Source organism: Somniosus microcephalus, unplaced genomic scaffold (assembly GCF_052327205.1).
Source record: "Somniosus microcephalus isolate GS21.2 unplaced genomic scaffold, FLI_Smic_1.0 unresolved_chr3, whole genome shotgun sequence".
Lineage (NCBI taxonomy): Eukaryota > Metazoa > Chordata > Chondrichthyes > Squaliformes > Somniosidae > Somniosus > Somniosus microcephalus.
This window is the reverse complement of record NW_028225181.1, coordinates 56,765,472-56,834,756: the sequence shown is the minus strand read 5'-3', so window position 1 is coordinate 56,834,756 and position 69,285 is coordinate 56,765,472. Positions and strand designations below refer to the sequence as shown.

At 48.9% G+C, this 69,285-nt stretch overlaps 1 protein-coding gene and 10 non-coding genes across 11 annotated transcripts; all 11 read right to left on the bottom strand.

The window, feature by feature from the left end:
• Window positions 1–29,520: 29,520 nt before the first annotated feature.
• trnal-uag (transfer RNA leucine (anticodon UAG)) lies at window positions 29,521–29,602 on the bottom strand. Its single transcript has one exon. It is a non-coding gene; the product is annotated as a tRNA-Leu (tRNA).
• Window positions 29,603–31,965: 2,363 nt separating this feature from the next.
• On the bottom strand, window positions 31,966–32,047 carry trnal-uag (transfer RNA leucine (anticodon UAG)). Its single transcript has one exon. It is a non-coding gene; the product is annotated as a tRNA-Leu (tRNA).
• Window positions 32,048–34,375: 2,328 nt separating this feature from the next.
• Window positions 34,376–34,457, bottom strand: trnal-uag (transfer RNA leucine (anticodon UAG)). The gene has a single exon. It is a non-coding gene; the product is annotated as a tRNA-Leu (tRNA).
• Window positions 34,458–36,806: 2,349 nt separating this feature from the next.
• Window positions 36,807–36,888, bottom strand: trnal-uag (transfer RNA leucine (anticodon UAG)). Its single transcript has one exon. It is a non-coding gene; the product is annotated as a tRNA-Leu (tRNA).
• A 2,348-nt stretch (window positions 36,889–39,236) lies between these two features.
• Window positions 39,237–39,319, bottom strand: trnal-uag (transfer RNA leucine (anticodon UAG)). Its single transcript has one exon. It is a non-coding gene; the product is annotated as a tRNA-Leu (tRNA).
• A 2,337-nt stretch (window positions 39,320–41,656) lies between these two features.
• Window positions 41,657–41,738, bottom strand: trnal-uag (transfer RNA leucine (anticodon UAG)). Its single transcript has one exon. It is a non-coding gene; the product is annotated as a tRNA-Leu (tRNA).
• A 2,359-nt stretch (window positions 41,739–44,097) lies between these two features.
• Window positions 44,098–44,179, bottom strand: trnal-uag (transfer RNA leucine (anticodon UAG)). The gene has a single exon. It is a non-coding gene; the product is annotated as a tRNA-Leu (tRNA).
• Window positions 44,180–46,542: 2,363 nt separating this feature from the next.
• Window positions 46,543–46,626, bottom strand: trnal-uag (transfer RNA leucine (anticodon UAG)). Its single transcript has one exon. It is a non-coding gene; the product is annotated as a tRNA-Leu (tRNA).
• A 2,371-nt stretch (window positions 46,627–48,997) lies between these two features.
• Window positions 48,998–49,079, bottom strand: trnal-uag (transfer RNA leucine (anticodon UAG)). Its single transcript has one exon. It is a non-coding gene; the product is annotated as a tRNA-Leu (tRNA).
• A 1,946-nt stretch (window positions 49,080–51,025) lies between these two features.
• Window positions 51,026–51,108, bottom strand: trnal-uag (transfer RNA leucine (anticodon UAG)). Its single transcript has one exon. It is a non-coding gene; the product is annotated as a tRNA-Leu (tRNA).
• A 7,642-nt stretch (window positions 51,109–58,750) lies between these two features.
• On the bottom strand, window positions 58,751–62,643 carry LOC147091551 (putative G protein-coupled receptor 139). Its single transcript, XM_085976605.1, has 2 exons — window positions 62,574–62,643; window positions 58,751–59,667 (listed from the first exon to the last, which is right to left on the bottom strand). Exons 1-2 carry the CDS (start codon window positions 62,641–62,643, stop codon window positions 58,751–58,753), a joined length of 987 nt encoding a protein of 328 aa, XP_085832731.1.
• Between the last annotated feature and the right edge of the window lie 6,642 nt (window positions 62,644–69,285).

The window sequence follows — 69,285 nt, the reverse complement described above, 5'->3', positions numbered from 1 at the left end:
AGCTCCTCCCTCAGTCATTCCCAATGAGATCTCCTCCCTCAGTCAGTCCCAATGAGATCTCCTCCCTCAGTCAGTCCAAAGAGAGCTCCTCCCTCAGTCAGTCCAATGAGAGCTCCTCCCTCAGTCAGTCCAATGAGAGCTCCTCCCTCAGTCAGTCCAATGAGAGCTCCTCCCTCAGTCTGTCCAATGAGAGCTCCTCCCTCATTCAGTCCAATGAGAGCTCCTCCCCCAATTCAGTCCAATGAGAGCTCCTCCCCCAGTCAGTCCAATGAGAGCTCCTCCCCCAGTCAGTCCAATGAGAGCTCCTCCCTCAGTCAGTCCCAATGAGATCTCCTCCCCAGTCAGTCCAATGAGAGCTCCCCCACTCATTCATTCCATGAGAGCTCCTCCCTCAGTCAGTCCAATGAGAGCTCCTCCCCCTGTCAGTTCCAATGAAACTCCTCACTCAGACAGTCCAATGAGAGCTCCTCCCTCAGTCAGTCCAATGAGAGCTCCTCCCCCAGTCAGTCCCAATGAGATCTCCTCCCTCAGTCAGTCCCAATGAGATCTCCTCCCTCAGCAAGTCTAAAGAGAGCTCCTCCCGCCGTCAGCCCAATGAGAGCTCCTCCCTCAGTCAGTCCAATGAGAGCTCCTCCCTCAGTCATTCCCAATGAGATCTCCTCCCTCAGTCAGTCCCAATGAGATCTCCTCCCTCAGTCAGTCCAAAGAGAGCTCCTCCCTCAGTCAGTCCAATGAGAGCTCCTCCCTCAGTCAGTCCAATGAGAGCTCCTCCCTCAGTCAGTCCAATGAGAGCTCCTCCCTCAGTCTGTCCAATGAGAGCTCCTCCCTCATTCAGTCCAATGAGAGCTCCTCCCCCAATTCAGTCCAATGAGAGCTCCTCCCCCAGTCAGTCCAATGAGAGCTCCTCCCCCAGTCAGTCCAATGAGAGCTCCTCCCTCAGTCAGTCCCAATGAGATCTCCTCCCCAGTCAGTCCAATGAGAGCTCCCCCACTCATTCATTCCATGAGAGCTCCTCCCTCAGTCAGTCCAATTAGTGCTCCTCCCTCAGTCAGTCCAATGAGAGCTCCTCCCTCAGTCAGTGCAAGGAGAGCTCCTCCCCCAGTCATTCCTAATGAGAGCTCCTCCCTCAGTTAGTCCCAATGAGAGCTCCTCCCTCAGTCAGTTCAATGAGAGCTCCTCCCTCCGTCAGTCCAATGAGAGCTCCTCCCTCAGTCAGTCCAATGAGAGCTCCTCCCTCAGTCAGTCACAATGAGAGCTCCAACCCCAGTCAGTCCAATTAGAGCTCCTCCCTCAGTCAGTCCAATGAGAGCTCCTCCCTCAGTAAGCCCAATGAGAGCTCCTCCCTCAGTCAGTCCAATGAGAGCTCCGCCCTCAGTCAGTCCCAAAGAGAGCTCCTCCCTCAGTCAGTCCAATGAGAGCTCCTCCCTCAGTCAGTCCAATGAGAGCTCCTCCCCCAGTCAGTCCAATGAGAGCTCCTCCCTCAGTCAATCCCAATGAGAGCTCCTCCCTCAGTCAGTCCAATGAGAGCTCCTGCCTCAGTCAGTTCAATGAGAGCTCCTCCATCTGTCAGTCCAATGAGAGCTCCTCCCTCAGTCAGCCCAATGAGAGCTCCTGCCTCAGTCAGTTCAGTGAGAGCGCCTCCCTCTGTCAGTCCAATGAGAGCTCCTCCCTCAGTCAGTCCAATGAGAGCTCGTCCCTCAGTCAGTCCAATAAGAGCTCGTGCCTCAGTCAGTCCAATGAGAGCTCCTCCCTCAGTCAGTCCAATTAGAGCTCCTCCCTCTGTCAGTCCAATGAGAGCTCCTCCCTCAGTCAGTACCAATGAGAGCTCCTCCATCAGTCAGTCCAATGAGAGCTCCTCCCTCAGTCTGTCCAATGAGAGCTCCTCCCCAAGTCAGTCCCAATGAGATCTCCTCCCTCAGTCTGTCACAATGAGAGCTCATCCCTCAATCAGCCCAACGAGAGCCCCTCCCTCAGTCAGTCCCAATGAGAGCTCCTCCCTCAGTCAGTCCAATGAGAGCCCCTCCCCCAGTCAGTCCCAATGAGATGTCCTCCCTCAGTCAGTCCAATGAGAGATCCTCCTCCAGGCTTTCCAATGAGAGCTCCTCCCTCAGTCAGTCCAATGAGAGCTCCTCCGTCAGTCAGTCCAATGAGAGCTCCTCCCCCTGTCAGTTCCAATGAAGCTCCTCCCTCAGTCAGTCAAATGAGAGCTCCTCCCTCAGTCAGTCCAATGAGAGCTCCTCCCTCAGTCAGTCCAATGAGAGCTCCTCCCCCAGTCAGTCCAATGAGAGCTCCTCCCCCAGTCAGTCCAATGAGAGCTCCTCCCTCAGTCAGTCCAATGAGAGCTCCTCCCCATTCAGTACAATGTGAGCTCCTTCCCCAGACAGGCCGAATGAGAGCTCCTTCCATCAGTGAGTCCCAATGAGAGATCCTACCCCAGTCAGTCCAATGAGAGCTCCTCCCTCAGTCAGTCCAATGAGAGCTCCTCCTCCAGTCATTCCAATGAGAGCTCCTCCCTCAGTCAGTCCAATGAGAGCTCCTATTCAGTCAGTCCAATTAGAGCTCCTCCCCCTGTCAGTTCCAGTGAAGATCCTCCCTCAGTCAGTCAAATGAGAGCTCCTCCCTCAGTCAGTCCAATGAGAGCTCCTCCCTCAGTCAGTCCAATGAGAGCTCCTACCCCAGTCAATCCAATGAGAGCACCTCCCCCAGTCAGTCCAATGAGAGCTCCTCCCTCAGTCAGTCCAATGAGAGCTCCTCCCCATTCAGTCCAATGTGAGCTCCTTCCCCAGACAGGCCGAATGAGAGCTCCTTCCATCAGTCAGACCCAATTAGAGCTCCTCCCTCTGTCAGCCCAATGAGAGCTCCTCCCTCAGTCAGTCCCAATGAGAGCTCCTCCCCCAGGCTGTCCCAATGAGAGCTCCTCCCTCAGACAGTCCAAAGAGAGCTCCTATCTCAGTTAGTCCCAATGAGAGCTCCTCCCTCAGTCCGACCAATGAGAGCTCCTCCCTCAGTAAGTCCAATGAGAGCTCCCCCTCAGTCATTCCATGAGAGCTCCTCCCTCAGTCAGTCCAATTAGAGCTCCTCCCTCAGTCAGTCCAATTAGTGCTCCTCCCTCAGTCAGTCAAATGAGAGCTCCTCCCTCAGTCAGTCCAAGGAGAGGTCCTCTCCCAGTCATTCCTAATGAGAGCTCCTCCCTCAGTTAGTCCCAATGAGAGCTCCTCCCTCAATCAGTCCAATGAGAGCTCCTCCCTCAGTCAGTTCAATGAGAGCTCCTCCCTCAGTCAGTCCAATGAGAGCTCCTCCCCCAGTCAGTCCCAATGAGAGCTCCTCCCTCAGTTAGTCCAATGAGAGCTCCTCCCCCAGTCAGTCCAATGAGAGCTCCTCCATCAGTCAGTCCCAATGAGAGCTCCTCCCTCAGTCAGTCCAATGAGAGCTCCTCCCTCAGTCAGTCCCAATGGGAGCTCCTCCCCAAGTCAGTCCAATGAGAGCTCTTCCCCCAGTCAGTCCAATGAGAGCTCCTCCCTCAGTCAGTCCAATGAGAGCTCATCCCTCAGTCAGTTCAATGAGAGCTCCTCCCTCTGTCAGTCCAAAAAGAGCTCCTCCCTCAGTCAGTCCAATGAGAGCTCCTGCCTCAGTCAGTCCAATGAGAGCTCCGCCCTCAGTCAGTCCAATGAGAGCCCGTGCCTCAGTCAGTCCAATGAGAGCTCCTCCCTCAGTCAGTCCAATGAGAGCTCCTCCCTCTGTCAGTTCAATGAGAGCTCCTCCCTCAGTCAGTCCAGTGAGAGCTCGTGCCTCAGTCAGTCCAATGAGAGCTCCTCCCTCAGTCAGTCCCAATGAGAGCTCCTCCCTCAGTCAGTCCAATGAGAGCTCCTCCCTCAGTCAGTCCAATGAAAGCTCCTCCCCAAGTCAGTCCCAATGAGATCTCCTCCCTCAGTCAGTCCCAATGAGAGCTCATACTACAGTCAGCCCAATGAGAGCCCCTCCCTCAGTCAGTCCCATTGAGAGCTCCTCCCTCAGTCAGTCCAATGAGAGCTCCTCCCCCAGTCATTCCTAATGAGATCTCCTCCCTCAGTCAGTCCAATGAGAGCTCCTCACTCAGTCAGTCCAATGAGAGCTCCTCCCTCAGTCAGTCCCAATGAGAGCTCCTCCATCAGTCAGTCAAATGAGAGCTCCTCCTCCAGTCATTCCAATGAGAGCTCCTCCCCCTGTCAGTTCCAATGAAACTCCTCATTCAGTCAGTCCAATGAGAGCTCCTCCCTCAGTCAGTCCAATGAGAGCTCTTCCCCATTCAGTCCCAATGAGATCTCCTCCCTCAGTCAGTCCCAATGAGATCTCCTCCCTCAGCAAGTCTAAAGAGAGCTCCTCCCGCCGTCAGCCCAATGAGAGCTCCTCCCTCAGTCAGTCCAATGAGAGCTCCTCCCTCAGTCAGTCCCAATGAGATCTCCTCCCTCAGTCAGTCCCAATGAGATCTCCTCCCTCAGTCAGTCCAAAGAGAGCTCCTCCCTCAGTCAGTCCAATGAGAGCTCCTCCCTCAGTCAGTCCAATGAGAGCTCCTCGCTCAGTCAGTCCAATGAGAGCTCCTCCCTGAGTCTGTCCAATGAGAGCTCCTCCCTCATTCAGTCCAATGAGAGCTCCTCCTCAGTCAGTCCAATGACAGTTCCTCCCCCAGTCAGTCCAATGAGAGCTCCTCCCCCAGTCAGTCCAATGAGAGCTCCTCCCCCAGTCAGTCCAATGAGAGCTCCTCCCTCAGTCAGTCCCATGAGAGCTCCTCCCCATTCAGTCCAATGTGAGCTCCTTCCCCAGATCGACCGAATGAGAGCTCCTTCCATCAGTGAGTCCCAGTGAGAGCCACTCCACCAGTCAGTCCAATGAGAGCTCCTCTCTCAGTCAGTCCCAATTAGAGCTCCTCCCTCAGTCAGCCCAATGAGAGCTCCTCCCTCAGTCAGTCCAATTAGAGCTCCTCCCCCAGTCAGTTCCAATGAAAGCTCCTCCATCAGTGACTCCCAATGAGAGCTCCTACCACAGTCAGTCCCAATGAGAGCTCCTCCCCCAGGCTGTCCCAATGAGAGCTCCTCCCTCAGTCAGTCCAAAGAGAGTTCCTACGTCAGTAAGTCCAATGAGAGCTCCCCCCTCAGTCATTCCATGAGAGCTCCTCCCTCAGTCAGTCAATTAGAGCTCCTCCCTCAATCAGTCCAATTATTGTTCCTCCCTCAGTCAGTCCAATTAGTGCTCCTCCCTCAGTCAGTCCAATGAGAGCTCCTCCCTCAGTCAGTCCAAGGAGAGGTCCTCCCCCAGTCATTCCTACTGAGAGCTCCTCCCTCAGTTAGTCCAAATGAGAGCTCCTCCCTCAATCAGTCCAATGAGAGCTCCTCCCTCAGTCAGTCCAATGAGAGCTCCTCCCTCAGTCAGTCCAATGAGAGCTCCTCCCTCAGTCAGTCCCAATGAGAGCTCCTCCCTCAGTCAGTCCAGTGAGAGCTCCTCCCTCTGTCAGTAGAATTAGAGCTGCTCCCCAAGTCAGTCCAATGAGAGCTCCTCTCTCAGTCAGCCCCAATTAGAGCTCCTCCCTCAGTCAGCCCAATGAGAGCTCCTCCCTCAGTCAGTAAAAGGAGAGCTCCTCCCCCAGTCATTCCTAATTTGAGCTCCTCCCTCAGTCAGTCCAATTAGAGCTCCTCCCTCAGTCAGTCCAATGAGAGCTCCTCCCTCAGTCAGTCCAATGAGAGCTCCTCCCTCAGTCAGTTCAATGAGAGCCCCTCCCTCAGTCAGTCCCAAAGAGAGCTCCTCCCTCAGTCAGTCGAATGAGAGCTCCTCCCTCAGTCAGTCCAATGAGAGCTCCTCCCTCAGTCAGTCCCAATGAGATCTCCTCCCCAAGTCAGTCCCAATGAGAGCTCTTCCCCCAGTCAGTCCAATGAGAGCTCCTCCCTCAGTCAGTCCAATGAGAGCTCCTCCCTCAGTCAGTCCCAATGAGAGCTCCTCCCTCAGTCAGTCCAATGAGAGCTCCTCCCTCAGTCAGTCCAATGAGAGCTCCTCCCTCAGTCAGTCCCAATGAGAGCTCCTCTCTCAGTCAGTCCAATGAGAGCTCCTGCCTCAGTCAGTTCAATGAGAGCTCCTCCCTCTGTCAGTCGAATGAGAGCTCCTCCCTCAGTCAGTCCAATGAGAGCTCCTGCCTCAGTCAGTTCAGTGAGAGCTCCTCCCTCTGTCAGTCCAATGAGAGCTCCTCCCTCAGTCAGTCCAATGACAGCTCCTCCCCGAGTCAGTCCCAATGAGATCTCCTCCCTCAGTCAGTCCAATGAGAGCTCCTCCCTCAGTCAGTCCAATGAGAGCACCTCCCTCAGCCAGTCCCAATGAGAGCTCCTCCCTCAGTCAGTCCAATGAGAGCTCCTCCCTCAGTCAGTCCAATGAGAGCTCCTCCTCCAGTCATTCCAATGAGAGCTCCTCCCTCAGTCAGTCCAATGTCAGCTTTTCCCTCAGTCAGTCCAATGAGAGCTCCTCCCTCAGTCAGTCCAATGAGAGCTCCTCCCCCTGTCAGTCAAATGAGAGCTCCTCCCTCAGTCAGTCAAATGAGAGCTCCTCCCTCAGTCAGTCAAATGAGAGCTCCTCCCTCAGTCAGTCCAATGAGAGCTCCTCCCTCAGTCAGTCCAATGAGAGCTCCTCCCCCAGTCAGTCCAATGAGAGCTCCTCCCTCAGTCAGTCCAATGAAAGCTCCTCCCCATTCAGTCCAATGTGAGCTCCTTCCCCAGACAGACCGAATGAGAGCTCCTTTCATCAGTGACTCCCAATGAGAGCTCCTACCCCAGTCAGTCCAATGAGAGCTCCTCTCTCAGACGGTCCCAATTAGAGCTCCTCCCTCAGTCAGCCCAATGAGAGCTCCTCCCCCAGGCTGTCCCAATGCGAGCTCCTCCCTCAGTCAGTCCAATTAGTGCTCCTCCCTCAGTCAGTCCAATGAGAGCTCCTCCCCAGTCAGTCCAATTAGTGCTCCTCCCTCAGTCAGTCCAATGAGAGCTCCTCCCTCAGTCAGTGCAAGGAGAGTTCCTCCCCCAGTCATTCCTAATGAGAGCTCCTCCCTCAGTTAGTCCCAATGAGAGCTCCTCCCTCAATCAGTCCAATGAGAGCTCCTCCCTCAGTCAGTCCACTAAGAGCTCCTCCTTCAGTCAGTCCAATGAGAGCTCCTCCCTCAGTCAGTCCCAATGAGAGCTCCTCCCTCAGTCAGTCAAATGAGAGCTCCTCCCTCAGTCAGTCCAATGAGAGCTCCTCCCTCAGTCAGTCCCAATGGGAGCTCCTCCCCAAGTCAGTCAAATGAGAGCTCTTCCCCCAGTCAGTCAAATGAGAGCTCCAGCCTCAATCAGTCAAATGAGAGCTCTTCCCCCAGTCAGTCCAATGAGAGTTCCTCCCTCAGTCAGTCCAATGAGAGCTCCTCCCTCAGTCAGTCCCAATGAGAGCTCCACCCTCAGTCAGTCGAATGAGAGCTCCTCCCTCAGTCAGTCGAATGTGAGCTCCTCCCTCAGTCAGTCTCAATGAGAGCTCCTCCCTCAGTCAGTCCAATGACAGCCCCTCCCTCAGGCAGTCCAATGAGAGCTCCTCCCCAAGTCAGTCCCAATGAGATCTCCTCCCTCAGTCAGTCCCAATGAGAGCTCATCCTACAGTCAGCCCAATGAGAGCCCCTCCCTCAGTCAGTCAAATGAGAGCTCCTCCCTCAGTCAGTCCAATGAGAGCTCCTCCCTCAGTCAGTCCCAATGGGAGCTCCTCCCCAAGTCAGTCCAATGAGAGCTCTTCCCCCAGTCAGTCAAATGAGAGCTCCAGCCTCAGTCAGTCAAATGAGAGCTCTTCCCCCAGTCAGTCCAATGAGAGTTCCTCCCTCAGTCAGTCCAATGAGAGCTCCTCCCTCAGTCAGTCCCAATGAGAGCTCCACCCTCAGTCAGTCGAATGAGAGCTCCTCCCTCAGTCAGTCGAATGTGAGCTCCTCCCTCAGTCAGTCTCAAAGAGAGCTCCTCCCTCAGTCAGTCCAATGACAGCCCCTCCCTCAGTCAGTCCAATGAGAGCTCCTCCCCAAGTCAGTCCCAATGAGATCTCCTCCCTCAGTCAGTCCCAATGAGAGCTCATCCTACAGTCAGACCAATGAGAGCCCCTCCCTCAGTCAGTCCCAATGAGATCTCCTACCTCAGTAAGTCCAATGAGAGCTCCTCCCCCGGTCAGTCCAAATGAGATCTCCTCCCTCAGTCAGTCCAAAGAGAGCTCCTCCCTCAGTCAGTCCAATGAGAGCTCCTCCCTCAGTCAGTCCCAATGAGAGCTCCTCCCTCAGTCATTCCAATGAGAGCTCCTCCTCCAGTCATTCCAATGAGAGCTCCTCCCTCAGTCAGTCCAATGAGAGCTTCTCCCTCAGACAGTCCAATGAGAGCTCCTCCCTCAGTCAGTCCAACGAGAGCTCCTCCCCCTGTCAGTTCCAATGAAGCTCCTCCCTCAGTCAGTCCAATGAGAGCTCCTCCCTCAGTCAGTCCAATGAGAGCTCCTCCCCCAGTCAGTCCCCATGGGATCTCCTCCCTCAGTCAGTCCCAATGAGATCTCCTCCCTCAATCAGTCCAAAGAGAGCTCCTCCCTCAGTCAGTCCAATGAGAGCTCCTCCCTCAGTCAGTCCAATGAGAGCTGCTCCCTCAGTCAGTCCCAATGAGATCTCCTCCCTCAGTCAGTCCCAATGAGATCTCCTCCCTCAGTCAGTCCAATGAGATCTCCTCCCTCAGTCAGTCGAATGAGAGCTCCTCCCTCAGTCAGTCCAATGAGAGCTCCTCCCTCAGTCAGTCCCAATGAGAGCTCCTCCATCAGTCAGTCCAATGAGAGCTGCTCCCTCAGTCAGTCCAATGAGAGCTCCTCCCCCTGTCAGTTCCAATGAAGCTCCTCCCTCAGTCAGTCCAATGAGAGCTCCTCCCTCAGTCAGTCCAATGAGAGCTCCTCCCCCACAGTCCAATGAGAGCTCCTCCTCCAGTCAGTCCAATGAGAGCTCCTCCCCCAGTCAGTCCAATGAGAGCTCCTCCCTCAGTAAGTCCAATGAGAGCTCCTCCCCATTCAGTCCAATGTGAGCTCCTTCCCCAGACAGACCGAATGAGAGCTCCTTCCATCAGTGAGTCCCAATGAGAGCTCCTACCCCAGTCAGGCCAATGAGAACTCCTCTATCAGTCAGTCCCAATTAGAGCTCCTCCCTCAGTCAGCCCAATGAGAGCTCCTCCCTCAGTCAGTCCCAATGAGAGCTCCTCCCCCAGGCTGTCCCAATGAGAGCTCCTCCCGCACTCAGTCCAAAGAGAGCTCCTCCCTCAGTCAGTCCAAAGAGAGCTCCTCCCTCAGTTAGTCCCAATGAGAGCTCCTCCCTCAATCAGACCAATGAGAGCTCCTCCCTCAGTAAGTCCAATGAGAGCTCCCACCTCAGTCATTCCATGACAGCTCCTCCCTCAGTCAGTCCAATTAGTGCTCCTCCCTCAGTCAGTCCAATGAGAGCTCCTCCCACAGTCAGTCCAAGGAGAGCTCCTCCCTCAGTCAGTCCGAATGAGAGCTCCTCCCTCAGTCAGTCCAATGAGAGCTCCTCCATCAGTCAGTCCAATGAGAGCTCCTCCCTCAGTCAGTCCGAATGAGAGCTCCTCCCTCAGTCAGTCCAATGAGAGCTCCTCCATCAGTCAGTCCAATGAGAGCTCCTCCCTCAGTCAGTCCCAATTGGAGCTGCTCCCCAAGTCAGTCCAATGAGAGCTCCTCCCCCAGTCAGTCCAATGAGAGCTCCTCCCTCAGTCAGTCCAATGGGAGCTCCTCCCTCAGTCAGTCCAATGAGAGCTCCTCCCTCAGTCAGTCCCAATGAGAGCTCTTGCCCCAGTCAGTCCAATGAGAGCTCCTGCCTCAGTCAGTTCAATGAGAGCTCCTCCCTCTGTCAGTCCAATGAGAGCTCCTCCCTCAGTCAGTCCAATGAGAGCTCCTCCCTCAGCCAGTCCAATGAGAGCTCCTCCTTCTGTCAGTCCAATGAGGGCTCCTCCCTCAGTCAGTCCAATGAGAGCTCCTCCCTCAGTCAGTCCAATGAGAGCTCCTGCCTCAGTCAATCCATTGAGAGCTCCTCCCTCAATCAGTCCAATGAGAGCTCCTCCCTCTCTCAGCCCAATGAGAGCTCCTCCCTCAGTCAGTCCCAATGAGACTTCCTCCCTCAATCAGTCCAGTGAGAGCTCCTCCCTTAGCCAGTCCAATGATAGCTCCTCCCCAAGTCAGTCCCAGTGAGATCTCCTCCCTCAGTCAGTCCCAATGAGAGCTCATCCTACAGTCAGCCCAATGAGAGCTCCTCACTCAGTCAGTCCAATGAGAGCTCCTCCCTCAGTCAGTCCCAATGAGAGCTCCTCCATCAGTCAGTCAAATGAGAGCTCCTCCTCCAGTCATTCCAGTGAGAGCTCCTCCCCCTGTCAGTTCCAATGAAACTCCTCATTCAGTCAGTCCAATGAGAGCTCCTCCCTCAGTCAGTCCAATGAGAGCTCTTCCCCCATTCAGTCCCAATGAGATCTCCTCCCTCAGTCAGTCCCAATGAGATCTCCTCCCTCAGCAAGTCTAAAGAGAGCTCCTCCCGCCGTCAGCCCAATGAGAGCTCCTCCCTCAGTCAGTCCAATGAGAGCTCCTCCCTCAGTCAGTCCCAATGAGATCTCCTCCCTCAGTCAGTCCCAATGAGATCTCCTCCCTCAGTCAGTCCAAAGAGAGCTCCTCCCTCAGTCAGTCCAATGAGAGCTCCTCCCTCAGTCAGTCCAATGAGAGCTCCTCGCTCAGTCAGTCCAATGAGAGCTCCTCCCTCAGTCTGTCCAATGAGAGCTCCTCCCTCATTCAGTCCAATGAGAGCTCCTCCTCAGTCAGTCCAATGACAGTTCCTCCCCCAGTCAGTCCAATGAGAGCTCCTCCCCCAGTCAGTCCAATGAGAGCTCCTCCCCCAGCCAGTCCAATGAGAGCTCCTCCCTCAGTCAGTCCCATGAGAGCTCCTCCCCATTCAGTCCAATGTGAGCTCCTTCTCCAGATCGACCGAATGAGAGCTCCTTCCATCAGTGAGTCCCAGTGAGAGCCACTCCACCAGTCAGTCCAATGAGAGCTCCTCTCTCAGTCAGTCCCAATTAGAGCTCCTCCCTCAGTCAGCCCAATGAGAGCTCCTCCCTCAGTCAGTCCAATTAGAGCTCCTCCCCCAGTCAGTTCCAATGAAAGCTCCTCCATCAGTGACTCCCAATGAGAGCTCCTACCACAGTCAGTCCCAATGAGAGCTCCTCCCCCAGGCTGTCCCAATGAGAGCTCCTCCCTCAGTCAGTCCAAAGAGAGTTCCTACGTCAGTAAGTCCAATGAGAGCTCCCCCCTCAGTCATTCCATGAGAGCTCCTCCCTCAGTCAGTCCAATTAGTGCTCCTCCCTCAGTCAGTCCAATGAGAGCTCCTCCCTCAGTCAGTCCAAGGAGAGGTCCTCCCCCAGTCATTCCTACTGAGAGCTCCTCCCTCAGTTAGTCCAAATGAGAGCTCCTCCCTCAATCAGTCCAATGAGAGCTCCTCCCTCAGTCAGTCCAATGAGAGCTCCTCCCTCAGTCAGTCCAATGAGAGCTCCTCCCTCAGTCAGTCCCAATGAGAGCTCCTCCCTCAGTCAGTCCAGTGAGAGCTCCTCCCTCTGTCAGTAGAATTAGAGCTGCTCCCCCAGTCAGCCCCAATTAGAGCTCCTCCCTTAGTCAGCCCAATGAGAGCTCCTCCCTCAGTCAGTAAAAGGAGAGCTCCTCCCCCAGTCATTCCTAATTTGAGCTCCTCCCTCAGTCAGTCCAATTAGAGCTCCTCCCTCAGTCAGTCCAATGAGAGCTCCTCCCTCAGTCAGTCCAATGAGAGCTCCTCCCTCAGTCAGTTCAATGAGAGCCCCTCCCTCAGTCAGTCCCAAAGAGAGCTCCTCCCTCAGTCAGTCGAATGAGAGCTCCTCCCTCAGTCAGTCCAATGAGAGCTCCTCCCTCAGTCAGTCCCAAAGAGATCTCCTCCCCAAGTCAGTCCCAATGAGAGCTCTTCCCCCAGTCAGTCCAATGAGAGCTCCTCCCTCAGTCAGTCCAATGAGAGCTCCTCCCTCAGTCAGTCCCAATGAGAGCTCCTCCCTCAGTCAGTCCAATGAGAGCTCCTCCCTCAGTCAGTCCAATGAGAGCTCCTCCCTCAGTCAGTCCCAATGAGAGCTCCTCTCTCAGTCAGTCCAATGAGAGCTCCTGCCTCAGTCAGTTTAATGAGAGCTCCTCCCTCTGTCAGTCGAATGAGAGCTCCTCCCTCAGTCAGTCCAATGAGAGCTCCTGCCTCAGTCAGTTCAGTGAGAGCTCCTCCCTCTGTCAGTCCAATGAGAGCTCCTCCCTCAGTCAGTCCAATGAGAGCTCGTCCCTCAGTCAGTCCAATGAGATCTCGTGCCTCAGTCAGTCCAATGAGAGCTCCTCCCTCAGTCAGTCCAATGAGAGCTCCTCCCTCTGTCAGTCCAATGAGAGCTCCTCCCTCAGTCAGTCCCAATGAGAGCTCCTCCCTCAGTCAGTCCCAATGAGAGCTCCTCCCTCAGTCAGTCCAATGACAGCTCCTCCCCGAGTCAGTCCCAATGAGATCTCCTCCCTCAGTCAGTCCAATGAGAGCTCCTCCCTCAGTCAGTCCAATGAGAGCACCTCCCTCAGCCAGTCCCAATGAGAGCTCCTCCCTCAGTCAGTCCAATGAGAGCTCCTCCCTCAGTCAGTCCAATGAGAGCTCCTCCTCCAGTCATTCCAATGAGAGCTCCTCCCTCAGTCAGTCCAATGTCAGCTTTTCCCTCAGTCAGTCCAATGAGAGCTCCTCCCTCAGTCAGTCCAATGAGAGCTCCTCCCCCTGTCAGTCAAATGAGAGCTCCTCCCTCAGTCAGTCCAATGAGAGCTCCTCCCTCAGTCAGTCAAATGAGAGCTCCTCCCTCAGTCAGTCCAATGAGAGCTCCTCCCTCAGTCAGTCCAATGAGAGCTCCTCCCCCAGTCAGTCCAATGAGAGCTCCTCCCTCATTCAGTCCAATGAGAGCTCCTCCCCATTCAGTCCAATGTGAGCTCCTTCCCCAGACAGACCGAATGAGAGCTCCTTTCATCAGTGACTCCCAATGAGAGCTCCTACCCCAGTCAGTCCAATGAGAGCTCCTCTCTCAGACGGTCCCAACTAGAGCTCCTCCCTCAGTCAGCCCAATGAGAGCTCCTCCCCCAGGCTGTCCCAATGAGAGCTCCTCCCTCAGTCAGTCCAATTAGTGCTCCTCCCTCAGTCAGTCCAATGAGAGCTCCTCCCCAGTCAGTCCAATTAGTGCTCCTCCCTCAGTCAGTCCAATGAGAGCTCCTCCCTCAGTCAGTGCAAGGAGAGTTCCTCCCCCAGTCATTCCTAATGAGAGCTCCTCCCTCAGTTAGTCCCAATGAGAGCTCCTCCCTCAATCAGTCCAATGAGAGCTCCTCCCTCAGTCAGTCCACTAAGAGCTCCTCCTTCAGTCAGTCCAATGAGAGCTCTTCCCCCAGTCAGTCAAATGAGAGCTCCAGCCTCAATCAGTCAAATGAGAGCTCTTCCCCCAGTCAGTCCAATGAGAGTTCCTCCCTCAGTCAGTCCAATGAGAGCTCCTCCCTCAGTCAGTCCCAATGAGAGCTCCACCCTCAGTCAGTCGAATGAGAGCTCCTCCCTCAGTCAGTCGAATGTGAGCTCCTCCCTCAGTCAGTCTCAATGAGAGCTCCTCCCTCAGTCAGTCCAATGACAGCCCCTCCCTCAGTCAGTCCAATGAGAGCTCCTCCCCAAGTCAGTCCCAATGAGATCTCCTCCCTCAGTCAGTCCCAATGAGAGCTCATCCTACAGTCAGCCCAATGAGAGCCCCTCCCTCAGTCAGTCAAATGAGAGCTCCTCCCTCAGTCAGTCCAATGAGAGCTCCTCCCTCAGTCAGTCCCAATGGGAGCTCCTCCCCAAGTCAGTCCAATGAGAGCTCTTCCCCCAGTCAGTCAAATGAGAGCTCCAGCCTCAGTCAGTCAAATGAGAGCTCTTCCCCCAGTCAGTCCAATGAGAGTTCCTCCCTCAGTCAGTCCAATGAGAGCTCCTCCCTCAGTCAGTCCCAATGAGAGCTCCACCCTCAGTCAGTCGAATGAGAGCTCCTCCCTCAGTCAGTCGAATGTGAGCTCCTCCCTCAGTCAGTCTCAAAGAGAGCTCCTCCCTCAGTCAGTCCAATGACAGCCCCTCCCTCAGTCAGTCCAATGAGAGCTCCTCCCCAAGTCAGTCCCAATGAGATCTCCTCCCTCAGTCAGTCCCAATGAGAGCTCATCCTACAGTCAGACCAATGAGAGCCCCTCCCTCAGTCAGTCCCAATGAGATCTCCTCCCTCAGTAAGTCCAATGAGAGCTCCTCCCCCGGTCAGTCCAAATGAGATCTCCTCCCTCAGTCAGTCCAATGAGAGCTCCTCCCTCAGTCAGTCCAATGAGAGCTCCTCCCTCAGTCAGTCCCAATGAGAGCTCCTCCCTCAGTCATTCCAATGAGAGCTCTTCCTCCAGTCATTCCAATGAGAGCTCCTCCCTCAGTCAGTCCAATGAGAGCTTCTCCCTCAGACAGTCCAATGAGAGCTCCTCCCTCAGTCAGTCCAACGAGAGCTCCTCCCCCTGTCAGTTCCAATGAAGCTCCTCCCTCAGTCAGTCCAATGAGAGCTCCTCCCTCAGTCAGTCCAATGAGAGCTCCTCCCCCAGTCAGTCCCCATGGGATCTCCTCCCTCAGTCAGTCCCAATGAGATCTCCTCCCTCAATCAGTCCAAAGAGAGCTCCTCCCTCAGTCAGTCCAATGAGAGCTCCTCCCTCAGTCAGTCCAATGAGAGCTGCTCCCTCAGTCAGTCCCAATGAGATCTCCTCCCTCAGTCAGTCCCAATGAGATCTCCTCCCTCAGTCAGTCCAATGAGATCTCCTCCCTCAGTCAGTCGAATGAGAGCTCCTCCCTCAGTCAGTCCAATGAGAGCTCCTCCCTCAGTCAGTCCCAATGAGAGCTCCTCCATCAGTCAGTCCAATGAGAGCTGCTCCCTCAGTCAGTCCAATGAGAGCTCCTCTCCAAGTCAGTCCCAATGAGAGCTCCTCCATCAGTCAGTCCAATGAGAGCTCCTCCCTCAGTCAGTCCAATGTGAGCTCCTCCCCCTGTCAGTTCCAATGAAGCTCCTCCCTCAGTCAGTCCAATGAGAGCTCCTCCCTCAGTCAGTCCAATGAGAGCTCCTCCCCCACAGTCCAATGAGAGCTCCTCCTCCAGTCAGTCCAATGAGAGCTCCTCCCCCAGTCAGTCCAATGAGAGCTCCTCCCTCAGTAAGTCCAATGAGAGCTCCTCCCCATTCAGTCCAATGTGAGCTCCTTCCCCAGACAGACCGAATGAGAGCTCCTTCCATCAGTGAGTCCCAATGAGAGCTCCTACCCCAGTCAGGCCAATGAGAGCTCCTCTATCAGTCAGTCCCAATTAGAGCTCCTCCCTCAGTCAGCCCAATGAGAGCTCCTCCCTCAGTCAGTCCCAATGAGAGCTCCTCCCCCAGGCTGTCCCAATGAGAGCTCCTCCCGCACTCAGTCCAAAGAGAGCTCCTCCCTCAGTCAGTCCAAAGAGAGCTCCTCCCTCAGTTAGTCCCAATGAGAGCTCCTCCCTCAATCAGACCAATGAGAGCTCCTCCCTCAGTAAGTCCAATGAGAGCTCCCCCCTCAGTCATTCCATGACAGCTCCTCCCTCAGTCAGTCCAATTAGTGCTCCTCCCTCAGTCAATCCAATTAGTGCTCCTCCCTCAGTCAGTCCAATGAGAGCTCCTCCCACAGTCAGTCCAAGGAGAGGTCCTCCCCCAGTCATTCCTAATGAGAGCTCCTCCCTCAGTTAGTCCAAAGAGAGCTCCTTCCTCAGTCAGTCCAATGAGAGCTCCTCCCTCAGTCAGTCCAATGAGAGCTCCTCCCTCAGTCAGTCCGAATGAGAGCTCCTCCCTCAGTCAGTCCAATGAGAGCTCCTCCATCAGTCAGTCCAATGAGAGCTCCTCCCTCAGTCAGTCCCAATTGGAGCTGCTGCCCAAGTCAGTCCAATGAGAGCTCCTCCCCCAGTCAGTCCAATGAGAGCTCCTCCCTCAGTCAGTCCAATGGGAGCTCCTCCCTCAGTCAGTCCAATGAGAGCTCCTCCCTCAGTCAGTCCCAATGAGAGCTCTTGCCCCAGTCAGTCCAATGAGAGCTCCTGCCTCAGTCAGTTCAATGAGAGCTCCTCCCTCTGTCAGTCCAATGAGAGCTCCTCCCTCAGTCAGTCCAATGAGAGCTCCTCCCTCAGCCAGTCCAATGAGAGCTCCTCCTTCTGTCAGTCCAATGAGGGCTCCTCCCTCAGTCAGTCCAATGAGAGCTCCTCCCTCAGTCAGTCCAATGAGAGCTCCTGCCTCAGTCAATCCAATGAGAGCTCCTCCCTCAGTCAGTCCAATGAGAGCTCCTCCCTCTCTCAGCCCAATGAGAGCTCCTCCCTCAGTCAGTCCCAATGAGACTTCCTCCCTCAATCAGTCCAGTGAGAGCTCCTCCCTTAGCCAGTCCAATGATAGCTCCTCCCCAAGTCAGTCCCAGTGAGATCTCCTCCCTCAGTCAGTCCCAATGAGAGCTCATCCTACAGTCAGCCCAATGAGAGCCCCTCCCTCAATCAGTCCCAATGAGAGCTCCTCCCTCAGTCAGTCCAGTGAGAGCTCCTCCCCCAGTCAGTCCCAATGAGATCTCCTCCCTCAGTCAGTCCAATGAGAGCTCCTCCCTCAGTCAGTCCAATGAGAGCTCCTCCCTCAGTCAGTCCCAATGAGAGCTCCTCCCTCAGTCAGTCCAATGAGAGCTCCTCCTCCAGTCATTCCAATGAGAGCTCCTCCCTCAGTCAGTCCAATGTGAGCTTCTCCCTCAGTCAGTCCAATGGGAGCTCCTCCCTCAGTCAGTCGAATGAGAGATCCTCCCCCTATCAGTTCCAATGAAGCTCCTCCCTCAGTCAGTCCAATGAGAGCTCCTGCCTCAGTCAGTCCAATGAGAGCTCCTCCCCCAGTTAGTCCCAATGAGATCTCCTCCCTCAGTCAGTCCAAGGAGAGCTCCTCCCTCAGTCAGTCCAACGAGAGCTCCTCCCTCAGTCAGTCCAATGAGAGCTCCTCCCCAGTCAGTCCCAATGAGATCTCCTCCCTCAGTCAGTCCAAAGAGAGCTCCTCCCTCAGTAAGTCCAATGAGAGCTCCTCCCTCAGTCAGTCCAATGAGAGCTCCTCCCTCAGTCAGTCCCAATGAGAGCTCCTCCCTCAGTCAGTACAATGAGAGCTCCTCCCTCTATCAGTCCCAATGAGATCTCCTCCCTCAGTCACTCCAATGAGAGCTCCTCCCCCAGTCAGTCCCAATGAGATCTCCTCCCTCAGTCACTCCAATGAGAGCTCCTCCCTCAGTCATTCCATGAGAGCTCCTCCCTTAGTCAGTCCAATGAGAGCTCCTCCCTCAGTCAGTCCAATGAGAGCTCCTCCCCCAGTCAGTCCCCATGGGATCTCCTCCCTCAGTCAGTCCCAATGAGATCTCCTCCCTCAATCAGTCCAAAGAGAGCTCCTCCCTCAGTCAGTCCAATGAGAGCTCCTCCCTCAGTCAGTCCAATGAGAGCTGCTCCCTCAGTCAGTCCCAATGAGATCTCCTCCCTCAGTCAGTCCCAATGAGATCTCCTCCCTCAGTCAGTCCAATGAGATCTCCTCCCTCAGTCAGTCGAATGAGAGCTCCTCCCTCAGTCAGTCCAATGAGAGCTCCTCCCTCAGTCAGTCCCAATGAGAGCTCCTCCATCAGTCAGTCCAATGAGAGCTGCTCCCTCAGTCAGTCCAATGAGAGCTCCTCTCCAAGTCAGTCCCAATGAGAGCTCCTCCATCAGTCAGTCCAATGAGAGCTCCTCCCTCAGTCAGTCCAATGTGAGCTCCTCCCCCTGTCAGTTCCAATGAAGCTCCTCCCTCAGTCAGTCCAATGAGAGCTCCTCCCTCAGTCAGTCCAATGAGAGCTCCTCCCCCACAGTCCAATGAGAGCTCCTCCTCCAGTCAGTCCAATGAGAGCTCCTCCCCCAGTCAGTCCAATGAGAGCTCCTCCCTCAGTAAGTCCAATGAGAGCTCCTCCCCATTCAGTCCAATGTGAGCTCCTTCCCCAGACAGACCGAATGAGAGCTCCTTCCATCAGTGAGTCCCAATGAGAGCTCCTACCCCAGTCAGGCCAATGAGAGCTCCTCTATCAGTCAGTCCCAATTAGAGCTCCTCCCTCAGTCAGCCCAATGAGAGCTCCTCCCTCAGTCAGTCCCAATGAGAGCTCCTCCCCCAGGCTGTCCCAATGAGAGCTCCTCCCGCACTCAGTCCAAAGAGAGCTCCTCCCTCAGTCAGTCCAAAGAGAGCTCCTCCCTCAGTTAGTCCCAATGAGAGCTCCTCCCTCAATCAGACCAATGAGAGCTCCTCCCTCAGTAAGTCCAATGAGAGCTCCCCCCTCAGTCATTCCATGACAGCTCCTCCCTCAGTCAGTCCAATTAGTGCTCCTCCCTCAGTCAATCCAATTAGTGCTCCTCCCTCAGTCAGTCCAACGAGAGCTCCTCCCACAGTCAGTCCAAGGAGAGGTCCTCCCCCAGTCATTCCTAATGAGAGCTCCTCCCTCAGTTAGTCCAAAGAGAGCTCCTCCCTCAGTCAGTCCAATGAGAGCTCCTCCCTCAGTCAGTCCAATGAGAGCTCCTCCCTCAGTCAGTCCGAATGAGAGCTCCTCCCTCAGTCAGTCCAATGAGAGCTCCTCCATCAGTCAGTCCAATGAGAGCTCCTCCCTCAGTCAGTCCCAATTGGAGCTGCTGCCCAAGTCAGTCCAATGAGAGCTCCTCCCCCAGTCAGTCCAATGAGAGCTCCTCCCTCAGTCAGTCCAATGGGAGCTCCTCCCTCAGTCAGTCCAATGAGAGCTCCTCCCTCAGTCAGTCCCAATGAGAGCTCTTGCCCCAGTCAGTCCAATGAGAGCTCCTGCCTCAGTCAGTTCAATGAGAGCTCCTCCCTCTGTCAGTCCAATGAGAGCTCCTCCCTCAGTCAGTCCAATGAGAGCTCCTCCCTCAGCCAGTCCAATGAGAGCTCCTCCTTCTGTCAGTCCAATGAGGGCTCCTCCCTCAGTCAGTCCAATGAGAGCTCCTCCCTCAGTCAGTCCAATGAGAGCTCCTGCCTCAGTCAATCCAATGAGAGCTCCTCCCTCAGTCAGTCCAATGAGAGCTCCTCCCTCTCTCAGCCCAATGAGAGCTCCTCCCTCAGTCAGTCCCAATGAGACTTCCTCCCTCAATCAGTCCAGTGAGAGCTCCTCCCTTAGCCAGTCCAATGATAGCTCCTCCCCAAGTCAGTCCCAGTGAGATCTCCTCCCTCAGTCAGTCCCAATGAGAGCTCATCCTACAGTCAGCCCAATGAGAGCCCCTCCCTCAATCAGTCCCAATGAGAGCTCCTCCCTCAGTCAGTCCAGTGAGAGCTCCTCCCCCAGTCAGTCCCAATGAGATCTCCTCCCTCAGTCAGTCCAATGAGAGCTCCTCCCTCAGTCAGTCCAATGAGAGCTCCTCCCTCAGTCAGTCCCAATGAGAGCTCCTCCCTCAGTCAGTCCAATGAGAGCTCCTCCTCTAGTCATTCCAATGAGAGCTCCTCCCTCAGTCAGTCCAATGTGAGCTTCTCCCTCAGTCAGTCCAATGGGAGCTCCTCCCTCAGTCAGTCCAATGAGAGATCCTCCCCCTATCAGTTCCAATGAAGCTCCTCCCTCAGTCAGTCCAATGAGAGCTCTGCCTCAGTCAGTCCAATGAGAGCTCCTCCCCCAGTTAGTCCCAATGAGATCTCCTCCCTCAGTCAGTCCAAGGAGAGCTCCTCCCTCAGTCAGTCCAACGAGAGCTCCTCCCTCAGTCAGTCCAATGAGAGCTCCTCCCCAGTCAGTCCCAATGAGATCTCCTCCCTCAGTCAGTCCAAAGAGAGCTCCTCCCTCAGTAAGTCCAATGAGAGCTCCTCCCTCAGTCAGTCCAATGAGAGCTCCTCCCTCAGTCAGTCCCATTGAGAGCTCCTCCCTCAGTCAGTACAATGAGAGCTCCTCCCTCTATCAGTCCCAATGAGATCTCCTCCCTCAGTCACTCCAATGAGAGCTCCTCCCCCAGTCAGTCCCAATGAGATCTCCTCCCTCAGTCACTCCAATGAGAGCTCCTCCCTCAGTCATTCCATGAGAGCTCCTCCCTTAGTCAGTCCAAAGAGAGCTCCTCCCTCAGTCAGTTCAATGAGAGCTCCTCCCCATTCAGTCCAATGAGAGCTCCTCCCTCAGACAGTCCAATGAGAGCTCCTCCCTCAGTGATCCCAATGGGAGCTCCTCCCTCAGTCAGACCAATGAGAGCTCCTCCCTCAGTGAGTCCCAAAGAGAGCTGCTCCCCAGTCAGTCCAGTGAGAGCTCCTCCCCGTCAGTCCCAATGAGAGCTCCTCCCCAGTCAGTCCCAATGAGAGCTCCTCCCTCTGTCAGTCCAATGAGAGCTCCTCCATCAGTCAGTCAAATGAGAGCTCTTCCCTTAGTCAGTCCAATGAGAGCTCCTCCCCAGTCAGTCCCAATGAGAGCTGCTCCCCAGTCAGTCCCAATGAGAGCTCCTCCCTCAGTCAGTCCAATGAGAGCTCCTCACACAGTCAGTCCAATGAGAGCTCCTCCCCCAGTTACTCCCAATGCGAGCTCCTCCCCCAGTCAGTCCCAATGAGAGCTCCTCCCCAGTCAGTCCCAATGAGAGCTCCTCCCCAGTCAGTCCCAATGAGAGCTCCTCCCTCTCAGTCCAATGAGAGCGCCTCCCTCAGTCAGTCCAGTGAGAGCTCTTCCCTCAGTCAGTCCCAATGAGAGCTCCTCCCTCAGTCAGTCCAATGAGAGCTCCTCCCCCGTCAGTCCCAATGAGAGCTCCTCCCTCTCAGTCCAATGAGAGCTCCTCCCCAGTCAGTCCAGTGAGAGCTCCTCCCTCAGTCAGTCCAATGAGAGCTCCTCCCTCAGTCAGTCCCAATGAGAGCTCCTCCCTCAGTCAGTCCAATGAGAGCGCCTCCCTCAGTCAGTCCCAATGAGAACTCCTCCCTCAGTCAGTCCAATGAGAGCTCCTCCCCAGTCAGTCCCAATGAGAGCTCCTCCCTCTCAGTCCAATGAAAGCTCCTCCCCAGTCAGTCCAATGAGAGCTCCTCCCTCAGTCAGTCCAATGGGAGCTCCTCCTCGTCAGTCCAATGAGATCTCCTCCCCAGTCAGTCCCAATGAGAGCTCCTCCCCATTCAGTGCAATGAGAGCTCCTCCCTCAGTCAGTCCCAAACAGAGCTCCTCCCCAGTCAGTCCCAATGAGAGCTCCGTCCCATTCAGTCCAATGAGAGCTCCTCCCCCAGCCAGTCCCAATGAGAGCTCCTCCCCATTCAGTCCAAAGTGAGCTCCTGCCCATTCAGTCCAATGAGTGCTCCTCCCCATTCAGTCCAATGAGTGCTCCTCCCCAGTCTGTCCCAATGAGAGCTCCTCCCCCAGTCAGTCCCAATGAGAGCTGCTCTCTCTGTCCCAGTCCCAGTGAGATCCAACCCCCCAGCCCAAGGACCCCGTGAGAGATGCTCGCCCAGTCCGAGTACAATTGAGAGCTGCTCAGCCAATCCAGGATCCAGTGAATTCTTCTCCTCCACTCTAGGACAATCTTCGCCTTGAAATCTTGATTCCACTAGTCCTGAAGCTGGGTTCAATATCGAACCCACATGCATGGCAACTCCTCTGGTAGAGGCCGTGAAGGGATGGAAGAAATCGAAGGGAAGCTTCTAAGCAGCGGTCGGCTGGTCTCTGGGCACCGGTGGTTATCTATTGAAATCGATGAAGGTGAGGGAGATTCTCAGAGAAACTGTGCCAGTTGAACACTGTGGTGCATCTACCAATGACTAGCCTCCCATATACAGAGTAAAGCTTCCTCTACACTGTCCCATCAAACTCTCCCAAGGCAGGTGCAGCACGTGTTAGATACAGAATAAGCTCCCTCTGCACTGCCCCATCAAACACTCCCAAGGCTGATACAGCAGGGGTTTGATACAGAGTAAGGTCCCTCTACACTGTCGCAACAAACACTTCGAATGCAGGTACAGCACGAAGTATGATAGAGAGTAATACTCCCTCTACACTGTGGAATGAAACACTCACAGGGAAGGTACAACATGGGTTAGTTTCAGAGTAAATCTCCCTTTACACTGTCCCATCAAACACTCCCAGGGCAGGTACAGCACAGCTTAGATACAGAGTAAAGCTCCCTCTACACTGTCCCATCAAACACTCCCAGGGCAGGTACAGCACAGGTTAGATACAAGAGTAAATATCCATCTACCCTGCCCCATCAAACGCTCCCAGCACAAGTACAGCACGGTTAGATACAGAGTAAAACTCCCTCTACACTGCCCCATCAAACACTCCCAGGGCAGGTAAAGCACGGGTTAGATACAGAGTAAAGCTGCATCTAAGATTTCGCATCAAACACTCCCAGCCCAATTACAGCACGGTGTTAGATTCAGATTAAATCTCACTCTAGACTGTACCATGAAACACTCCCAGTTCAGATACAGCACGGGTTAGAAACACAATAAAGCTCTCTCTTCAATGCCACATCAAACACGCCCAGTGCAGGTACAGCACCGCTTAGATATAGAGTGAAGCTCCCTCTTCATTGTCCCATCAAAAACTCCCAGGGCAGCATAGCACGGGTTAGATACAGAGTAAAGTTCCATCTACAGTGTCGCAGCAAACGCTCCGTGGGTAGGTAAAGCACAGATGACGTCAAACGTGTTGTAACAGCACAAGTCTGTAAAATCCCAGCGCTGCACTGCAACATAACGTTCTGCAATATCTGCAGCACTTTACTCTAACAGCACGGTTCTGTAATACCCTCAGCACTGTACTGTAAAATGACGGGTCTGTAATACCCTCAGCACTGTACTCTAACAGCACGTGTCTGTAATACCCCCAGCACTGTACTGTCACAGCACGGGTTTGGAAGAACCCCAGCAATGCACTGTGACAGCATGGGTATGTAATAACCCAGCACTCTACTGTAACAGCACGAGTCTGTAATACACGCAGAACTGTACCCTAACCTCACGGGTCTATAATAACCCCATCACTGTGCTGTAACAGCATGGGACTGTAATATTTCCCTGCGCTGTGCTGTACCGAGAGACCAGTGCAGTCTGTACCGCACTGTCCTGTAACCTTGCATTTAAAAGCGCTATATAAAGGGCAGCACGGTGGCATAGTGGTTAGCACTCTCGCCTCACAGCACCAAGGACCCGGGTTCAAATCTGGACCTCGGGTGTCTGTCTGTGTGGAATTTGCACATTCTCCCCGTGTTTGCGTGGGTTTCCTCCGGGTGCTCCGGTTTCCTCCCACTAGTCCAAAGATGTGCGGGTTAGGTTGATTGGCTATGATAAATTGATCCTTAGTGTTAGGGGGATTAAATACGTGGGGTTACAGGGATAGGGTGGGATATGTGTTGGTGTAGGGGTTACAGGGATCGGGTGGGATATGTGTCGGTGCAGGCTCGATGGGCTGAAATGGCTTCTATCTGCATTGTGGGGTTTCTGTGATTCTGTGAAATGCAAGTTGTTGTTGTCAAGAGCATCAGAACAGGGGCAGTCCATTCAGCCACTTGAACCTGTTCCACCATTCAATTAGATCATGGCTAATCTGTATCTTAACTCCATCGACCACGCCCTGGCTCCATAACCTTAAAACCTTTGCCCAACTAACATCTATCAATCCCCATTTAGAAATGTTCAATTGATCCCCAGCCTCAAAAGATTTTTGGTGGAGAGAGTTCCAGATTTCCACTGCCCTTTCTGTGAAGAAGTGCTTCTTAACATCGCCTCTGAAAAGCTTAGATTTGAAGGTCATGGCCCCTTGTTCTGGACCAACATCAGAGCAATCAGTTTCTCTCCATCTACCATATCAAATATTCAATCGCCTTAAACACCTGGGGTGTGCCAAACTGTGATGGTGATATCAATCGAATGCAACAGGACATAGAAAAGGCTAGCAGAATGGATAGACAAGTGGCAGATGGAATTTAATAGAGAGAAGTGTGAGGTAATCCATTTTAGCAGAAGAATCAGGGAGAGGCAATACACACTTAATGGCACAGCTTCAAAGATACTGCAATGAGAGAGGGGGCTGGAAGTTAATGTGCATAGGTCCCTGAAGGTGGCAGGACATATTAATAGAGTGGTTAACAAAGCAAATGGGATCTTGGGCTTCATAATAGCGGTATTCAGTACAAAAGTAGAGAAGTTATGCTGAACCTTAATAAAGCGCTGGGCAGGCCACAACTGGAGTGTTGCTTCCAGTTCTTGTCACCACAATTTAGGAAGGCTGTGAAGGCCCTTGAGAGATTTACCAGAATGGTTCCGGAGATGGGGGATTATAGCTAAAAGGACAGGTTGGAGAAGCTGAATTTGTTTTCATTAGAGCAAAAGAGGTTGAGGGGTGATTTGATAGATGTGGTCAAGATTATAACGGGTATGAATAGGCTAGACGGAGAAAGGTCGTTCCGACTAGTTGATTGTCCAAGGGTTAGAGGACACAGATTTAAGGTTTTGGCCAAGAGATACAGGGCGAATGTGAGGAAAAACATTTTTACACAGCGAGTGGTGATGACCTGGAATTCGCAGCCGACAGAAGTGGTGGAAGCAGAGACACTCAATGTTTTGATGGGGAGACTGGACAGGCACTTGAGGGAAATAAACTTGCAGGGCTACGGGGATAGAGCAGGTGAAAGGGACTGACTGGATTGCTCCACAGAGAGCCGGCACGATCTCGATGGGCCGAAAGGACTTCTTAAGTGCCGTTATGCCTCTATGACTCTATGACTTCAATCAGATCAGCCCTTGATGTACTGTATTCGAGGGAATACAAGCCAAGTCTATGCAACGTGTCCTCATAAATTGCATATATTTACAAGCATGGTACCAGGGATGAGAGACTTTAGTTATGTGGACAGACTAGAGAAGCAGAGGTTGTTCTCCTTAGAGCAGAGAAGCTTGAAAGGCGATTTGATAGAGGTGTTCAAAATCATGATAGGTCTAGACAGAGTAGATAGAGAGAAATTGTTCCTAAAGCAGACGGGTCGAGAACCAGAGGACACAGATTTAAGGTGATTGGCAAATGAACCAAAGGTGACATGAGGAATGTGGTGTATGTGCCTTTAAGAGCAATTGTGGTGTATGTGCCTTTAAGAGCCCCAGGTGTGCGGAATGCCGGTAATTGCCACTTGGGCTATATAAGCCTGTGTATTGTGTATATCTTTTAGAACCCCCCCCAGACTTGCTTAGTAAATACCTATGAACCAACTCCTGTCTTCAGTGTCTTTATCTACACACGGACACTACAGTGGCGACGAAGTGGAAACGGACTTACCTGCAATTCGGCAGCACCTCAAGAACATCGATTCCTCCAGTGTCCAGAAGACTCAAGGAAGTAATATAAACTGTGGTTTCACCAGCTGGCCAAGCTGGTGGCAGGTACTGCGCTAATCCTTCCTGGGCATCAGGCTGGGGCTCCAGCGGCGGGCTCTACAGCTGAGACAGGCAGCAAAATCGGAGGCAAGCAATAACGGACTGGGAGGGTGCACTCGGGAGACAGCCGGCGCGGCAAGCAGGTCAGCGTTTAGACCTCCGTTGGGAACGAGTCTCCGACAGTGAATAAACGGAAACCACAGTAAAACAGCATTGTTATCGGTAGCAGCGGCGGGAAAGCGCAGGAAGCGCCATATCGTTGCTACAGAGAGAAAAAAAAAGCGCGGGAAGAAAAAAAAATGCCTAAGTCTGGCAATATTGATGCTTTTGATAACGAAACAGAGCCTAACTTTGGCAATATTGATGTTTTTGATAACAAGATAGAGGATTGGACCACATATGTAGAAAGAGTGGAGGTGTTTTGCACCGCAAATGGAATAGAAGATGAAAAAAAAGCTTCAGTGCTTCTGGATCTAATGGGCGCAGAAACATACAAGCTGTTACGCAACTTAATCACTCCAGCCGAACCGATGGACAAGAATTTTGAGGAGATTGTTGATACCCTACACTGCCAATTCGAGGCAGGACTGGCAGATTCTCTGCAAGACAAATTCATCTGCGATCCCCTAAGTGTAGAAACACAAAAAAAGGCATCTTCTGGAAAAGATTTAACACTGGACAAGGCTTTCAGTGCAATAGGAGCGGCAAAGATACAGCAAAGGCCACAGGACTTCGGCACCCATGAAATGACACGGGGTTTCGAGAGATGTTATCGCTGCGGCAGATCCAACCATGACCAGGGGGATTGCTGGTTCAAAGAAAAAGCATGCAGGCAATGCGGAAAGATGGGACACATTCCACGTGTATGCCGATCTGAAAATAAAAAATCCACTAACGGGAAAATAATCAATAAGGAAAAGCACAGAAAGGTACAAATGATGACGGACAGTAGCTCCAAAGACCAGAAGAGCGATAGCGACTCCGGGAACAAGAGACTAAGCTCTCTCAAATTACATAATGTAATTGCCAATGAAGATTACCAGACCATTTGGGTTACCCTCATAATAGCAGGGTCCTCAGTTAAAATGGAGCTAGATACAGGATCAGCTCTAACCGTAATAAATCGACGAGATTACGAGAGGCTATTTTCGCATATACCTCTAAACGACACATCCATTATCTTAAAAACATATATGGGGCAGAAAGTATACCCCAAAGGAAAAATAAAAGTGCCTGTGGTATACAACGGCAAAGAAATACAAAAGTTGTATTTATACATTCTACAAGATGGTGGTCCACCGTTGTTGGGACGTGAATGGATAAGGAAGATACATTTAGACTGGCACTCCATTCAGGCACTGACGGTGACCAGTAAGGAAAAAAACAATGATGACATCATACCTGAACGATTAAAAGACATCTTGGCCAACGCCAAAGAAGTGTTTCAAGAGAAACTAGGAACTTTGAAAGGCATCACCGCCTCAATAAAAGTGGAAGATGCAGCAATTCCCAAATTTTTTAAGGCAAGACCGGTGCCATACGCAATACGTCCGGCAGTCGAGGCAGAGCTGGAGAATTTGGAAAAGGCAGGCATATTATCCAAAATAGATTGGAGCGAATGGGCAACACCCATCGTTCCAGTCATGAAAAAAGCATTGAAAAATAACTCTGAGGAACAGAGAAAAATTCGCATCTGTGGGGACTTTAAGGTGACTGTAAACCCGGTCCTTCACACGGTACAGTATCCTCTTCTGAGGATAGAAGATTTTTTCGCCTCACTATCCGGAGGAAAACGTTTCACAAAAATTGACTTGGCACAGGCATATCTACAGATGGAGGTTGAGGAGACCTCTAAAAAGTATCTCACAATAAACACACACAAAGGCCTGTACCAGTACAATCGATTGGTTTTCGGAGTAGCATCAGCTCCAGCTATCTGGCAAAGAGCTATGGAGCAAGTCCTGCAAGGGATTCCGGGGACTCAGTGTTACCGAGACGACATCCTTATAACAGGAGAAAACGGCAACGAGCACCTTGCCAATTTGGAGCAGGTGCTCACTAGGCTGAAAGAACGGGGCCTACGAGCAAATCGCCCCAAGTGCGAATTTTTCCAAAATCAGATATCATATTGTGGCCACCTAATTAATAAGGAAGGGTTGCATAAGTTACCTGAAAAAATTGAAGCAGTTATAAAAGCCCCAGCACCTGAAAATGTTTCACAATTGAGGTCATTCCTGGGATTAATAAATTACTATCATAAATTTTTACCGAACTTATCAATGGGACGGACACAAGATGAGACACAAAAAACCGGCAAGGGACATTCTGGCCACACAAAGGGAGGGACAGAGAACGACACTGTGGATACTTAAGAGAGAGAGAGAGAGACAGACAGACAGACCGAATAACACGAGGCAGAGACAGAGACTGAGGGAAAACCGAGAATGCGAGAGAAACCGAGAGGGAGGTAGACTGCCAGGGAAACGGAGACTGAGATGAAGAGAGAGACTTGCATGAAGGTGCGTTCTGCTGTGTAAAGAAATTCCCTGTCGTGTAAAAATGCTCCCTGTTATTTAAAATTGTTCCCTCTTGTGTAAAGATGGTCGCTGTTGTGTACAGATTATCCCTGTTGTTTAGAGATTTTGTGTCCTTTGTAAAGATGTCCGCTATTGAGTAATGTGTTTCCTGTTGTGTAAAGGTTCTCTGTGTTGTGTAACGGTGTTCCGTTTTGTGTGATGGTATTCCCTTTTGTGTAAAGGCCAAGAGCACCATCTGGTGCTGGCGACGCGGCGCTGCAGGATGCGTTGAGAGAAAGGGGAGGGCCAAGGCTGCTGCAAGATTGCAGCATTTGCAGCTTATGTTGGTGCGAATAAAGTGTTTTGAAAGTTGAGTTGCAGTTTCTAGTGTTTGTTGCAAGAAGGAAGTTGCTGTAAGAAAAGCATAAAGTGTGATAAAGAAACCTGACGCGTTGAGCCTGAAATTTATCGTAACTATAAGAGGAGAGAACAATAGGAAAATTTGCCCTCCTAATCGCATCTTCCTCAGGCTGATGGTATGAAAAACACATCTGACTCTCATCCTGAAGTCAGAGTCCAGATCCCCTCCCCCACCCTTTTCTTTTGCAGAATGCATCTTCTCTTAACCATGTCTTAATATAACTTTCGCTGTCTGGATAGGTTAGATTGAAAAAAAGATACTCGTGTTCAATTAATCGGATTGCAGCACAGGAGCAGATGGGAGGTGCTGTTCAACCGGCAAGTTTGGAAGGGCGAACGGGGAAACGACGGAGAGATGGTGGGTGCGAGAGTGACAGCAATGGGGGAGCACGGTCGATAGATTGCAAGAAATGGGAGAAAGAAAAATGTAAAAGTGATGTATATCTGAATAAGTGAGAGGCAGCAGGTGTGGAGACGAGTGAGTGAACGGCCTGAATTCAGTTGGTTGGGTGACGGTGTTTGTAGTGTTCGGTGCGCGGCTCAGGCCAATGTACGGACCAGAGGAAACTCTGCGAATCAGATCTGTCTGTCAATAGCAACTGAATGAAAAGGTGACACAAAACAGGCTGGGGTTGTTTTCCTTGGAGCAAAGAAGGCTGAGGGGGGACCTGATTGAGGTGTACAAAATGATGAGGGGCATAGATCGGGTAGATAAAGAGGAACTTTTCCCCTTAGTAGGGGGGTCAATAACAAGGGGGCATAGATTCAGGGTAAGGGGCAGGAGATTTGAGGAGGAAATTTTTCACCCAGAGGGTGGTTGGAATCTGGAACTCACTGCCTGAAAGTGTGGTAGAGGCAGGAACCCTCACAACATTCAAGAAGCATTTGGATGAGCACTTGAAATGCCATTGCATACAAGGCTATGGACCAAATGCTGGAAAATGGGATTAGACAGGACAGGGGTGGATGGGCGGCGCGGACACGATGGGCCGAAGGGCCTCTTTCTGTGCTGTAAAACTCTATGACTCTATGAAAACCGGCATCCCTGCACGGTTTACTGCTGTTGCTGAAGCGACGAAATTTAGGAATGTCGCAATATCTGGCAGTGGTGGGATTCGAACCCACGCCCCCGAAGAGACTGGAGCCTAAATCCAGCGCCTTAGACCGCTCGGCCACACTACCACATCACTGCGTTACTGAATCTGAAACTAGTACCTGGTGATTGAAATGTGGCTTGGTCTTGTAAATAGCAGGGGAAACAAAAGGAACTTAAATTCGTGGACGGCAAACTCACTTCTGAAGCAACCCACTAGATCAGAAGAACCTACGTGTTCACACGGCAACACTAATAAATAGATGTTTGCTGGAACACACCCATTGTAAATTTCATTCATAATTTATCCCTGTTGTGTATTGCGAGCAGGAAGTTGGTGTAAGTAAAGTGTGATAAAAATAAGTGCGTTTGATTGTGGCTAGCAACAGAGGAATTTATTGCTGGTGTAAATAAAAATGCAACTAGCAGAGGATGGTTTCGATCCATCGACCTCTGGGTTATGGGCCCAGCACGCTTCCGCTGCGCCACTCTGCTCCTGTGGGATCTCGGCTGGCGCTCAGGTTCCGATGCTCCACAGTGCTGTGTGTTAGCGAGACAAATTTCAGCATCCAGGCTGTGTTGATAACTTTCGAATGGCCCTCAATCCGCCCAGAGACCCGGACCCCGCAGCACCCGAATTTGCAGGCTCACTTGGCTGCGCAATGTCGCAAGGACACTCAGTATTACACCACCGACAATGGGACGGACACAAGATGAGACACAAAAAACCGGCAAGGGTCTTTCTGGCCACACAAAGGGAGGGACAGAGAAAGACACTGTGGATACTAAAGAGAGAGAGAGACAGACAGGCAGACCGAATAACACGAGGCAGAGACAGAGACTGAGGGAAAACCGGGAATGCGAGAGAAACCGAGAGGGAGGTAGACTGCCAGGGAAACGGAGACTGAGATGAAGAGAGAGACTTGCATGAAGGTGCGTTCTGCTGTGTAAAGAAATTCCCTGTCGTGTAAAAATGCTCCCTGTTATATAAAATTGTTCCCTCTTGTGTCAAGATGGTCGCTGTTGTGTACAGATTCTCCCTGTTGTTTAGAGATTTTGTGTGCTTTGTAAAGATGTCCGCTATTGAGTAATGTGTTTCCTGTTGTGTAAAGGTTCTCCGTGTTGTGTAACGGTGTTCCGTTTTGTGTGAACGTATTTCCTTTTGTGTTAAGGCCAAGAGCACCATCTGGTGCTGGCGACGCGGCGCTGCAGGATGCGTTGAGAGAAAGGGGAAGGCCAAGGCTGCTGCAAGATTGCAGCATTTGCAGCTTATGTTGGTGCGAATAAAGTGTTTTGAAAGTTGAGTTGCAGTTTCTAGTGTTTGTTGCAAGAAGGAAGTTGCTGTAAGAAAAGCATAAAGTGTGATAAAAAAACCTGACGCGTTGAGCCTGAAATTTATCGTAACTATAAGAGGAGAGAACAATAGGAAAATTTGCCCTCCTAATCGCATCTTCCTCAGGCTGATGGTATGAAAAACACATCTGACTCTCATCCTGAAGTCAGAGTCCAGATCCCCTCCCCCACCCTTTTCTTTTGCAGAATGCATCTTCTCTTAACCATGTCTTAATATAACTTTCGCTGTCTGGATAGGTTAGATTGAAAAAAAGATACTCGTGTTCAATTAATCGGATTGCAGCACAGGAGCAAATGGGAGGTGCTGTTCAACCGGCAAGTTTGGAAGGGCGAACGGGGAAACGACGGAGAGATGGTGGGTGCGAGAGTGACAGCAATGGGGGAGCACGGTCGATAGATTGCAAGAAATGGGAGAAAGAAAAATGTAAAAGTGATGTATATCTGAATAAGTGAGAGGCAGCAGGTGTGGAGACGAGTGAGTGAACGGCCTGAATTCAGTTGGTTGGGTGACGGTGTTTGTAGTGTTCGGTGCGGGGCTCAGGCCAATTTTGGAGCAGAGAAAATTCTGCGAATCAGATCTGCCTGTCAATAGCAACTGAATGAAAAGCTGACACAAAACAGGCTGGGGTTGTTTTCCTTGGAGCAAAGAAGGCTGAGGGGGGACCTGATTGAGGTGTACAAAATGATGAGGGGCATAGATAGGGTAGATAAAGAGGAACTTTTCCCCTTAGTAGGGGGGTCAATAACAAGGGGGCATAGATTCAGGGTAAGGGGCAGGAGATTTAGAGGGGATTTGAGGAGGAACTTTTTCACCCAGAGGGTGGTTGGAATCTGGAACTCACTGCCTGAAAGTGTGGTAGAGGCAGGAACCCTCACAACATTCAAGAAGCATTTGGATGAGCACTTGAAATGCCATTGCATACAAGGCTATGGACCAAATGCTGGAAAATGGGATTAGACAGGACAGGGGTGGATGGGCGGCGCGGACACGATGGGCCGAAGGGCCTCTTTCTGTGCTGTAAAACTCTATGACTCCCGGCATCCCTGCACGGTTTACTGGTGTTGCTGAAGCGACGAAATTTAGGAATGTCGCAATATCTGGCAGTGGTGGGATTCGAACCCACGCCCCCGAAGAGACTGGAGCCTAAATCCAGCGCCTTAGACCGCTCGGCCACACTACCACATCACTCCGTTACTGAATCTGAAACTAGTACCTGGTGATTGAAATGTGGCTTGGTCTTGTAAATAGCAGGGGAAACAAAAGGAACTTAAATTCGTGGACTGCAAACTCACTTCTGAAGCAACCCACTAGATCAGAAGACACGGCAACACTAATAAATAGATGTTTGCTGGAACACACCCATTGTAAATTTCATTCATAATTTATCCCTGTTGTGTATTGCGAGCAGGAAGTTGGTGTAAGTAAAGTGTGATAAAAATAAGTGCGTTTGATTGTGGCTAGCAACAGAGGAATTTATTGCTGGTGTAAATAAAAATGCAACTAGCAGAGGATGGTTTCGATCCATCGACCTCTGGGTTATGGGCCCAGCACGCTTCCGCTGCGCCACTCTGCTCCTGTGGAATCTCGGCTGGCGCTCAGGTTCCGATGCTCCACAGTGCTGTGTGTTAGCGAGACAAATTTCAGCATCCAGGCTGTGTTGATAACTTTCGAATGGCCCTCAATCCGCCCAGAGACCCGGACCCCGCAGCACCCGAATTTGCAGGCTCACTTGGCTGCGCAATGTCGCAAGGACACTCAGTATTACACCACCGACAATGGGACGGACACAAGATGAGACACAAAAAACCGGCAAGGGTCTTTCTGGCCACACAAAGGGAGGGACAGAGAAAGACACTGTGGATACTAAAGAGAGAGAGAGACAGACAGGCAGACCGAATAACACGAGGCAGAGACAGAGACTGAGGGAAAACCGGGAATGCGAGAGAAACCGAGAGGGAGGTAGACTGCCAGGGAAACGGAGACTGAGATGAAGAGAGAGACTTGCATGAAGGTGCGTTCTGCTGTGTAAAGAAATTCCCTGTCGTGTAAAAATGCTCCCTGTTATATAAAATTGTTCCCTCTTGTGTCAAGATGGTCGCTGTTGTGTACAGATTCTCCCTGTTGTTTAGAGATTTTGTGTGCTTTGTAAAGATGTCCGCTATTGAGTAATGTGTTTCCTGTTGTGTAAAGGTTCTCCGTGTTGTGTAACGGTGTTCCGTTTTGTGTGAACGTATTTCCTTTTGTGTTAAGGCCAAGAGCACCATCTGGTGCTGGCGACGCGGCGCTGCAGGATGCGTTGAGAGAAAGGGGAAGGCCAAGGCTGCTGCAAGATTGCAGCATTTGCAGCTTATGTTGGTGCGAATAAAGTGTTTTGAAAGTTGAGTTGCAGTTTCTAGTGTTTGTTGCAAGAAGGAAGTTGCTGTAAGAAAAGCATAAAGTGTGATAAAAAAAACCTGACGCGTTGAGCCTGAAATTTATCGTAACTATAAGAGGAGAGAACAATAGGAAAATTTGCCCTCCTAATCGCATCTTCCTCAGGCTGATGGTATGAAAAACACATCTGACTCTCATCCTGAAGTCAGAGTCCAGATCCCCTCCCCCACCCTTTTCTTTTGCAGAATGCATCTTCTCTTAACCATGTCTTAATATAACTTTCGCTGTCTGGATAGGTAAGATTGAAAAAAAGATACTCGTGTTCAATTAATCGGATTGCAGCACAGGAGCAAAGGGGAGGTGCTGTTCAACCGGCAAGTTTGGAAGGGCGAACGGGGAAACGACGGAGAGATGGTGGGTGCGAGAGTGACAGCAATGGGGGAGCACGGTCGATAGATTGCAAGAAATGGGAGAAAGAAAAATGTAAAAGTGATGTATATCTGAATAAGTGAGAGGCAGCAGGTGTGGAGACGAGTGAGTGAACGGCCTGAATTCAGTTGGTTGGGTGACGGTGTTTGTAGTGTTCGGTGCGGGGCTCAGGCCAATTTTGGAGCAGAGAAAATTCTGCGAATCAGATCTGCCTGTCAATAGCAACTGAATGAAAAGGTGACACAAAACAGGCTGGGGTTGTTTTCCTTGGAGCAAAGAAGGCTGAGGGGGGACCTGATTGAGGTGTACAAAATGATGAGGGGCATAGATAGGGTAGATAAAGAGGAACTTTTCCCCTTAGTAGGGGGGTCAATAACAAGGGTAAGGGGCAGGAGATTTAGAGGGGATTTGAGGAGGAACTTTTTCACCCAGAGGGTGGTTGGAATCTGGAACTCACTGCCTGAAAGTGTGGTAGAGGCAGGAACCCTCACAACATTCAAGAAGCATTTGGATGAGCACTTGAAATGCCATTGCATACAAGGCTATGGACCAAATGCTGGAAAATGGGATTAGACAGGACAGGGGTGGATGGGCGGCGCGGACACGATGGGCCGAAGGGCCTCTTTCTGTGCTGTAAAACTCTATGACCCCCGGCACGGTTTACTGCTGTTGCTGAAGCGACGAAATTTAGGAATGTCGCAATATCTGGCAGTGGTGGGATTTGAACCCACGCCCCCGAAGAGACTGGAGCCTAAATCCAGCGCCTTAGACCGCTCGGCCACACTACCACATCACTCCGTTACTGAATCTGAAACTAGTACCTGGTGATTGAAATGTGGCTTGGTCTTGTAAATAGCAGGGGAAACAAAAGGAACTTAAATTCGTGGACGGCAAACTCACTTCTGAAGCAACCCACTAGATCAGAAGAACCTACGTGTTCACACGGCAACACTAATAAATAGATGTTTGCTGGAACACACCCATTGTAAATTTCATTCATAATTTATCCCTGTTGTGTATTGCGAGCAGGAAGTTGGTGTAAGTAAAGTGTGATAAAAATAAGTGCGTTTGATTGTGGCTAGCAACAGAGGAATTTATTGCTGGTGTAAATAAAAATGCAACTAGCAGAGGATGGTTTCGATCCATCGACCTCTGGGTTATGGGCCCAGCACGCTTCCGCTGCGCCACTCTGCTCCTGTGGAATCCCGACTGGCGCTCAGGTTCCGATGCTCCACAGTGCTGTGTGTTAGCGAGACAAATTTCAGCATCCAGGCTGTGTTGATAACTTTCGAATGGCCCTCAATCCGCCCAGAGGCCCGGACCCCGCAGCACCCGAATTTGCAGGCTCACTTGGCTGCGCAATGTCGCAAGGACACTCAGTATTACACCACCGACAATGGGACGGACACAAGATGAGACACAAAAAACCGGCAAGGGTCTTTCTGGCCACACAAAGGGAGGGACAGAGAAAGACACTGTGGATACTAAAGAGAGAGAGAGACAGACAGACAGACCGAATAACACGAGGCAGAGACAGAGACTGAGGGAAAACCGGGAATGCGAGAGAAACCGAGAGGGAGGTAGACTGCCAGGGAAACGGAGACTGAGATGAAGAGAGAGACTTGCATGAAGGTGCGTTCTGCTGTGTAAAGAAATTCCCTGTCGTGTAAAAATGCTCCCTGTTATATAAAATTTTTCCCTCTTGTGTCAAGATGGTCGCTGTTGTGTACAGATTCTCCCTGTTGTTTAGAGATTTTGTGTGCTTTGTAAAGATGTCCGCTATTGAGTAATGTGTTTCCTGTTGTGTAAAGGTTCTCCGTGTTGTGTAACGGTGTTCCGTTTTGTGTGAACGTATTTCCTTTTGTGTTAAGGCCAAGAGCACCATGTGGTGCTGGCGACGCGGCGCTGCAGGATGCGTTGAGAGAAAGGGGAAGGCCAAGGCTGCTGCAAGATTGCAGCATTTGCAGCTTATGTTGGTGCGAATAAAGTGTTTTGAAAGTTGAGTTGCAGTTTCTAGTGTTTGTTGCAAGAAGGAAGTTGCTGTAAGAAAAGCATAAAGTGTGATAAAAAAAACCTGACGCGTTGAGCCTGAAATTTATCGTAACTATAAGAGGAGAGAACAATAGGAAAATTTGCCCTCCTAATCGCATCTTCCTCAGGCTGATGGTATGAAAAACACATCTGACTCTCATCCTGAAGTCAGAGTCCAGATCCCCTCCCCCACCCTTTTCTTTTGCAGAATGCATCTTCTCTTAACCATGTCTTAATATAACTTTCGCTGTCTGGATAGGTAAGATTGAAAAAAAGATACTCGTGTTCAATTAATCGGATTGCAGCACAGGAGCAAATGGGAGGTGCTGTTAAACCGGCAAGTTTGGAAGGGCGAACGGGAAAACGACGGAGAGATGGTGGGTGCGAGAGTGACAGCAATGGGGGAGCACGGTCGATAGATTGCAAGAAATGGGAGAAAGAAAAATGTAAAAGTGATGTATATCTGAATAAGTGAGAGGCAGCAGGTGTGGAGACGAGTGAGTGAACGGCCTGAATTCAGTTGGTTGGGTGACGGTGTTTGTAGTGTTCGGTGCGGGGCTCAGGCCAATTTTGGAGCAGAGAAAATTCTGCGAATCAGATCTGCCTGTCAATAGCAACTGAATGAAAAGGTGACACAAAACAGGCTGGGGTTGTTTTCCTTGGAGCAAAGAAGGCTGAGGGGGGACCTGATTGAGGTGTACAAAATGATGAGGGGCATAGATAGGGTAGATAAAGAGGAACTTTTCCCCTTAGTAGGGGGGTCAATAACAAGGGTAAGGGGCAGGAGATTTAGAGGGGATTTGAGGAGGAACTTTTTCACCCAGAGGGTGGTTGGAATCTGGAACTCACTGCCTGAAAGTGTGGTAGAGGCAGGAACCCTCACAACATTCAAGAAGCATTTGGATGAGCACTTGAAATGCCATTGCATACAAGGCTATGGACCAAATGCTGGAAAATGGGATTTGACAGGACAGGGGTGGATGGGCGGCGCGGACACGATGGGCCGAAGGGCCTCTTTCTGTGCTGTAAAACTCTATGACTCCCGGCATCCCTGCACGGTTTACTGCTGTTGCTGAAGCGACGAAATTTAGGAATGTCACAATATCTGGCAGTGGTGGGATTCGAACCCACGCCCCCGAAGAGACTGGAGCCTAAATCCAGCGCCTTAGACCGCTCGGCCACACTACCACATCACTCCGTTACTGAATCTGAAACTAGTACCTGGTGATTGAAATGTGGCTTGGTCTTGTAAATACCAGGGGAAACAAAAGGAACTTAAATTCGTGGACGGCAAACTCACTTCTGAAGCAACCCACTAGATCAGAAGAACCTACGTGTTCACACGGCAACACTAATAAATAGATGTTTGCTGGAACACACCCATTGTAAATTTCATTCATAATTTATCCCTGTTGTGTATTGCGAGCAGGAAGTTGGTGTAAGTAAAGTGTGATAAAAATAAGTGCGTTTGATTGTGGCTAGCAACAGAGGAATTTATTGCTGGTGTAAATAAAAATGCAACTAGCAGAGGATGGTTTCGATCCATCGACCTCTGGGTTATGGGCCCAGCACGCTTCCGCTGCGCCACTCTGCTCCTGTGGAATCCCGACTGGTGCTCAGGTTCCGATGCTCCACAGTGCTGTGTGTTAGCGAGACAAATTTCAGCATCCAGGCTGTGTTGATAACTTTCGAATGGCCCTCAATCCGCCCAGAGGCCCGGACCCCGCAGCACCCGAATTTGCAGGCTCACTTGGCTGCGCAATGTCGCAAGGACACTCAGTATTACACCACCGACAATGGGACGGACACAAGATGAGACACAAAAAACCGGCAAGGGTCTTTCTGGCCACACAAAGGGAGGGACAGAGAAAGACACTGTGGATACTAAAGAGAGAGAGAGACAGACAGACAGACCGAATAACACGAGGCAGAGACAGAGACTGAGGGAAAACCGGGAATGCGAGAGAAACCGAGAGGGAGGTAGACTGCCAGGGAAACGGAGACTGAGATGAAGAGAGAGACTTGCATGAAGGTGCGTTCTGCTGTGTAAAGAAATTCCCTGTCGTGTAAAAATGCTCCCTGTTATATAAAATTGTTCCCTCTTGTGTCAAGATGGTCGCTGTTGTGTACAGATTCTCCCTGTTGTTTAGAGATTTTGTGTGCTTTGTAAAGATGTCCGCTATTGAGTAATGTGTTTCCTGTTGTGTAAAGGTTCTCCGTGTTGTGTAACGGTGGTCCGTTTTGTGTGAACGTATTTCCTTTTGTGTTAAGGCCAAGAGCACCATCTGGTGCTGGCGACGCGGCGCTGCAGGATGCGTTGAGAGAAAGGGGAAGGCCAAGGCTGCTGCAAGATTGCAGCATTTGCAGCTTATGTTGGTGCGAATAAAGTGTTTTGAAAGTTGAGTTGCAGTTTCTAGTGTTTGTTGCAAGAAGGAAGTTGCTGTAAGAAAAGCATAAAGTGTGATAAAAAAAACTGACGCGTTGAGCCTGATATTTATCGTAACTATAAGAGGAGAGAACAATAGGAAAATTTGCCCTACTAATCGCATCTTCCTCAGGCTGATGGTATGAAAAACACATCTGACTCTCATCCTGAAGTCAGAGTCCAGATCCCCTCCCCCACCCTTTTCTTTTGCAGAATGCATCTTCTCTTAACCATGTCTTAATATAACTTTCGCTGTCTGGATATGTTAGATTGAAAAAAAGATACTCGTGTTCAATTAATCGGATTGCAGCACAGGAGCAAATGGGAGGTGCTGTTCAACCGGCAAGTTTGGAAGGGCGAACGGGGAAACGACGGAGAGATGGTGGGTGCGAGAGTGACAGCAATGGGGGAGCACGGTCGATAGATTGCAAGAAATGGGAGAAAGAAAAATGTAAAAGTGATGTATATCTGAATAAGTGAGAGGCAGCAGGTGTGGAGACGAGTGAGTGAACGGCCTGAATTCAGTTGGTTGGGTGACGGTGTTTGTAGTGTTCGGTGCGGGGCTGAGGCCAATTTTGGAGCAGAGAAAATTCTGCGAATCAGATCTGCCTGTCAATAGCAACTGAATGAAAAGGTGACACAAAACAGGCTGGGGTTGTTTTCCTTGGAGCAAAGAAGGCTGAGGGGGGACCTGATTGAGGTGTACAAAATGATGAGGGGCATAGATAGGGTAGATAAAGAGGAACTTTTCCCCTTAGAAGGGGGGTCAATAACAAGGGTAAGGGGCAGGAGATTTAGAGGGGATTTGAGGAGGAACTTTTTCACCCAGAGGGTGGTTGGAATCTGGAACTCACTGCCTGAAAGTGTGGTAGAGGCAGGAACCCTCACAACATTCAAGAAGCATTTGGATGAGCACTTGAAATGCCATTGCATACAAGGCTATGGACCAAATGCTGGAAAATGGGATTAGACAGGACAGGGGTGGATGGGCGGCGCGGACACGATGGGCCGAAGGGCCTCTTTCTGTGCTGTAAAACTCTATGAAAACCGGCATCCCTGCACGGTTTACTGCTGTTGCTGAAGCGACGAAATTTAGGAATGTCGCAATATCTGGCAGTGGTGGGATTCGAACCCACACCCCCCGAAGAGACTGGAGCCTAAATCCAGCGCCTTAGACCGCTCGGCCACACTACCACATCACTCCGTTACTGAATCTGAAACTAGTACCTGGTGATTGAAATGTGGCTTGGTCTTGTAAATAGCAGGGGAAACAAAAGGAACTTAAATTCGTGGACGGCAAACTCACTTCTGAAGCAACCCACTAGATCAGAAGAACCTACGTGTTCACACGGCAACACTAATAAATAGATGTTTGCTGGAACACACCCATTGTAAATTTCATTCATAATTTATCCCTGTTGTGTATTGCGAGCAGGAAGTTGGTGTAAGTAAAGTGTGATAAAAATATGTGCGTTTGATTGTGGCTAGCAACAGAGGAATTTATTGCTGGTGTGAATAAAAATGCAACTAGCAGAGGATGGTTTCGATCCATCGACCTCTGGGTTATGGGCCCAGCACGCTTCCGCTGCGCCACTCTGCTCCTGTGGAATCTCGACTGGCGCTCAGGTTCCGATGCTCCACAGTGCTGTGTGTTAGCGAGACAAATTTCAGCATCCAGGCTGTGTTGATAACTTTCGAATGGCCCTCAATCCGCCCAGAGGCCCGGACCCCGCAGCACCCGAATTTGCAGGCTCACTTGGCTGCGCAATGTCGCAAGGACACTCAGTATTACACCACCGACAATGGGACGGACACAAGATGAGACACAAAAAACCGGCAAGGGTCTTTCTGGCCACACAAAGGGAGGGACAGAGAAAGACACTGTGGATACTAAAGAGAGAGAGAGACAGACAGAGGGAAAACCGGGAATGCGAGAGAAACCGAGAGGGAGGTAGACTGCCAGGGAAACGGAGACTGAGATGAAGAGAGAGACTTGCATGAAGGTGCGTTCTGCTGTGTAAAGAAATTCCCTGTCGTGTAAAAATGCTCCCTGTTATATAAAATTGTTCCCTCTTGTGTCAAGATGGTCGCTGTTGTGTACAGATTCTCCCTGTTGTTTAGAGATTTTGTGTGCTTTGTAAAGATGTCCGCTATTGAGTAATGTGTTTCCTGTTGTGTAAAGGTTCTCCGTGTTGTGTAGCGGTGTTCCGTTTTGTGTGAACGTATTTCCTTTTGTGTTAAGGCCAAGAGCACCATCTGGTGCTGGCGACGCGGCGCTGCAGGATGCGTTGAGAGAAAGGGGAAGGCCAAGGCTGCTGCAAGATTGCAGCATTTGCAGCTTATGTTGGTGCGAATAAAGTGTTTTGAAAGTTGAGTTGCAGTTTCTAGTGTTTGTTGCAAGAAGGAAGTTGCTGTAAGAAAAGCATAAAGTGTGATAAAAAAAACCTGACGCGTTGAGCCTGAAATTTATCGTAACTATAAGAGGAGAGAACAATAGGAAAATTTGCCCTCCTAATCGCATCTTCCTCAGGCTGATGGTATGAAAAACACATCTGACTCTCATCCTGAAGTCAGAGTCCAGATCCCCTCCCCCACCCTTTTCTTTTGCAGAATGCATCTTCTCTTAACCATGTCTTAATATAACTTTCGCTGTCTGGATAGGTTAGATTGAAAAAAAGATACTCGTGTTCAATTAATCGGATTGCAGCACAGGAGCAAATGGGAGGTGCTGTTCAACCGGCAAGTTTGGAAGGGCGAACGGGGAAACGACGGAGAGATGGTGGGTGCGAGAGTGACAGCAATGGGGGAGCACGGTCGATAGATTGCAAGAAATGGGAGAAAGAAAAATGTAAAAGTGATGTATATCTGAATAAGTGAGAGGCAGCAGGTGTGGAGACGAGTGAGTGAACGGCCTGAATTCAGTTGGTTGGGTGACGGTGTTTGTAGTGTTCGGTGCGGGGCTCAGGCCAATTTTGGAGCAGAGAAAATTCTGCGAATCAGATCTGCCTGTCAATAGCAACTGAATGAAAAGGTGACACAAAACAGGCTGGGGTTGTTTTCCTTGGAGCAAAGAAGGCTGAGGGGGGACCTGATTGAGGTGTACAAAATGATGAGGGGCATAGATAGGGTAGATAAAGAGGAACTTTTCCCCTTAGTAGGGGGGTCAATAACAAGGGGGCATAGATTCAGGGTAAGGGGCAGGAGATTTAGAGGGGATTTGAGGAGGAACTTTTTCACCCAGAGGGTGGTTGGAATCTGGAACTCACTGCCTGAAAGTGTGGTAGAGGCAGGAACCCTCACAACATTCAAGAAGCATTTGGATGAGCACTTGAAATGCCATTGCATACAAGGCTATGGACCAAATGCTGGAAAATGGGATTAGACAGGACAGGGGTGGATGGGCGGCGCGGACACGATGGGCCGAAGGGCCTCTTTCTGTGCTGTAAAACTCTATGACTCTATGACTCCCGGCATCCCTGCACGGTTTACTGCTGTTGCTGAAGCGACAAAATTTAGGAATGTCGCAATATCTGGCAGTGGTGGGATTCGAACCCACGCCCCCGAAGAGACTGGAGCCTAAATCCAGCGCCTTAGACCGCTCGGCCACACTACCACATCACTGCGTTACTGAATCTGAAACTAGTACCTGGTGATTGAAATGTGGCTTGGTCTTGTAAATAGCAGGGGAAACAAAAGGAACTTAAATTCGTGGACGGCAAACTCACTTCTGAAGCAACCCACTAGATCAGAAGAACCTACGTGTTCACACGGCAACACTAATAAATAGATGTTTGCTGGAACACACCCATTGTAAATTTCATTCATAATTTATCCCTGTTGTGTATTGCGAGCAGGAAGTTGGTGTAAGTAAAGTGTGATAAAAATAAGTGCGTTTCATTGTGGCTAGCAACAGAGGAATTTATTGCTGGTGTAAATAAAAATGCAACTAGCAGAGGATGGTTTCGATCCATCGACCTCTGGGTTATGGGCCCAGCACGCTTCCGCTGCGCCACTCTGCTCCTGTGGAATCTCGGCTGGCGCTCAGGTTCCGATGCTCCACAGTGCTGTGTGTTAGCGAGACAAATTTCAGCATCCAGGCTGTGTTGATAACTTTCGAATGGCCCTCAATCCGCCCAGAGGCCCGGACCCCGCAGCACCCGAATTTGCAGGCTCACTTGGCTGCGCAATGTCGCAAGGACACTCAGTATTACACCACCGACAATGGGACGGACACAAGATGAGACACAAAAAACCGGCAAGGGTCTTTCTGGCCACACAAAGGGAGGGACAGAGAACGACACTGTGGATACTAAAGAGAGAGAGAGAGAGACAGACAGACCGAATAACACGAGGCAGAGACAGAGACTGAGGGAAAACCGGGAATGCGAGAGAAACCGAGAGGGAGGTAGACTGCCAGGGAAACGGAGACTGAGATGAAGAGAGAGACTTGCATGAAGGTGCGTTCTGCTGTGTAAAGAAATTCCCTGTCGTGTAAAAATGCTCCCTGTTATATAAAATTGTTCCCTCTTGTGTAAAGATGGTCGCTGTTGTGTACAGATTATCCCTGTTGTTTAGAGATTTTGTGTCCTTTGTAAAGATGTCCGCTATTGAGTAATGTGTTTCCTGTTGTGTAAAGGTTCTCCGTGTTGTGTAACGGTGTTCCGTTTTGTGTGAACGTATTTCCTTTTGTGTTAAGGCCAAGAGCACCATCTGGTGCTGGCGACGCGGCGCTGCAGGATGCGTTGAGAGAAAGGGGAAGGCCAAGGCTGCTGCAAGATTGCAGCATTTGCAGCTTATGTTGGTGCGAATAAAGTGTTTTGAAAGTTGAGTTGCAGTTTCTAGTGTTTGTTGCAAGAAGGAAGTTGCTGTAAGAAAAGCATAAAGTGTGATAAAAAAAAACCTGACGCGTTGAGCCTGAAATTTATCGTAACTATAAGAGGAGAGAACAATAGGAAAATTTGCCCTCCTAATCGCATCTTCCTCAGGCTGATGGTATGAAAAACACATCTGACTCTCATCCTGAAGTCAGAGTCCAGATCCCCTCCCCCACCCTTTTCTTTTGCAGAATGCATCTTCTCTTAACCATGTCTTAATATAACTTTCGCTGTCTGGATAGGTTAGATTGAAAAAAAGAAACTCGTGTTCAATTAATCGGATTGCAGCACAGGAGCAAATGGGAGGTGCTGTTCAACCGGCAAGTTCGGAAGGGCGAACGGGGAAGCGACGGAGAAATGGTGGGTGCGAGAGTGACAGCAATGGGGGAGCACGGTCGATAGATTGCAAGAAATGGGAGAAAGAAAAATGTAAAAGTGATGTATATCTGAATAAGTGAGAGGCAGCAGGTGTGGAGACGAGTGAGTGAACGGCCTGAATTCAGTTGGTTGGGTGACGGTGTTTGTAGTGTTCGGTGCGGGGCTCAGGCCAATTTTGGAGCAGAGAAAATTCTGCGAATCAGATCTGCCTGTCAATAGCAACTGAATGAAAAGGTGACACAAAACAGGCTGGGGTTGTTTTCCTTGGAGCAAAGAAGGCTGAGGGGGGACCTGATTGAGGTGTACAAAATGATGAGGGGCATAGATAGGGTAGATAAAGAGGAACTTTTCCCCTTAGTAGGGGGGTCAAAGATTCAGGGTAAGGGGCAGGAGATTTAGAGGGGATTTGAGGAGGAACTTTTTCACCCAGAGGGTGGTTGGAATCTGGAACTCACTGCCTGAAAGTGTGGTAGAGGCAGGAACCCTCACAACATTCAAGAAGCATTTGGATGAGCACTTGAAATGCCATTGCATACAAGGCTATGGACCAAATGCTGGAAAATGGGATTAGACAGGACAGGGGTGGATGGGCGGCGCGGACACGATGGGCCGAAGGGCCTCTTTCTGTGCTGTAAAACTCTATGACTCTATGAAAACCGGCATCCCTGCACGGTTTACTGCTGTTGCTGAAGCGACGAAATTTAGGAATGTCGCAATATCTGGCAGTGGTGGGATTCGAACCCACGCCCCCGAAGAGACTGGAGCCTAAATCCAGCGCCTTAGACCGCTCGGCCACACTACCACATCACTCCGTTACTGAATCTGAAACTAGTACCTGGTGATTGAAATGTGGCTTGGTCTTGTAAATAGCAGGGGAAACAAAAGGAACTTAAATTCGTGGACGGCAAACTCACTTCTGAAGCAACCCACTAGATCAGAAGAACCTACGTGTTCACACGGCAACACTAATAAATAGATGTTTGCTGGAACACACCCATTGTAAATTTCATTCATAATTTATCCCTGTTGTGTATTGCGAGCAGGAAGTTGGTGTAAGTAAAGTGTGATAAAAATAAGTGCGTTTGATTCTGGCTAGCAACAGAGGAATTTATTGCTGGTGTAAATAAAAATGCAACTAGCAGAGGATGGTTTCGATCCATCGACCTCTGGGTTATGGGCCCAGCACGCTTCCGCTGCGCCACTCTGCTCCTGTGGAACCTCGGCTGGCGCTCAGGTTCCGATGCTCCACAGTGCTGTGTGTTAGCGAGACAAATTTCAGCATCCAGGCTGTGTTGATAACTTTCGAATGGCCCTCAATCCGCCCAGAGGCCCGGACCCGGCAGCACCCGAATTTGCAGGCTCACTTGGCTGCGCAATGTCGCAAGGACACTCAGTATTACACCACCGACAATGGGACGGACACAAGATGAGACACAAAAAACCGGCAAGGGTCTTTCTGGCCACACAAAGGGAGGGACAGAGAAAGACACTGTGGATACTAAAGAGAGAGAGAGACAGACAGACAGACCGAATAACACGAGGCAGAGACAGAGACTGAGGGAAAACCGGGAATGCGAGAGAAACCGAGAGGGAGGTAGACTGCCAGGGAAACGGAGACTGAGATGAAGAGAGAGACTTGCATGAAGGTGCGTTCTGCTGTGTAAAGAAATTCCCTGTCGTGTAAAAATGCTCCCTGTTATATAAAATTGTTCCCTCTTGTGTCAAGATGGTCGCTGTTGTGTACAGATTCTCCCTGTTGTTTAGAGATTTTGTGTGCTTTGTAAAGATGTCCGCTATTGAGTAATGTGTTTCCTGTAGTGTAAAGGTTCTCCGTGTTGTGTAACGGTGTTCCGTTTTGTGTGAACGTATTTCCTTTTGTGTTAAGGCTAAGAGCACCATCTGGTGCTGGCGACGCGGCGCTGCAGGATGCGTTGAGAGAAAGGGGAAGGCCAAGGCTGCTGCAAGATTGCAGCATTTGCAGCTTATGTTGGTGCGAATAAAGTGTTTTGAAAGTTGAGTTGCAGTTTCTAGTGTTTGTTGCAAGAAGGAAGTTGCTGTAAGAAAAGCATAAAGTGTGATAAAAAAACCTGACGCGTTGAGCCTGAAATTTATCGTAACTATAAGAGGAGAGAACAATAGGAAAATTTGCCCTCCTAATCGCATCTTCCTCAGGCTGATGGTATGAAAAACACATCTGACTCTCATCCTGAAGTCAGAGTCCAGATCCCCTCCCCCACCCTTTTCTTTTGCAGAATGCATCTTCTCTTAACCATGTCTTAATATAACTTTCGCTGTCTGGATAGGTTAGATTGAAAAAAAGATACTCGTGTTCAATTAAGCGGATTGCAGCACAGGAGCAAATGGGAGGTGCTGTTCAACCGGCAAGTTTGGAAGGGCGAACGGGGAAACGACGGAGAGATGGTGGGTGCGAGAGTGACAGCAATGGGGGAGCACGGTCGATAGATTGCAAGAAATGGGAGAAAGAAAAATGTAAAAGTGATGTATATCTGAATAAGTGAGAGGCAGCAGGTGTGGAGACGAGTGAGTGAACGGCCTGAATTCAGTTGGTTGGGTGACGGTGTTTGTAGTGTTCGGTGCGGGGCTCAGGCCAATTTTGGAGCAGAGAAAATTCTGCGAATCAGATCTGCCTGTCAATAGCAACTGAAGGAAAAGATGACACAAAACAGGCTGGGGTTGTTTTCCTTGGAGCAAAGAAGGCTGAGGGGGGACCTGATTGAGGTGTACAAAATGATGAGGGGCATAGATAGGGTAGATAAAGAGGAACTTTTCCCCTTAGTAGGGGGGTCAATAACAAGGGGGCATAGATTCAGGGTAAGGGGCAGGAGATTTAGAGGGGATTTGAGGAGGAACTTTTTCACCCAGAGGGTGGTTGGAATCTGGAACTCACTGCCTGAAAGTGTGGTAGAGGCAGGAACCCTCACAACATTCAAGAAGCATTTGGATGAGCACTTGAAATGCCATTGCATACAAGGCTATGGACCAAATGCTGGAAAATGGGATTAGACAGGACAGGGGTGGATGGGCGGCGCGGACACGATGGGCCGAAGGGCCTCTTTCTGTGCTGTAAAACTCTATGACTCCCGGCATCCCTGCACGGTTTACTGCTGTTGCTGAAGCGCCGAAATTTAGGAATGTCGCAATATCTGGCAGCGGTGGGATTCGAACCCACGCCCCCGAAGAGACTGGAGCCTAAATCCAGCGCCTTAGTGACCGCTCGGCCACACTACCACATCACTCCGTTACTGAATCTGAAACTAGTACCTGGTGATTGAAATGTGGCTTGGTCTTGTAAATAGCAGGGGAAACAAAAGGAACTTAAATTCGTGGACGGCAAACTCACTTCTGAAGCAACCCACTAGATCAGAAGAACCTACGTGTTCACACGGCAACACTAATAAATAGATGTTTGCTGGAACACACCCATTGTAAATTTCATTCATAATTTATCCCTGTTGTGTATTGCGAGCAGGAAGTTGGTGTAAGTAAAGTGTGATAAAAATAAGTGCGTTTGATTGTGGCTAGCAACAGAGGAATTTATTGCTGGTGTAAATAAAAATGCAACTAGCAGAGGATGGTTTCGATCCATCGACCTCTGGGTTATGGGCCCAGCACGCTTCCGCTGCGCCACTCTGCTCCTGTTGAATCTCGGCTGGCGCTCAGGTTCCGATGCTCCACAGTGCTGTGTGTTAGCGAGACAAATTTCAGCATCCAGGCTGTGTTGATCACTTTCGAATGGCCCTCAATCCGCCCAGAGGCCCGGACCCCGCAGCACCCGAATTTGCAGGCTCACTTGGCTGCGCAATGTCGCAAGGACACTCAGTATTACACCACCGACAATGGGACGGACACAAGATGAGACACAAAAAACCGGCAAGGGTCTTTCTGGCCACACAAAGGGAGGGACAGAGAAAGACACTGTGGATACTAAAGAGAGAGAGAGACAGACAGACAGACCGAATAACACGAGGCAGAGACAGAGACTGAGGGAAAACCGGGAATGCGAGAGAAACCGAGAGGGAGGTAGACTGCCAGGGAAACGGAGACTGAGATGAAGAGAGAGACTTGCATGAAGGTGCGTTCTGCTGTGTAAAGAAATTCCCTGTCGTGTAAAAATGCTCCCTGTTATATAAAATTGTTCCCTCTTGTGTCAAGATGGTCGCTGTTGTGTACAGACTCTCCCTGTTGTTTAGAGATTTTGTGTGCTTTGTAAAGATGTCCGCTATTGAGTAATGTGTTTCCTGTTGTGTAAAGGTTCTCCGTGTTGTGTAACGGTGTTCCGTTTTGTGTGAACGTATTTCCTTTTGTGTTAAGGCCAAGAGCACCATCTGGTGCTGGCGACGCGGCGCTGCAGGATGCGTTGAGAGAAAGGGGAAGGCCAAGGCTGCTGCAAGATTGCAGCATTTGCAGCTTATGTTGGTGCGAATAAAGTGTTTTGAAAGTTGAGTTGCAGTTTCTAGTGTTTGTTGCAAGAAGGAAGTTGCTGTAAGAAAAGCATAAAGTGTGATAAAAAAACCTGACGCGTTGAGCCTGAAATTTATCGTAACTATAAGAGGAGAGAACAATAGGAACATTTGCCCTCCTAATCGCATCTTCCTCAGGCTGATGGTATGAAAAACACATCTGACTCTCATCCTGAAGTCAGAGTCCAGATCCCCTCCCCCACCCTTTTCTTTTGCAGAATGCATCTTCTCTTAACCATGTCTTAATATAACTTTCGCTGTCTGGATAGGTTAGATTGAAAAAAAGATACTCGTGTTCAATTAATCGGATTGCAGCACAGGAGCAAATGGGAGGTGCTGTTCAACCGGCAAGTTTGGAAGGGCGAACGGGGAAACGACGGAGAGATGGTGGGTGCGAGAGTGACAGCAATGGGGGAGCACGGTCGATAGATTGCAAGAAATGGGAGAAAGAAAAATGTAAAAGTGATGTATATCTGAATAAGTGAGAGGCAGCAGGTGTGGAGACGAGTGAGTGAACGGCCTGAATTCAGTTGGTTGGGTGACGGTGTTTGTAGTGTTCGGTGCGGGTCTCAGGCCAATTTTGGAGCAGAGAAAATTCTGCGAATCAGATCTGCCTGTCAATAGCAACTGAATGAAAAGGTGACACAAAACAGGCTGGGGTTGTTTTCCTTGGAGCAAAGAAGGCTGAGGGGGGACCTGATTGAGGTGTACAAAATGATGAGGGGCATAGATAGGGTAGATAAAGAGGAACTTTTCCCCTTAGTAGGGGGGTCAATAACAAGGGGGCATAGATTCAGGGTAAGGGGCAGGAGATTTAGAGGGGATTTGAGGAGGAACTTTTTCACCCAGAGGGTGGTTGGAATCTGGAACTCACTGCCTGAAAGTGTGGTAGAGGCAGGAACCCTCACAACATTCAAGAAGCATTTGGATGAGCACTTGAAATGCCATTGCATACAAGGCTATGGACCAAATGCTGGAAAATGGGATTAGACAGGACAGGGGTGGATGGGCGGCGCGGACACGATGGGCCGAAGGGCCTCTTTCTGTGCTGTAAAACTCTATGACTCTATGAAAACCGGCATCCCTGCACGGTTTACTGCTGTTGCTGAAGCGACGAAATTTAGGAATGTCGCAATATCTGGCAGTGGTGGGATTCGAACCCACGCCCCCGCAGAGACGGGAGCCTAAATCCAGCGCCTTAGACCGCTCGGCCACACTACCACATCACTCCGTTACTGAATCTGAAACTAGTACCTGGTGATTGAAATGTGGCTTGGTCTTGTAAATAGCAGGGGAAACAAAAGGAACTTAAATTCGTGGACGGCAAACTCACTTCTGAAGCAACCCACTAGATCAGAAGAACCTACGTGTTCACACGGCAACACTAATAAATAGATGTTTGCTGGAACACACCCATTGTAAATTTCATTCATAATTTATCCCTGTTGTGTATTGCGAGCAGGAAGTTGGTGTAAATAAAGTGTGATAAAAATAAGTGCGTTTGATTGTGGCTAGCAACAGAGGAATTTATTGCTGGTGTAAATAAAAATGCAACTAGCAGAGGATGGTTTCGATCCATCGACCTCTGGGTTATGGGCCCAGCACGCTTCCGCTGCGCCACTCTGCTCCTGTGGAATCTCGACTGGCGCTCAGGTTCCGATGCTCCACAGTGCTGTGTGTTAGCGAGACAAATTTCAGCATCCAGGCTGTGTTGATAACTTTCGAATGGCCCTCAGTCCGCCCAGAGGTCCGGACCCCGCAGCACCCGAATTTGCAGGCTCACTTGGCTGCGCAATGTCGCAAGGACACTCAGTATTACACCACCGACAATGGGACGGACACAAGATGAGACACAAAAAACCGGCAAGGGTCTTTCTGGCCACACAAAGGGAGGGACAGAGAAAGACACTGTGGATACTAAAGAGAGAGAGAGACAGACAGACAGACCGAATAACACGAGGCAGAGACAGAGACTGAGGGAAAACCGGGAATGCGAGAGAAACCGAGAGGGAGGTAGACTGCCAGGGAAACGGAGACTGAGATGAAGAGAGAGACTTGCATGAAGGTGCGTTCTGCTGTGTAAAGAAATTCCCTGTCGTGTAAAAATGCTCCCTGTTATATAAAATTGTTCCCTCTTGTGTCAAGATGGTCGCTGTTGTGTACAGATTCTCCCTGTTGTTTAGAGATTTTGTGTGCTTTGTAAAGATGTCCGCTATTGAGTAATGTGTTTCCTGTTGTGTAAAGGTTCTCCGTGTTGTGTAACGGTGTTCCGTTTTGTGTGAACGTATTCCCTTTTGTGTAAAGGCCAAGAGCACCATCTGGTGCTGGCGACGCGGCGCTGCAGGATGCGTTGAGAGAAAGGGGAAGGCCAAGGCTGCTGCAAGATTGCAGCATTTGCAGCTTATGTTGGTGCGAATAAAGTGTTTTGAAAGTTGAGTTGCAGTTTCTAGTGTTTGTTGCAAGAAGGAAGTTGCTGTAAGAAAAGCATAAAGTGTGAAAAAAAAACCTGACGCGTTGAGCCTGAAATTTATCGTAACTATAAGAGGAGAGAACAATAGGAAAATTTGCCCTCCTAATCACATCTTCCTCAGACTGATGGTATGAAAAACACATCTGACTCTCATCCTGAAGTCAGAGTCCAGATCCCCTCCCCCACCCTTTTCTTTTGCAGAATGCATCTTCTCTTAACCATGTCTTAATATAACTTTCGCTGTCTGGATAGGTTAGATTGAAAAAAAGATACTCGTGTTCAATTAATCGGATTGCAGCACAGGAGCAAATGGGAGGTGCTGTTCAACCGGCAAGTTTGGAAGGGCGAACGGGGAAACGACGGAGAGATGGTGGGTGCGAGAGTGACAGCAATGGGGGAGCACGGTCGATAGATTGCAAGAAATGGGAGAAAGAAAAATGTAAAAGTGATGTATATCTGAATAAGTGAGAGGCAGCAGGTGTGGAGACGAGTGAGTGAACGGCCTGAATTCAGTTAGTTGGGTGACGGTGTTTGCAGTGTTCGGTGCGGGGCTCAGGCCAATTATGGACCAGAGAATATTCTGCGAATCAGATCTGCCTGTCAATAGCAACTGAATGAATGGGTGACACAAAACCGGCATCCCTGCACGGTTTACTGCTGTTGCTGAAGCGACGAAATTTAGGAATGTCGCAATATCTGGCAGTGGTGGGATTCGAACCCACGCCCCCCGAAGAGACTGGAGCCTAAATCCAGCGCCTTAGACCGCTCGGCCACACTACCACATCAGTCCGTTACTGAATCTGAAACTAGTACCTGGTGATTGAAATGTGGCTTGGTCTTGTAAATAACAGGGGAAACAAAAGGAACTTAAATTCGTGGACGGCAAACTCACTTCTGAAGCAACCCACTAGATCAGAAGAACCTACGTGTTCACACGGCAACACTAATAAATAGATGTTTGCTGGAACACACCCATTGTAAATTTCATTCATAATTTATCCCTGTTGTGTATTGCGAGCAGGAAGTTGGTGTAAGTAAAGTGTGATAAAAATAAGTGCGTTTGATTCTGGCTAGCAACAGAGGAATTTATTGCTGGTGTAAATAAAAATGCAACTAGCAGAGGATGGTTTCGATCCATCGACCTCTGGGTTATGGGCCCAGCACGCTTCCGCTGCGCCACTCTGCTTGTGTGGGATCACGGCTGGCGCTCAGGTTCCGATGCTCCACAGTGCTGTGTGTTAGCGAGACCAATTTCAGCATCCAGGCTATGTTGATAACTATAGAATGGCCCTCAATCCGCCCAGAGACCCGGACCCCGCAGCACCCGAATTTGCAGGCTCACTTGGCTGCACAATGTCGCAAGGACACTCAGTATTACACCACCGACAATGGGACGGACAAAAAATGAGACACAAAAAACCGGCAAGGGTCTTTCTGGCCACACAAAGGGAGGGACAGAGAACGACACTGTGGATACTAAAGAGAGAGAGAGACAGACAGACAGACCGAATAACACGAGGCAGAGACAGAGGCTGAGGGAAAACCGAGAATGCGAGAGAAACCAAGAGGGAGGTAGACAGCCAGGGAAACGGAGACTGAGATGAAGAGAGAGACTTGCATGAAGGTGCGTTCTGCTGTGTAAAGAAATTCCCTGTCGTGTAAAAATGCTCCCTGTTATATAAAATTGTTCCCTCTTGTGTAAAGATGGTCGCTGTTGTGTACAGATTCTCCCTGTTGTTTAGAGATTTTGTGTGCTTTGTAAAGATGTCCGCTATTGAGTAATGTGTTTCCTGTTGTGTAAAGGTTCTCCGTGTTGTGTAACGGTGTTCCGTTTTGTCTGAACGTATTCCCTTTTGTGTAAAGGCCAAGAGCACCATCTGGTGCTGGCGACGCGGCGCTGCAGGATGCGTTGAGAGAAAGGGGAAGGCCAAGGCTGCTGCAAGATTGCAGCATTTGCAGCTTATGTTGGTGCGAATAAAGTGTTTTGAAAGTTGAGTTGCAGTTTCTAGTGTTTGTTGCAAGAAGGAAGTTGCTGTAAGAAAAGCATAAAGTGTGATAAAAAAAATCTGACGCGTTGAGCCTGAAATTTATCGTAACTATAAGAGGAGAGAACAATAGGAAAGTTTGCCCGCCTAATCGCATCTTCCTCAGGCTGATGTTATGAAAAACACATCTGGCTCTCATCCTGAAGTCACAGTCCAGATCCCCTCCCCCACCCTTTTCTTTTGCAGAATGCATCTTCTCTTAACCATGTCTTAATATAACTTTCGCTGTCTGGATAGGTTAGATTGAAAAAAAGATACTCGTGTTCAATTAATCGGATTGCAGCACAGGAGCAAAGGGGAGGTACTGTTCAACCGGCAAGTTTGGAAGGGCGAACGGGGAAACGACGGAGAGATGGTGGGTGCGAGAGTGACAGCAATGGAGGAGCACGGTCGATAGATTGCAAGAAATGGGAGAAAGAAAAATGTAAAAGTTATGTATATCTCAATAAGGGAGAGGCAGCAGGTGTGGAGACGAGTGAGTGAACGGCCTGAATTCAGTTGGTTGGGTGACGGTGTTTGAAGTGTTCGGTGCGGGGCTCAGGCCAATTATGGACCAGAGGAAATTCAGTGAATCAGATCTGCCTGTCAATCGCAACTGAAGGAAAAGATGACACAAAACCAGCATGCCTGCACGGTTGCTTGTGGCTGAAGCGACAAAATTTCAGAATGTCACAATATCTGGCAGCGGTGGGATTCAAACCCATGTAGAAGACTGGAGTCTTAATCCAACGCCTTAGTCCTCTCGGTCACGCTACCACAGCAATCGGTTGCAGAATCTGAAACTAGTGGCTGGTGAGTGAAATGTGGCCTGGTCTTGTAAATAGCAGGTGAAACAAAAGGAAATTAAATTCGTGGACGGCAAACTCACTTCTGATGCAACCCACTAGATCGAGAAGATGCTGCGTGATCACAGGGCAACACTAATAAATAGATGTTTGCTGGAAAACACCCATTGTAAATTTCATTCCTAATTTATCCCTGTTGTGTATTGCAAGCAGGAAGTTGGTGTAAGTAAAGTGTGATAAAAATAAATGCGTTTGATTGTGGCTTGCAATAGAGGATTTTATTGCTGGTGTAAATAAAATTGCAAATAGCAGAGGATGGTTTCGATCCATCGACTTCTGGGTTATGGGCCCAGCACACTTCCGCTGCGCCACTCTGCTGTCAGTTGGTGAGGAATTCCGGCTGGTGCTCAGGTTCCGATGCCCCACAGTGCTGTGTGTTACCGAGACAAATTTCAGTGTCCAGGCTGTGTTGAAAACTATAGAATGGCCCTCAAACCTCACTTAGCCAATTTCCTAACCATGCTGCCAATGTCCCTTGTATTCCATGTGCTTCGACTTTGCTGGCGAACCTATTTAGTGACACTTTGTCAATCGCCTTTTTGAAATCCATGTGTACTATGTCAAGCACATTACCCTCATCAACCCTCTCTGTTACCTCATCAAAACACCTTAATTCTAGTCTTTCTCTTGCTCTCAGTCACCATTTCTCAGTCTGTCTAACTCTCCCTCTTTCTCTCTCGCAGTCTGTGCCTGTCCCTCTGTCTTTGTTTCAGCCTTGTGATGTTCAGTTTGTTTGTCTGACTCCCACTATTTTCCTCGTTGTCTTTGTCTTGCCATCGCGTTGTGTGTCCTGAAAGTCCCTTGCTGGCTTTCTGTGTTTCGTTCTGTTTTTGTCCCATTGTGGGTGGTGTAATACTAAGTTGGTTGTGACATCGTGGAGACAGAGTGAGCCTCCCATCACGTGTGTTGCTGTGTCCGGGACTCTGACCTATTTACGAACATAAGAAATATGAGCAGGAGTAGGCCTTATGGCTCCTCGAGCCTGCTCCGCCATTACATAAGATCTACTCCACGTTCGAGCCCGATCTCCATAGGCCATGATGCCCCTATAGTCCCCAAAACCCTCTATCTCAGCCTTGAATATATTCAAAGCCCCAGCAGCCACAGCGCTCTGAGGCAGAGAATTCCAAAGATTCACAACTCTCCAAGTGAAGAAATTCTTCCTCATCTCAGTCTTAAATGGCCTAAGCCTTATCCTGACACTATGCCTCCTAGTTCTAGACACTCCAGCCAGGGGGAAACAACTTCTCAGCATCTACCCTGTCAATTCCCTTCAGAATCTTGTACTTTTCAATGAGGTCAGCTCTCATTCTCCTAAACACCACAGAGTATAGGCAGATTCTAAACAATCTCTCCTCATCGGACAGCCTTCTCATCCCAAGAATCAATCCAGTGTACCTTCGTTGCACTGCCTCCACGGCAAGTATATGCTTTTTAGATGAGGAAATTAAAACTGTGCACAGTGCTGCAGGAGTGGTTTCACCAAGGCCCTGTACAATGGTAGCAAGACTTCCTTACTCATATACTCCAATCCCCAATCAATAAAGGATAACATGCCATTTGCCTTCCTTATTGAGGGCAATGCAATTGCTTTCAATAGAGCCCGGAGGCGGAAATATGTCTCGCTCAAATACAGCACTGACAGGCATCAACATTACACAGCAGGGAAACCGTTTACACAACAGGGAGCATTGTTACACACGAGGGAACACCCTCAAAAAACAGGGAACACCTTTACACAACTGGGAACATATTTGCTCAACAGTGAACATCTTTACCAAGCAGGAACCATATATCCACAAGAAAGAACACATTTACACAAATGTAAATTCCTTTACATAACAGGGAACACCTTTACATAACAGGAACATCTTTACGCAACGGGGACTACCGTTAAACAACAAGGAATACTGCTAGACAATACGGATTACCTTTACACAACAGAGGACACCTTCACACAACAGGAAGTATCATTACACAACAGAAAGCACCTTCATACAAGTCTCTCTCTTACTCTCAGCTTCCATTTCCCTGTCTGTCTCTCCCTCTGTCTCTCTCGCAGGCTCTGCTTTCCCACAGTCTCTGACTCTCCCTCGTGTTATTCAGTCTGTTTGTCTCTCTCTCTCTCTGGTTTCTTCGTTGCCTTTCTCTGACCCTCCCTTTGCGTGTCCTGCAAGTCCCTTGCTGGTTTTCAGTGTGTCATTCTGTGTCTGTCCCATTGTGGGTGGTGCATTACTGATAGTCCTTGTTCCATTGACTAGCCAGGGTAAGCCTCCCAACACGTATGTTGCTGTGTCCGGAATTCTGGGTTACTTGCTGGGAATGCAATCCTGTTCAATACTGCCGGGAGGCTGAAATATGTGTCGGTAAAACACAACACTGAGGAGCAGCTGGAGACAGATAAATTCCTGCAGCAGAGTGGCGCAGCGGAAGCATGCCAGGCCTGTAATACAGAGATTGATGTGTCAAAGCCATCCTCTGCTGTTTATATTCTTATTTACACCAACGGAAATCATCTATTGCTATCCACAATCACATTACACTTATTTTTATCGCACTTTACACTTTACATACATGAATATCCTGCTTCCAATAAGCAAAAAACTTGCAACAAAACGATCAAATCACTCTTATTTGGACGAACATAAGCTGCAAATACTGCTAACACGCAGCAGCCTTGGCTTTCCACTTTCTGCGCAAATACGCTGCCGTGTTTTCTGACATTGCAGTAATGACCACATTTGAAAAGTTCTCCAAAGCCTGTGAAGAGCTTCAGGAGTTCCCAAGTGCAAGATAGCCTAGCTGTGTATACATGTGCATTAGCATTAGGATTTGTTTTAATGTCATACGTTTAAAGTTGTTGGTTAATTTTTACTCATAGTTTGCTTTTGGATTTGTTTGATGGGCATGGCAGCATTGTGAGTATGTTACTGGACTAGTAATCCAGAGCCTGGCCCAAGCTTCCTGTCTCACTTTACTTCTCTAATCCACTCCCACTCTGATCTCTATGCCCTCGGCCTCTTACAGTGTTCCAGCGAAGCTCAATGTAAGATGGAGGAACAGCAACTCATCTTTCGCTTAGTCACATTACTACCATTTGAACACGTCATTGAGGTCAACGATTTCAGACCGTAACCTCTGCCCTTATTTTATTCAGTTGGCAGCTGTTGATGTTTCTGCCATTCCCATTTACACGTCTTGCAGGCCCATCTTTTCCTTATTTATGGGTCCCATTATCATCTCATTTTCCTTTGTACATTCATACATTTTTTTCATTTAATCAGTGTTGCCTTCTACCCTATCAGAGACCTTCCCCTTCGTTCTTTCCTCCACTCCCCCTTTCCCTGACTCTGCATTTGTTTTAAATGTCTTACATCTCTCACTTTTTCCAGTTCTGCCGAAAGGTCATCAGCCTGAAATTGTAACTCTGTTTCTCTGTCCACAGATGCTGCATGACCTGCTGAGTATTTCCAGCAGTTTTTGTTTATATTATAGAATTAATTCAGCTTCCTGGACTAATTAGTTCAAATTCTACCACGGCAATTTGGGAATTTAAATTCAGTTAATAAATCAGGAATGAAAAGGTAGTATCAGTAATGGTGACCATGGAAATATCGGATTGTCGTAAAAACCCATCTGGTTGACTAGCATCCTTTAGGGAAGGACATCTGCCATACTTACCTGGTCTGGCCTGTATTTGACTCCAGACCCACAGCAATGTGGTTGACTCTTAACTACAGTCTAAAATGGCATAGCAAGCCACTCAGCTGTATAAAGCAGTTCACCACCGCCTTGTCAAGGGCAATTATGGATGGTCCCTAAATGCTGGTCTTGCCAGCCACGCCCACATCCCATGAATGAAGAAACTAAATTTGTCCTGTAGCGATAAATAACAAAATGGTTAAACGATTTTCATTCCGAGGATGTTTTAGGGTTTAATCTGTCAGGGTATAACTTAGCAGACACTGTTGTTTAGGTTTTGCTGAAAGGGAAAATGTGCGATTCGGGTCTTTTTACTTCTTTGTGTGGCCACAGTGTGAAACTAGTGCGCCAAGACTGCCTTGAGATAGGAAGGCTGACAATCGAACAGAATGGTAAACGAGTTAGAATCTGTTGTTTAGAAGGAAATATATTATTTCTGGGGTTGTTTTCACAGTAACACTTGTCATGCTATAATGAATCAGAATAAATAGTGTGCATAAGAAGCAACAACAACTTATCAATTTATATTTAAAGCAATAAAACCTCGCAAAGTGCTTCACAGGAGTGTTATGATATAAAATCGACACCGAGCCATTTAAGGAGATGTTAGGGCAAATGTAATAACGCTTGTTGAAAGAGGTAGGCCTTTAAGGAGAGTCTTAAAGGACGAGAGAGAAGTAGCGAGGTTTCGTGATTTAGGGAGGGAATTCCAGAGTTTAGCGCCCAGGCAGCTGAAGGCACGACCGCCAATGGTGGAGCATTTAAAATCGTGGATGTTCAAATGTCCGGAATAGGTGAAGTGCAGAGTTCTCGGGCGATTTTAGGGCTGGAGGATATTACAGAGATTAGGCGGGACGAGGCCATGGAAGGATTTGAACAAGGATGCATATTTTACAATCGACGTGCTGCTTAACTGGAAGCCAATTTAGTCAGCAAGCCAGGGGAGATGCGTGAGCAGGATTGTTGCAAGATAGCATGCGGGTGGATGATTTGGAATATCTCAAGTTTATGAACGGTAGAACTCAGGAGAACGGCGAGGAGTGCATTGGAATAGTCATGTCCAGAGGAGATAATGCATGGTTCAGAGTTTAAGAAGCAGATAATTTGAAGTGCAGGTGGAGACTGGCAATATTACAAAGGTGGAAATGACCAGTCTTATTGATAGAATGGAGATGAGCTAGGGGGCTCAATTCCTATTCAAATGAGATACCAGGGTTGAAAACAGACATGGGCAGATATAGACAGTTTCCGGGAGAGCGATGGAATCATTGGAAATGGATTGCAGTTTGGGGAGTGAATCTAGGACAATGGCTTCAGTATTCCCGATATTTAATTAGAGGAAACCTCAACTCATCCAGTACTGGATGTCGGACAAGCAGTCTAATAGTAGAGAGTTGGTAGAGAGTTCGAAAGAGGTGGAAGAGAGGTAGAGCTGGATAAGAAATCATGCTATGAAGATCGCAAACGTTATTTAACAAGTTGTAGGGAGTGTAGGAAACAAAAAAGATTACATTTCTACGAGGGAAAATCGCAATAACATCGTTTATTTCGCTGCATGTGTACTGAATAAAGATACTGTGTGTGTCAAATACAGTAAAGGGAGAAACGTCTATTTGGTGTCGGAATCGAACAGCTTACACAAGGGAATGAATGGCGCTATATAAATGCAAGTGATTTATTTCAAGTGTGGGGCACCATTGCTGGGGAGGAGTCTCGGAGGGCATGCTTGCCATTCTAATTAGGACAGGGTAAAGTGGAATAAACCGAGTTCCAAAAACAAAAATAAGAACAACACAGGGCGGAACGTCCCATAATTAACGCTGGAAGCTTTCACTTGCAAAGCTGAAAGCAATTCACAACCAAAGTCAGGGGATATTTGACCGCATTCTTCAACTCTTCTCTGAATTTAGTCTGGGTCACTGCATATATAAAGGTGTTGGTGCAGGAGCTGAGGAGCTGGAGCATGTTTGTACTTTCTTGGAGAATAAAGCGTTGGTCATTGAAATTGAAACCTGTGAAATAAGAATCTTCTGTAATTCTGACGTACAGGAAGTGACCGACGTATGTTATCCACAACAGCAGGAAACTGAGGGATATAGCGAACAACAAAATGATAGATTTTCTCCGGTTCTCCATCTCTGGGTCCCTGTGATTCTCACCGGCCCTGTTACCCCGGAGTCCCCTGCGGACTCGACTGGCTGCAACAATGTGCCTGACGGTCAGAACATTGAGCAGCAGGATCAGAAAGAAAGGGAGACACGGTGTTAATATATGGTCGAGCCAGTCGTAGGCTTTCCATGCAGGGGAAGTGTAGTAACTTAATTTGATATCACAGAACCAGGGCACCCTGTTGAGTATATACAACGGCTGGTATGTAAAATAAAAGGGAATGTTTTTGAAACAGCTGAGCGCACAAACAGCCGCTATAACCTCAGCCGCCGTTTTCTCGGTGCAATATCTTGTTTTCAGCTCCTGGCAACAAATGGCAACGAATCGATCGAAAGTGAAAGCGACCGTTAACCAAACCGAACTGTCTCTGCTTGTGTAAACCAAAACCGTACTGAGACTACAGGCGGGAGTAGTGGAGAGCCAACTGTCCCGGAAATAAATCCCACCGATCCGGTTCAGTATCACCGCGGTGAGGATAACCAGCAAATCCGTCGCTGCCATGCCCACCAGGTAGTGAGTGATGCATCTGGAGAGTCCGCACCTTCCCCGTGACAGGATCACAATCGCCACCAAATTCACTGTTAACAAGAGCAGGAAAAGTCATGGAAATGACCACTGGAACTCAAAACACAGGCACGACTTTCACAGGATGTTCTATGAAAATTGCAACTTTGCTATTTGATCCAACTCTTCCACATTAAACCTGAGCATCCACTCCCTCCACCAGCGGTGCACGGTGGCTGCAGTGTGTACTATCTACAGGAAGCACGGTAGCAAACCGCCAAGACCTGTTCGGCAGCTCCTCTCAAAGCCGCGACTTCCACCAGCAGGAAGACCAAGGGCAGCTGGTGCGGGGGAACACCATCAGCCCCGAGTTCCGCTATATGTCAAACACCATCCTGAGTTACACATAATATTATCACTGGGATCAAATCCTGGAACTCCCTACCCAGTAGCATTTTGAGAACATCTTCACTATACGGACTGCAGCGGTTCCAAATCAGTCAATCTCAACTAAGAGGCGAAATTAAACCATTTCTTTCATTGTGTCCTCTTGGTACATGGGTGACACAGCATCACCACACCACATAGTGCACAGTAATAAATCTAACTCAGTATAATACAGTATAGCACCTTATCTGAAGGGGATTGAGAGGTTTGATGCTGAGAGGCTGTTTACATGCGCTGGGGTGTCCAGAACTAGGGGACACTGACTCGGGATAAGTGATGAGACATTTAGGAATGAGATGGGAAAGAATCACTTCGCTCAGAGGGTAATATGTTTGGAATCCTCTACCTCAGAGGGCTGTTGATGTTCAGTCATTGAGTATATTCAAGGCGAATGTCGCTGGGTTTTTGGGCACTAAGGGAATCACGGGATATGGGGGTCGGACGGAAACTGGAGTTGAGGTCGAAGATGAGCCGTTATCTTATTGAATGGTGGAGCGGGCTCGAGGGGCTGTATGGCCCACCCCTGCTCCGAATTCTTATAATCTTATGGTCTTCTAGTGCACTGTAATATAATTGATTCAGTATAATACAGCATAACTTCATGTTATGCGTTATACTGCAGCTACATCAGTATAACACAGCGAGTTACGAGAGAATACAGTGCAATATCATGTAAAACACTGTAACACAATTGATGCTCTAGAAAGAAAGAAAAAACGTGCATTCATATAGCGCCTTTCCCGGCCTGCAGGCGTCCCAAATGCTTTACTGCCAATGTGACACTGTTTTAAGGTAAGAAACTCGCCACCCAATTTCTGCACAGCAAGCTCCCTCAAACAGCAATGTTGTTATGACCAGATAATCTTGTTTTCTTGATTGACGGATCACTTTTTGGCCCAGGAGACCAGCGATACCTCCCCCACTCCTCTTTGGAATGGTGATATGGGATTTTTTCGCCCACCTGAGAGAGCAGACGGGGATTAAAATCTCATCCGAAAAACTGCACCTCTGACAGTGCAGCGCTCCCTCAGTACTGCACTCCCTCAGTACTGCACTCCCTCAGTACTGCACTGGAATGTCAGCCTAGATTTTTGTGCTCAGTCTCTGTGGTGGGACTTTGAACACACTAATTTCTGACTCAGAGGTGAGAGCACTACCAACTGAGCCACTGCTGACCCTCTCCAGATAATACAGTGTAATACTTCACAGCGCACTGTAATACAATTCATTCAATTACATTATATTATAATACCAAATAATGCACTGTAATGTATCAGTGTACTCTAACACAGTTTAATAACATGTGTTATACCATAATACATTTAGAGAGCTATTAGATGTATAATACCATATGAAGCATTATAATACAAGTATTTAATTATAATAGAGTCTAGCACCATAAAATGCACCGTAATTTAATTAATGCACTACAATACACTAAATTCCACAGAATCACAGAATATTACGGCACAGAAGGAGGTCATTCGGCCCGTCGTGCCTGTGCTGGCTCTTTGAAAGAACTGTCCAATTTAGTCCCAGACACCAGCTTCCTCTCCATAACACTGCAAATTAGTTTTCTAGTATATGTACAAAAGCAGTTTGAGATTTCCGATGGAATCTGCTTCCACCAAACGTTTGGGTCGTGCGTTACAGATTTTAGCCATCCACTGTGTAAAATCATCCTTATTTCCCCTCTAATTAATTATGGCAATTTCTGTAAATCTATGAACTCTGATTACCGACCACTTTGCCAGTGCCCTACATTTATCACTACCAGCTGAATCAAAACCCCTCTGCATTTTGAATGCCTCTATTGGTTAGCTCTTAATCTTCTCTGTTTGAAGGAGAACAATCCCAGTTTCCCATCACTCTCCCTGTAATTAAATTCCCTCATCCAGTGCATCACTCTGTTAAACCTCCTCTGTAACCTCTCCAAGACCTTGACATCCTTCCTCATTCACCTCCACCTGAGAGGCAGACGGGGCTTCGGTTTAATGTCTCATCCAATAGATGGCACCTTCCGACAGTGTAGCGCTCCCTCACGACTGCACTGGAGCGTCAGGCTACATTTTTTTTGCCCAAGTCTCTGAAGTGGGTCGCTGAACCCACAACCTGCTGAAACAGAAGTGAGAGCGCTATCCACTAAGCCACGCCAGACAGCAGTTAAACTTAAATGTTGGTGGCGTTAGTAGACCTAGACATTTATTACACATTTTGTCGACTTTTTTAAGGCAAATGTTAAACGTTTTCAATAAATGCGTGAATAGTTCCTCTAAAATGGTTCACAGTGCAGAGTCTAAGGAGACTGTTCAATGTCCACCTGTGAGAATCAACATCAGCGATCGCTGTGCAATCAATACTTTCTGATCATAAGTTGGGATCTCAGTTGAAATCGCTGACTTTCAAGCACAGCAGTAGATGAGAAAACGCCGTTCCGATCCTTAAAGGTAGAGACTGAGAGCTGAATAAAAAACAACAAACTAAGTAACTGCTTTGAGAAGCCGCTTGCACAATCAATACCTCAGCAACTTACGTGGAGCACCAATAGCTGCGAGGACGGGATAGTAAATGGCATACACCAGACCAATGGCTGGTCCGTGCATTTTCTATGAGAAGCAATGTGAGTCCAACAAGCTGTAGAATTTATCTCTGTGTCACATTCAATGGATTCCTCGGTTATACCTGTCGGGAGTCTCCAGTGAGGCAATTATCCTCATGTTAGTTACAGTCCTCTGAACAAACAGATTACATCACTCAGTTTTGTGCCATTGTTCCTTTCCGTGCAATAGAATAAAGATTCCCAAACTCGTGGTGGTGGGGGCGACGAGCTGATTCAGGGGCATCCAAGAAATGCCGGACATTGCGTTCCAGGCAGCCTGCTCGCATTTCGCTGGCGTTACTTTGCCGGAATTACTGCAAGAGTACTGCATACATTTCTGGTCACCACATGCTTGAACTGCATAAAACACCAGTTAGGCCACAGCTAGAGCACTGCGTTCAGTTCTGGTCACCACATTACAGGAAAGATGTGACTGAACCAGAGAGGAGACAGAATAGATTTATGAGCATGTTATCAGGGCTGGAGAAATTTAGCTATGAGGAATGATTGGATAGGGTCATCAACCTGAAACTTTAACTCTGCTCCACTCACCAAGTTGCGGCCTAACCTGCTGAGCGTTTTTGCAGCATTTTATCTTGTTATTTTGGATAGGCTGGCTTTTTGGTTTTGGAATAGAAAAGGCTGCGGGGAGACTTATTTGAGGTGTATAAAATTATGAGGGACCTAGATAGATTGGACAGGAAGGACCTGTTTCCCTCCGCAGAGAGGTCAATAATCAGGGGTCATAGATTTAAAGTAACTGGTAGTAGGATTAGAGGGGATTTGAGTAGAACTTGGTCCACCCAGAGGTACCTGTTCCTCACTGCCTGGAATGGTGGTAGAGGCAGAAACCATCATCACATTTCAAGAGTACTTGGATATGCATTTGATGTGGCGGAACCTACATGGCAACGGACTTAGAGCTGGACAGTGGGATTAGGCTGGACAGTTCTTTCTGGGCCGGCATAAACACGATGAGCAAAATTGCCTCCTTCTGTGCCATAAATTTCCATGATTCTATAAGCGGAATATACCAGCCGATGAATTCTAAACATAGGATAGGACTTCATCATAAAAGTTTAACGTGCAGAGGAGCAGAACTGAAAGAGCTAAATGGCACAAATGCATTATGTTAACAGTTAACAATACAATGTGTTGTGGCATTTATCGCAAAAAGAGCCTTTAATGTCATTTTCACACTTAATAAAAATAACAACGCATATTAACATGCTAAAGAACCTGAAAATAGACAGAGTACACAAACACAAGTATACATCCTACTGATAACCAAAGCAGACATAAAATAAACAGATCTAATTTAATTATTTTCAGATTGTTAAATGCCTCTTTTCTATTCATCTCTCCATAATTATTATAAACATATGCCTTAAAAAAGCTATTTCAAGGCTTTGTTTTAAGGGTCAGCCGTGGCTCAGCTGGTAGCAAACTCGCCTCTCAGTTGAAGTCCCACTCCAGAGACTTGAGCACAAAAATCTAGGGTGACATTCACGTGCGGTGCTGAGGGAGAGCTGCACGGTCGGTGGTGCCGTCTTTCAGATGAAACATTAAACCGAGGCCGTGTCTGCCCTCTCTGATCCTTTGGCACTGTTTCGAGGAAGCACAGGAGAGTTACCCTGGTGTCCTGGGCCAATATTTGTCACTCTATCAACAACACTAAACAACAGATTATCTGGTCATTATCACATTGCTGTTTGTGGGAGCTAGCTGTGCGCGAATTTGTGGCCGTGCTTCCTGCATTACAACTGTAACTACACTTCAGAAATGACGTCATTGGCTGTAAAGGGCGTTGGGACGTCTGGTGGTCGTGAACGGCTGATCATAAATGCAAGTGTTGTACAAACCACAGACTTTTACCCAAGAGCTTTATATCGGGCAGTGCCGCATCTTCAAGTGACATTTTGTTATTTCCAAAGTGCAGAGACGACACTTTGCTGTCCCTATTAATTTAAACACCACCAGATTATCTTCATTTAAAAATTGCTATTTCAGACATGTTGTCTGCTGAAATCTATACACACAGTAGTTATGGAAATAAAAAATGGATTTTGTTGCTTCTGACCGAGTCCCCTTCTGTATTAAATCAAAGAATAGGAGAAGCAGCGGCAGTCAGTCAATGGGCGAACAGCTTGAAGCAACTGATGAGCAGGAAAACACTAACTCAAACTACAGCATTGGTAATAACAGTACCTCTTCAACTGGGAATCATATTCGGCTTTTTTGTCACGATTTTTAACTAAAACTGTCGGAAGAAGCTGCCTGGAACCTATAGGTAACGATTGTAAAATGATCCACTATCTATCCCCAGCTTTGAACGGTGTATTTTTAATACAAATCAGTTTTAAGTTGAACGATTTGAAGGAGAAGTTTTGTTATCTCCCATCAAACTGTATAGAACATTAGTTAGTCCCCAGCTGGAGTACTGCCTACAGTCCTGCTCACCACATTACAGGAAAGACGTGCTTGCAATAGAGAGAGTAGAGAGGAGATTTACAATGATGCTGCCAGGACTGTAGAAGATTACCGATGAGAAATATTTGACACACTGGCGTTGCTTTCTTTGACTTAGAGGAGGCCTAGGAGGCCTAGAGTAGAATTAATTGAAATGTATAAAATTATGAGGGACCTAGATAGAGTGGATAGGAAGGACCTATTTCCCATGGCAGTGAGGTCCATAATCTGGGGGCAGAGATTTAATGTAATTGCTGGAAGTATTAGAGGGGAGTTCAGGAGAACGTTGTTTACCCAGACGGTGGTGAGTGTCTGGAACTCACTGCCTGAAAGGGTGTTAGAGGCAGAAACCATCATCACATTTAAAAAGTACTTTGATATGCAGTTGATGTGCTGTAAGCTACAAGGCTACGGACCAAGAGCTGGAAAGTGGGATTAGGCTGGATAGCTCTTTCTGGGCCCGCACAAACGATTGGCCAAATAGCCCCCTTCCATGCTGTAAACTTCTGTCATTCTGTGATTCTATGAGTATGGCGCTGCAGACAAGGACAAGCAGCGAGGGCTGGAGTCAGACAAAGGGCTGTAAAGTGCTGGACTGCTCCGCACAGACACAGCACGCTCCCTTCAACACTGACCCGAAACATTGGCCCAGAAATTCGGGTCGGGGGCTTACCGCAGGTGCAAGCCCCCGACCTGCACTTAACTTGCACGCCGGCAGTTGAGCTGTAGGGCCCCGTGGAATTCTGATCCGGGGCCTGGTCCAACTACCGGCACGCAGTGCTTGCGTATCCCATGGGCGCAGTTAGTTCGATGCATCCCCTGGGATCACGTTGGCCATGGGCAGCCAATCAGAGCAGGGACTGCTCCATTCATAAGTCTTGACAGGAAGAGCTGTCAAGACTTATAAATGATGTGGAGATGCCGGTGTTGGACTGGGTTGGACAAATGTGAAAAGTCACACAACACCAGGTTATAGTCCAGCAGCTTTATTTGAAATCACAAGCTTTTGGAGCGCTGCTCCTTCATCAGGTGCAGTGAAGAGATGCATATAAGCCCAGCATATATAGTCAGAGAACACTGCCAGACGACTACCGCCCCAAAATAGCACTAAATCTTCAAGTACATTTTTTTTAAATCACATTTTTTTAAAAAACTATAAATTACAGGATATTACTATTTTAAACAAAAATTTAAATTTTTGAAAAAAATAATTATATTTTCTAACAATTCAATTCAATTCAATTCAATTTGATTTGCCATATATGCAGCAAACGTGTGTACTGCACAATGAAATGTTGATTTTTACGAGTCCTGCCAACATTGGAATAAATATGGCATAGCAATGATAAAATACTAATAGAAATACAATAACAATAAATAAAACAACAGTAATAAATAATAATAAATTATTCATTCATGAGTCTTATGGCCTGGCGGTAGAAGCTGTTTCGAAACCTGCTGGTACGAGACTGTATGCTTCGATATCTCTTACCGGACGGGAGCAGGGTGAAGAGGTTGTGGCTGGGGTGGCTCGTGTCTTTGATGATTCTCAGGGCCTTCCCCCGGCACCTCTCGGGGTAGATATCCTGCACAGCAGGTAGTTTAATTCCTATAGTATGTTGTGCATCTTTCACCACCATCTGTAGAGCCTTGTGGACTATGGCGGTGCAGTTGCCATACCAGGTAGTGATGCAGCCGGACAGGGTACTCTCGATGGTGCACCGGTAGCAGTTGCTGAGAATCTGGGGGGCCATTCCAAATTTCTCCAGGCTCCTGAGGAAGAACAGGCGTTGGCATGCCTTCTTGCTTACGACTTCGATGTGATTGGACCACGTTCAGTCCTCCGTAATGAATACACCCTGGAATTTGAAGCTGCTAACCCTCTCCACCTCAGCCCCTTCGATGTAGATTGGGGTCTGTCCCTCCCCCTGCTGGTTCCTGTAATCCACAATCATCTCCTTTGTTTTGCTGATGTTGAGGGAGAGGTTGTTGTACTTGCACCATTCTGCTAGGGCTCTTACCTCCTCCCTGTAGCCTGTCTCGTCGCCATCTGTGATCATGCCTACAACGGTAGTGTCATCAGCAAACCTGGTGATTAACGGGGCTAAAAATGAACTCACCTTGCTTTAAAGTATCTAAAAATAATAAACCTGTGGAAAAAATTTTTGAATTTTAAATAATTGACCACTTACCTTGTAAAAAGCAGGCTAAACACTTACCCTCACGGAAAGACCTGTAAAAAAAACCTAAGTTTGATGCGCATGCGCAGCCTCCCCTGCGCACGCATTCGTCCACTGAACCCCTTCGTTCAGAGGAATGGAAGTGCTGGTTTCCAGCGCATGTGCAGTGCATGCAGGAAACTGGCACTTCCATCGGGCCTACGGGTGATTACCCATGCATACTCACCCGTGCAGACCCGAATTTCTGGGCCATTATGTTGAAGCTGAACAAAACACAATTAACACTGAACAACAGCTAAATTCATGCCCTTTAAAAGTGTTTCGGGCCATGCAACAGTAAAGGCTGACTATTAGCTCATAAATCCAGTGATCTTCATCCTATCCATGGGTAACATTCGATGGAATCTGGAGCAGTACCCATGGATTGGAGGATAGCTAATGTTACTCTACTATTCAAAAAAGGTGGTAGAGAGAAAACGTGGAATTACTGACCGGTAAGCCTGACATCGGTAGTGGGGAAAATGCTAGAGTCTATTATAAAAGATGTAATAGCAGGGCACTTGGAAAACAGTGACAGGTTCGGACAAAGTCAACATGGATTTACAAAAGGTAAATCATGCTTGACTAATCTACTGGAATATTTTGAGGATGTAACTGGTAAAATAAATAAGGGAGAACCAATGGATGTGGTGTATTTGAACTTTCAGAAGGCTTTCAATAAGGTCTCACATAAGAGATTAGCGTGTAAAGTTAAGGCACATGGGATTGGGGGCAAGGTATTGACTTGGATAGAGAACTGGTTGGCAGACAGAAAGCAAAGAGTTGTTTAGTGGGGTACCGCAAGGATCGGTCCTTGGACCCCAGCTATTCACAATATATATTAATGATCTAGACAAGGGAACTAGATGTAATATCTCCAAATATGCAGATGACACAATGCTAGGTGGGCGTGCGTGCTGTGAGGAGGATGCTGAGAAACTCCAGGATGATTCAGATGGGTTGGGTGATTGTGCAAAAGCATGGCAGATGCAATAGAACGTGGATAAATGTGAGGTTATCCACTTTGGTGGCAAAAACAGGAAGGCAGATTATTATCTGAATGGCAATAGATTGGGAGAAGTGGAGGTGCAACGAGACCTGGGCAGTTAAGAAGGCTAATGGTATGTTGGCCTCCATAGCGAGAGGGTTTGAGTACAGGAACAAGGATGCTTTGCTGCAGTTGTACAGGGCCTTGGTGAGACCACATCTTGAGTATTGTGTGCAGTTTTGGTCGCATTATCTGTGGAAGGATGTTCTTGCCATGGAAGGAGTTCAGTGAAGATTCACCAGGCTGATACCTGGGATGGCAGGAAAGACGTATGAGGAGAGATCGGGATGATTGGGCTTGTACTCGCTGGAGCTTAGAAGAATGAGAGGGCATCTTATTGAAACTTATAAAATTCTGACAGGACTGGACAGACTACATGCTAAAGGATGTTCCCGATGGTCGGGGAGCCCAGAACCAGGGGTCACAGGCTAAGGAATAGGGGTAGTCCATTTAGGACAGAAATGAGGAGGAATTTCTTCACTCAGAGAGTGGTGAACCTGTGGAATTCTCTACCACAGAAGGCAGTAGAGGCCAGTTCATTAAATATATTCAAGAAGGAGTTGGATATATTTCTTAAGGCTAAAGGGATCAAGGGGTATGGGGAGAAAGCAGGGACCGGGTACTGAAATTGGATGATCAGCCATGATCGCATTGAATGTTGGAGCTGGCTCGAGGGGTCGAATGGCCTACTCCTGCTCCTATCGTCTATGTTTCTATGTTATCCTGGATTACTCATCCTTGTGTTCAAATCCCTCCAGGGCCCCGCCCCTGCCTATCTCTGTAACCTCCTCCTGTCCTACAATACTGATCCTGGTATACAAATCCCTCCATGGCCCCGTCCCTCCCCATCAGTTTAACGCCCTCCAGCCCCACAATTATCATCCTTGTGTTCAAATCACTGAAAGGCCCC

Bases quoted from the DNA above. Each gene is read 5' to 3' on its own strand.
- LOC147091551 (XM_085976605.1), bottom strand. From the start codon at position 62,643: ATGCACGGACCAGCCATTGGTCTGGTGTATGCCATTTACTATCCCGTC. The intron at 59,668-62,573 runs GTAAGTTGCTGA...TCTTGTTAACAG, and splicing joins CGCAGCTATTGGTGCTCCAC to TGAATTTGGTGGCGATTGTG.